This window comes from Macaca mulatta, chromosome 3 (genome assembly GCF_049350105.2).
Source record: "Macaca mulatta isolate MMU2019108-1 chromosome 3, T2T-MMU8v2.0, whole genome shotgun sequence".
Taxonomy (NCBI): domain Eukaryota; kingdom Metazoa; phylum Chordata; class Mammalia; order Primates; family Cercopithecidae; genus Macaca; species Macaca mulatta.
Window position 1 is genome coordinate 132,881,323 of NC_133408.1, and position 72,089 is coordinate 132,953,411.

A 72,089-nucleotide genomic window follows, 5' to 3' on the forward strand; every position below is an offset into this window, starting at 1 on the left:
TTGTTTTTATTTTTTAACTTTTAAGTTCAGGGGTACAAGTGCAGGTTGTAAAAAAATGAGGATGTTTAAAAAATAAATATATTCACATACATTTTGAATACTCTCTTGCTTTTTATTCCTTTTTATAGAACCAAATATCCATCTGACATCAACTTTCCTCTTCTTGGATAATTTTATTTAATATCTAGTCCATTGATCTCTCTTTTGCTAATTTTCAAACTTTCACTAAATATAAAGTAGTTTAGAGTCTTATTTGGTAAATAAAATTATATGGGATACACAAGCAAGTATCTACAGTCATTTAATAGCAATTTACCTGTATTCTAAATGTATGCTGTGAATTTGGATTTATAACTTGGGAGCAAACTGAAAGGATAATTATGTTTTATGGTGTTTGTGAGTTAGATATCAATTTATTGTATAATCTAAAATATAACGAAGTTTTTTGGGGGGCAAAATAAACCTATATATTGAGCAGAATAGGAACCCCTCTTAGGGGCCTGCCAGGCACCTCCCTCCGCCTATCATGAAAATAAATACAAATCTTGAGTTTCTTTAAGGGAAATTCCAACTACCTAGCTAGCCCCATGAGCAACCTGATGAGCAATAAGAAAATAGTAGCTTAAAACAATAGCCAAGAAAGTTAGAATCAGGAAATGTTTTGTTCATTACAGAAACTAAAAATATATAATGTGGGTTTTTTTTTTTAACTTTTATTTTAGGCTCAGGGGGTACATGTGAAGGTTTGTTACATAGGTAAACTAATGTCATGGGGGTTTGTTGTACAGATTATTTCATCATCGAGGAATTAAGCCCAGTACCCAATAGTTATCTTTTTTGCTTCTCTCCCTCCTCCAACCCTTCCCCCTCTCCCCTCCCCCTCAAGTAGACCCCAGTGTCTGTTGTTTCCTTCATTGTGTTCATAAGTTCTCATCATTTAGTCCCACTTATAAATGAGAATATGTGGCGTTTGGTTTTCTGTTGCTATGTTTGCTGAAAAATCATAGCCTCCAGCTCCATCCATGTTCCCCCTGAAGACATGATCTCGTTCTTTTTTTTTTTTGATGGCTGCATATTTACCACATTTACCACATTTGTGTAAATATACACATGATGATGTATATTTACCACATTTTCTTTATCTGATCCATTATTGATGGACATTTAGGTTTATTCCATGTTTTTGTTATTGTGGATAGTGCTGGAATGAACATTTGTATGCATGTGTCTTTGTGGTAGAATTATTTATATTCCTCCGAGTATATACCCAGTAGTGAGATTGCTGGGTTGAATGGTAATCTTGCTTTTAGCTCTTCGAGGACTCACCATACTGCTTTCCACAATGGTTGAAGTAATTTACACTCGCACCAACAGTGTATAAGTGTTCTCTCTTCTCTGCAACCTCGCCAGCATCTCTTATTTTTTGACTTTTTAATAATAGCCATTGTGACTGATGTGAGATGATATTTCATTGTGGTTTTGATTTGCATTTCTCTAATGATCAGTGATATTGAGCTTTTTTTCATGTGCTTGTCGATCACATGTATGTCTTCTTTTAAATAAAAGTGTCTGTTCAAGTCCTTTGCCCACTTTTTGATGGGGTTGTTTGGTTTTCTCTTGTATATTTGTTTAAGTCTCTTATAGATGCTTGATATTAGACCTTTGACATATGCATAGATTGCAAATATTTTCTCTGATTATGTAGATTGTCTGTTCACTTTGTTCATAGTTCCTTTTGCTGTACAGAAACTCTTAAGTTAAACTAGATCCCACTTATCAATTTTTGTTTTTGTTGTGATTACTTTTGGTGTCTTTGTCATGAAGTCTTTGCCCGTTCCTAGGTCCAGAATGGTATTGGCTAGGTTGTCTTCCAGGATATTTATAGTTTTGGGTTTTATATTTAAGTCTTTAATCCATCTTGAGTTAATTTTTGTATATAGTATAAGGAAGGGGCCCAGCTTCAGTCTTCTGCATATGACTAGCCAGTTATCCCAGCACCATCCTTTGAATTGGGAATCTTTTATCCATTGCTTGTTTTTGCCAGCTTTATTGAAGATCAGGTGGTCATAGGTGTGTGGTCTTATTTTTGGGCTCTCTATTCTGTTCCCTGAGTTGTTTTTTACAAACACAGAATGCCACCAAGTAGATCCCCTGACATGTAGACCTCAGGTGAAGGGAGACCTAAAGACTGGTCTTTGATCACTTTTCTTTTTTTAAAGTTCTTCCTGAGGGGCCTGTAGAAAGTCATATCCACCAGCCAGAGCTAATATTATTTTCTGTTGACGCTAACTTTTTAAACAACCTTTTTTTTTTCTTAACCAATTGAGAATCAAAAAGTCTTTGAGTCTTCCTCTGATCTGTAACCCCCTGCTGCAAGAGATCCTGCCCATGTGTACCAAAATCAATGTATAATCTCCATGCAAATTTATTTACAATTTGCCTATAACTTCTGCTTTCATAAAATTTACCCCTGCTTTTAAAAGCCCTTACCTATAAGAGAAGTTGGGATTTAAGCATTAGCAATCTGATTCTCTTTGCTTGCACCCTGAAAATAAATCCTTACTACTACTGCAAACCTTGATGTGGATATCTGGTCTTACCACACCAGGCAAGTGCACCCCAGTTCTGTTCTATTACAATAATACTTGTTTTAAGCTTGTTGAAAAGATTTAAAGAATAGACTTCTAAAAATTTCTGATATATATCTATATATATATCAGAAATATATATATCAGAACTGTAATATATATATATTATATATATATATGAGAGAGATATTCTTTCCATTTATATGTCAAATAAAACTCTAGTCATTTTTCATGACAGATGCAAGTTTACCTGACAAGACTGTCAATTCATGAACTGACTTCATTACTGTGTTTATTTTTCTTTTGCTCATTGGTGCTACATTTGTCCCTTTGGTTCCAATTCAGGAAAAATCATAACAGATATGCAGCACCCAATAGGAATATATTGATGTAGAGTTGTTTCATATTGCATTACTCTCAGGAAATAGAAATAATCATTTTAGATGAATTTCAGGCAACTTCTTGTGGGGAGAGAAAATGTAAGGACTATAAATGTAACATAGTAGATGTGTTCGAGTCAGTAGCTAGGCAGACATGAGCAGGGCAGGAGAGTGCCCCCCAGGAATGTCAGGTGACCATGAGATGATGTTCATGAGATTGCTAAACTGCGTCTCCAAAATAATAATTGGCTGCAGCTGGGACTAGGGAACGGCAGTCTCCCAATGGATAGAAAACACCTGAAGTTGGTGATGAGCAGCTTCCCAATAAGATCTCAGGAGTTGGGCAAGTGGGCTTAAGCATGTGCCCTCAGAGGCAAAATGACAGAGTTTAACTGGTATAGTACCTTCCTCTAGGAACACTCGAGTAGTAAGGGAAAACACCTCAAGTGAGCATGCAAACAAGTTCAGTAAACACACTGTGCATGTAGCCCCTTCTACGTGCTAGCAGGACACTGCACATGTGGACAGTCCAACCCAGGGGAAAAATCAAGGGATGAAAAGGGAAAACCCTGGAACCATGCCAGTATATAAAATGTCAAGCCGAGGGCTAAATGATGCACTTGAATCTTTCAAGTCATTGGCTTGGACCTCTTCCAAGTGTACCTTCTTTCATTCCTGCACTAAAACTTTTGAATCAACTTTTGCTCCTGCTCTGAAACTTGCCTCAGTCTCTCCTCTACATTATGCCTCGTGGCTGAATTTTTTCCTCCTAGGAGGCCAGAATCACATTTGCTGCAGACCCATATGGATTCACCACTGCTAACAGATGGGGATTTAAAGACAGCTGAAAAGAATATGTTGAGGAATTGTTGAGGTGGTTTATTAATGTTGACTGTCTAGTTATACACATTTCATTCTTGTTGTTTAAACAACTTCAGTTATTTCTTTAATAATACCTAACAGTTAAGAAAAAGGAAGAAAAATATGCTAGACTTCTTAAATATTCTTAGTATATCCTTTCAACAACATTTAAATAAATAGCTTTTATCAATATGTAAACTGAAAGCCAGAAAATTAAAATGACTTGCTTAGTAAGTGGAAGAACTTGGGTTGCTTCTCAGTATGGCTGACTAGAAGCAACTAGTGTGTGCTGATTTCACAGTGAGAAAAAGTGGTGAGTAAATACTAGATCGACTGAACCATCCAGGTGGACACATTGGGATTAATCAAGGAAACAACTCCACCCACAGAGAATGGAGGTAACGGGACAGGAAGCCCACCCATCCAGGAGGCACATTGGGCCAGAGATGGCTTCCCTACCATGTAGAAATAGTGAGTGAGATTCCCCAGGGACCCATACTTCTTTTTTTTTGCCTCCCACGTTCATGTCATTCTCCTACCTCAGCCTCCCAAGTAGCTAGGACTACAGGTGCCTGCCACCACACCTGGCTAATTTTTTGTATTTTTAGTAGAGACGGGGTTTCACCGTGTTAGCCAGGATGGTCTTGATCTCCTGACCTTGTGATCTGCCTGCCTCCACCTCCCAAAGTGCTAGGATTACAGGTGTGAGCCACCGCACCTGGCCAGGACCCATACTTATTCCATGGACTTTTGCAACCCTGGGCTCAGAAGATCCCCTCATGAGTTCAACCCACCAAGGCCTTCAGAATGTCACACAGAGTTACACGGAGCTTGGGAAGAGCTATTACTCAAGCACACATGGAGTTCTAGGAGCCTTGGATTTTCAGACATTTGGCACTAGTGGCTGCAGCTCTGGCAACGGGGGGTAGGTCAGGCTCCCTTATGTGCCCCCAGGAAAGGGACTGAATCCAGGGGCTGAATGGTGATGGACTGCAGGCTTCACCTCTACTGCACCTTGGAGGATAAGACTCACTGGTCTAGGTCTCCTGCCACCTCCCTCTTGGGCTCTCAGAGAGGTAGCAGGTCTGCACTTTCCTGGGATTGAGTTCTCACAGGGACAGGCAAGCCACCATTTTGGCTGTCTCTCAGCCCTCCTTGCTACTGTCTTCGGGCTCCAGAAGGTGCACAGTGACTAGGGACATGCAGAGATACACAACACAACACAGCTGCCCCACAGAAAAGTAGCCAGACTGTTTTTTACATGGGTCCCCAATCCCACTTTTTTTCACTGGGTGGAGTCCCGACCTGGGACTCCAGCCCCAGCTCACTGGGGCTGTCAGGCCAGTAGCAACTCTGCACTTCCCTAGGATGGAGCTCCCACGGGGAGGGGCAAGCCACCACTTTGGGTTTGTTGCAGCCTTTGCCAATTTTGCCTTTGGGCTCTCAAGGATGTGGAATGACTAGGGACTGGTACAGATTCCCAGCATAACACAGCTGCCCTGTGGAAAAGGGAAAAAAAGTGGCCAAAGCACATTCCACACGTGTCCCCAATTCTGCTTCTCCTTACTGGGCAGGGCTTCCTGACCTGAAACTCCAGCACAACTAGCCTGCCCCGACCTGAACACTTCAGTTGAAGGTGGCTATGCAGTTCTTTGAGGAGGAAGTCCCAGAGACAACCCACAATCCCTCCACCATTGCAGCTTAAGTGGTATGAACCTAACCACCCTCAGGCTAGGGAAGGAATAAAGGGCCTAGTTGCTATGCTGGCACCTCCAGCACACCACAACCACTATATGGAGAGCAATCCAGTCTCTCTTCCCTGTGAGACCCCACTTGCCACTCTTGAACAGGCAAGTCCTCCAGCTCAGGACCTCAGATCAGCTGTTCCACTCATGGCTGAGCACACCCACTAGCAGGAGCTCTGAGTTTCCATGGGGAGAGGCTGCCAGAGGCAACCAACAGCCCTTCTGCCACTGCCACAGTAGTGGTTCTGCTCCTGCTGCCCTCAGTCTGGGAAAGAAATGAAGAGCTTGAGGGCTTCACCTTCACTTCCAGCACACCACAGTCACCATACAGAGAGGGACTCAGTCTCTCCTTCCTGTGAGATCTTCACCTTCCACATCTCAACAAGTGGAACTCCCAGCTCAGGCAGCAGTACAGCCAACCCACCCCTCTGGCTGAAAACTCCAGTAGTGGCAGCTCTGTATTTCTCTGAGATGGAGCTCCTATAGGCAACCAAAAGCTCCTCTCCCACTGATGTTGTAGTGGTACTGCTTTCACTGCCCTGGATTGGGGAAGAAACAAAGACTCTGAGTCCTTTACCCACACCTCCAACAAGCTGCAGTTGCCCTAAGAAGTTCTGTGAAGTCCTAAGGAAAGTGCTTCTCTCATGAGACCCACACAGCCCTCGCTCATTACCAGACAGGGTCCACCAGCTTGGGCCCATAGGGCAGCTGCACTGCCCCAGGCCAATCATACTGATTGATAGTGGTTCTGGGGTAGAGCCCCAAGTGACAAGTGAAAAAGGCCTTCTGCAACAACCACTGCTAAGGTTGCTTCCTCTGCTGTCTCCAAGGTGGGGAGGGAATATAAAGTCTGAGGTTGCCGCAGAGCTGCAGTGTGCAGCCTGGGAGTGCCAAGCTGATATCTGCAGCCAGTACTTTAAGAGCACTGAGAGGGAGCATGGCTGCAACTGTGAGGAAATACAGAGGAGTCAGGTGGCTAAGCAAGAACCTACCTACTGACCATTTCACTTAAGTGTCACCTTCTGGGTCACAGGCAAAAATTTCAATAAAAATATTAATAGTTTGCTAATATACCCCCTGTGAAACAAAGGACAATAATTTACAAATAAAGACCCTGAACAAAACCTTGACCCTCTGAAAACATCCAGAAAAGGAGTCTACTGACTATACTCAAATTACACCTCAGTTAAAGAAACAACAACCCACACAGATGAGAAAGAACCAGGGCAAGAACTCTAGCAACTCAAAAAGCCAGAGAGGCCTCTTTTCTCCATACATCCACACCAGTTTCCCAACAAAGATTCTTAACTGGCTTTAAATGGTTGAAATGACAGAAATACAATTTAGAATATGGATAGAAACAAAGATCATTGAGATTCAAGAGAAGGTTGATACCAAATCCAAGGAATCTAAGGATTACAATAAAATGATACAGGAGCCAATAGGTGAAATAACTTATTTAAAAAACAAATTGACCTGATAGAGCTGAAAAACACATTATAATAATTTCCTAATGCAACTGCAAATACTGATGGCAGAATAGACCAAGACCAAGCTGAGGAAAGAATATCAGAGGTCAAAGACTGGCTTTCTGAAATACGTCACAAATATAAAGAAAAATGAATAAACAAGAATAAACAAAACCTCTGAGAAATACAGAATTATGTAAGGAGACCAAAGCTATGAATCATTGGTGTCCCTGAAAGAGATGGGGAGAAAGCAAGCAACTTGGATAACATTTCAGAATATCATCCATGAAAACTTCCTCAACCTTTCTAGGGAAGCCAATATTAAAATTCAGGAAATTCAGAGAATTCCTGTAAGATATTACACAAGAAGACCATCCCCAAGACACGTAGTCATCAGATTCTCCAAGGTTGAAATGAAAGAAAAAAATGTTAAAGGGAGCTAGAGGGAAGGGCAGGTCACCTACAAAGGGAACCCCATCAGGCTAACAATAGGCCTTTCAGCAGAAACCCTACACGTCAGAAGAGATTGGGGGCCTATATTCAACATTTTTAAATAAAAGAATTCCAACCAAGAATTTCATATTCAGCCAAACTAAGCTTTATAAGTGAAGTAGAAATAAGATCCTTTTAGGCAAGCAAATGCTGAGAGGATTGGTTACTACCAGACCTGCCTTACAAGAGGTGCTAAAAGGAGTGCTAACTATTGAAAGGAAAGACCACTACCAGCCCCTACAAAACATACTTGAGTACACAGATGAGTTACACTATAAAGCAACCACACAAGTCTGCGTAATAAAGAGCTAATAACAAGATGACAGAATCAAAATTACACACATCAATACTAACCTTGAATGTAAATGGGCTAAATGCCCCCAATTAAAAGGCACAGAATGGCAATCTGGATAAAGAAGCAAGGCCCATTGGTATGCTGTCTTCAAGAGATCCATTCCACATGCAATGACATCCATAGACTGAAAATAAAGAGTTGGATAAAAATCTAACAAGTAAATGGAAAACAGAATAAGCAGGGGTTGCTATTCTAATTTCAGACAAAACAGATTTTAAGCCAATAAACATGAAAAAGACCAGGAAGGGCACTATACAATGGTAAAGGGTACAATTCAACAAGAAGACCTAACTATCCTAAATATATATGCATCAACACAGGAGAACCCAGATTCATAAAGCAGTTCTTGGAAACATACAAACAGACTTAGATTCACACACAGTAGTAGTGGGAGTCTTCAACATCCCATTGATATTAGATAATCAAGGCAGGACATTAACAAAGATATTCAGGACCTGAACTCAGCACTTGAATAAAGGGACCTCATAGACATCTGCAGAACTCTCCACCCCAAAACAACAGAATATACTTCTTCTTATATGAACATAGTACAATATCTAAAATTAACCACATGGTTGGACATAAAGTAATCCTCAGAATATTCAAAAATCCAAAATTATGCCAAACACACTCTCAGACCACAGCTAAATAAAAATAGAAATCAATGCTAAGAAAATCACTCAAAATCATAAAATTACATGAGAATTAAACAAACTGCTCGTGAATGATTTTGGGGTAAGGAAATTAAGGTAGAAATCAGTAAGTTCTTCAAAATTAGTGAGAACAAAGATACAACATACGAGAATATCTGGGACACAGCTAAGGCAATATTAAGAGGGACTTTTAGAGCACTAAACACCCATATCAAAAAGTTAGAAAGATCTCAAATGAATAAGCTAGTATCATAACTACAGGAACTAAAGAAGGAAGAGCAAACCACCTTGAATGCTAGCAGAAGACAAGAAATAACTAAAATCAGAGCTGAACTAAAGGAAATTAAAACCAAAAAATACAAAAGATCAATTAGTCCACAAGTTTGTTATTCACAAAAATTAATTTTTAATAAGTCTAAATTTTAAATAAGTCTTCCCAAGTCTGGACCAAAAATTAATTGAATCCCTGAATGAATAATGAATTCTGTAATTGAATCAGTAATAAAAAGCCTACTAACCAAAAAAGGCCCAGGACCAGACAGACTTACAGCCAAATTCTACTAGATGTATAAGAGATGGCACCTTTCTTACTGATATTATCCCAAAAAATTCAGGAGAAGAGACTCCTCCCCAATGTATTCTATAAGGCCAGTATCATCCTGATACCAAAACCTGGCAGAGACACAACAGCAGCAAAATACCTTTTGGCTAATATCCTTGATGGATACAGATGCAAAAAGCCTCAAAAAAGTACTAGCAAACCATATCCAGCAGCACACCAAAAAGCTTATCCATCACAATCAAGTAGGCTTTATCCCTGGTATGCAAGATTGGTTTAACATACACAAATCATCAATGTGATTCACCACATAAACAGATTAAAAAAATAAAAACCACATGATTATCTCAATAGATGCAGAAAAAGCTTTTGATAAAATTGCACATCACCTCATGTTAAAAAGCCCTCAATAAAGTAGGCATTGAAGGAACATACTTGAAAATAATGAAAGCCATCTATGACACACAGCCAACATCGTACTGTATAGGCAAAAGCTGGAAACAATTCCCCTGAAAACCAGAATAAGACAGGGATGTCTTTCCTCACCATTCCCATTTTACATAGTATTGGAAGTGCTGGCGAGAGCAGTCATGCAAGAGAAAGAAATAAAAAGCATCCATATGGGAAGAGAGGAGGTCAAACTATCCTTGTTTGCAGATGACATGATTCTATATCTACAAAACCCCATGCCCTCTGCTCAAAAGCCTCTTGATGTTTTAAACAACTTCAGAAAAATTTCAGTATATAAAATCAATACATAAAAATGAATAGCAGCCTATACACCAACAACTCCATCCAAGTTGAGAGTAATATCAGGAATACAGTGCCATTCACAATTTCCATAAGAGGAATAAAATACATAGGAATAAAGCTAACCAGGGAAGATAAAGATCTCTACAATCAAAATTATAAAACACTGCTCAGGAAAGTCAGAGATGACACAAACAGATGGAAAAACATTCCATGCTCCTGTATCTGAAGAATCAATGTTATTAAAATGGTCACACTGCCCCAAACAATTTATAGATTTAATGCTATTCTCATGAAACTACCAATGACATTCTTCATAGAATTAGAAAACACAATTTAAAATTCATATGGCACCAAAAAAGAGCTCATATAGCCAAGGAGGAAAATCCTAAAAAATCTTGTGTTTACCTTGGATTGTGGCTGACAGCATATGTTATTTTCTAGCGACTTTACTATTAAAAACAGGCAAGTAAGCAAGCTTTCTTTATGAGATCTGGGAAGGTGTAGTCTGTCATTTTAGTACTCTTAAGTAATAAGGTTGTAGGAACACAGGCAACTCAACTCTGACAACCCAATAGATATTGTGGGAAGAAAAACACATACAAATAAAAGCAATTTATTCTTCACTATCACAAGATACCATTTCAGAGAATCATCTGGGGTCAAGAGGTCGAGAATGTGTTCCTGGAGGCAAATTGTATTGCTTTATATTCCTGGGCAATAGCTATTCAACTAAGCAGAACTATCAGTTAGAGAATCAATCAGGAGAAGAAAAGTTGATGTTTCATTTTCTCATTCAAAATATGCCTTCTTCGAAAATAAATGTTTAGTGAAAATATATTAAACTAAATTGGCTCTAAAATGTTCATCTTAAAACATGGGTCTAAAACCAGCTATAAATATTTTTTAATGTTGTCGAGGTTGTTACTAAACTCATCTTCAACAATGAAAAAGTTGTAAAGACTCTTTATACTTAAAATAGCCTCAGAAATATTTAGTGCAACATTGCATTTTCAGTTACCTTTTTACATATAATTTACAAAGCTGAGAAAACAGTGGTCTCCTTCACAATGTATAGCAGCATTTGAGTACTTACTAGTCTAATAATTTGCATTTAAATTTGCATATATTAGGAAGCAATGTTTGAACTTAGAAATGGAAAATATTTTCTCCTTTATCTTAACCTCTGATTTTCCCTAATTTAAGACAATTCTCAAGTGAATTTTTCCTATTATTTCTAACTTGAAAGAATTTCAAAGATATACATTTATACATTTCTGTATCTCTCAACCTGTCTTAATTGGCTGTAGACATAGACTTTCAAATTTTCAGATCTTGAACTTCTATGTGTATTTGTTTATAAAATTGATCTTAAAATTATCTGAAAAGTGGTTGAGTTTATAGGAATTTTCTCCCATTTTACAGCAGGTAAGTATATTTCTCATATATCCTACATCCTGATAATTGACATTGCTCCAAGGCCTCAAAATCTAAAAAACATTAAACTGTGGAAATACTTTTAAAAACCTATCTTTCCCTCTGATATATATTTCTGTTAAGTGTAAAACACGGCTTTAAAAATAAGGTATTAGCATTATCTATATCTGAATTCAGGTACAGGGTAGACTATATCTGAATTAGACTATATCTGAATTCAGGTACGGGGTAGAGTGGGGCAATAGAAGTAAAAGAAAATTTCAATCAGCAATTTTGTCTCTTTGATCCTGTGACTATTTTAAAAAATATCTAGCTTTGGAGCAAAGCAAGTAGAATAATGATAAGAATGCTAAAAATGACACTTTACATAAAATTAAGTATAATGAATACTTGCCTTTTCTTAATATTAATTCCTAAAAAATGTTATGGACTAGTGATGCTGCCTCATTCAAATATAAATAGAATGATTTTGGAATACTGAAATTTTTGACAGCACATTCGACACAATACATAGAAAAAATTTTGTGTAATTTCTTGTGAAGTCAGTGTGTGCTATAAGGTGGCCAAGATGTATTTTAATAATTATATGAGAAAATGTCAATACAAATGTATCAATCATCTTCAGCTCAGAAAATATTTAATATTTTCTAATTTTTATTAATGAAACTTAAAATTTATGCTAACTACTAGACTGCTTTGTTTATTGTTACCCATATCTTTGTCTTTCATTAAATATAAAACTACTATTTGCTCATGATGTGTGAAAAAACTAATGGAGTTATTTTTGATTTTTATTTTCAGTTTTTGTTGAAGTAATCTCCAAACGCAGCTAACAGAGTTCTATATACACATGCACATCTACTAGATACCGTATCTTTTTATCATACTCCTCACCTTCTAAATAATTTAATATACTTAAATATTACATTAATTTATTTAAAAATTAATAAAGCTACATTTATTAATCTTCTCATATTTATAAATTATACAAAGAGATGACTTAATTATATTAGATCTTCATAATTTTAATTTTGACCTGTATTTCTTTATCTTCTGAGATTTATTCTATAATATATGTCTTAGTGGATTATATAATATGATGTCTTTGGATGCACCTGTCTCTCCAAATTTCAAGGTGGTGGTTTGCTTTGTGACCTTGTTCTCTGATGTGTGTAAGAGAAGTCATTGATTTTTAATTTGCTCCATTTTTCTCTTCTTGGTTGGTGTCAGTGTATTGATTTTCTCCTCATTATAAGGCATATTGCTTATTTGCAAGCCTCGTAATTTTTACTAGAGGCCAGACATTATGAATTGTATCCATTTGTTAGCCAGATATTTTCTCAGTCCTATAAACTTGTTTTGTGCTGGAGTTCATCTAGGAAATACTTCCATTCTTTGGAAATACAAAGGAAATCGTTTGGAAATAGTTTATCCTTTGGGGTCTTGCTTTCTGGATTTTTTTTAGGCTTAACCACAGCAATGTTTATTCTAGATCTAATTATTACCACTACTGAAGCAAGACACTTGGTTTCTCAAACTGGCTGGCGTAAATAAACACTATTCCTGGCTCTGTGTAAGTGTGTATTTTTTCCAGTCTTCTCATGTGATTATTTGCCTGACTCATCTAGTTTTCTTACACACATGTGCTGATTAGTACTCAGCTGAATAGTTAAACCATAGGTACCCTTTGAAAGTCCCCATGGTTCTCACTCTGTGCAGCATTCTCTTCTTTGGTACTCTTTCCTGAGCACTGTGACCACCTCAGTCTCCTAGGCCTTCTCTTGAAATCAATGAGTCTGCTGAACTCTGCTTGGGTTTCCCTTCCTTGTGCATGTCTTGGAAGCTCTTTCAAGGCAGTATGCTGGGGCAATCATAGGGATAACTTCATTTGTTTCTCTTCTCCAGGAGATTCCTGTCCTTTATTCTCTAGTAGTCGGGGTCCTGAAAACCATTATTCCATGTATTTTGTTCGGCAGTTAGCAGGAGGGTAATTCTGGTCCCTGTTACTCCATTTTGGCCAAAAGTGGAAGTTCACATGTTCACATGGAGCACTTAAAACGTGGCTAGTGAAAATTCAGATGAGTTATTTGTATAAAATAAATACCAGATTTTGAAGTGTTACTACTAAAAATGATATAAAGTATCTAATTAATATTTTTATAGTGGTTACATTTTGACATGAGAATATTTTTGAATATGTTGGGTTAAGTAACAAATATTATGAAATTTATTTCACATGTTTCTGCTTTTTAAAATGTGACTGCTGGAAAATTTTAAATTATATATGTGTTCCCATTGTATTTCTATTGCATAATACTGATTTAGACATTCCACAGAACATTATTTTCATTCGCTGTATTTGATAACATCATATTAATACTATCTGGGGATCAGGAAGCAGAAAGTACTTTGGGTGTTGTGTTAAAATACATGTGGTCCAGGAAGTAAGACATATCATATTAAGGTTTAGGGACCTGCTATAATGATGACTTGTAGTGTCATCTTTGCAGCATGATGGGGTCCAATGTTGTGTGGCCTTGTGGTAGGCTCTTAAAAACAGAGGACATAGGTGGAAAATACCTGGCTGTGGTTTATGGATGAGTTAGCCCAGATATGGGCGTATCTGTAAGGAATACACTTGGTTTTGGTTTGGAGAGAGAATTGGCATGAGATAAAAAACATATGTGGAATCCTTGACTATGACAAATAGCTTGTCTAGTCAGTCATGAGCTTAGAATGAAAAAGACTGGGAGATTTGAGAGAGATAGTTTATGAAAGATTGGCTTATGGGAATGGGCTCAAACTTTGAAGATTTTTGCATCCACAGCAATGCCCATGACAGACATTCAAGATAGAGGTGGTACTGAACAATCAGCTGTACATGATGATTTTTCCAGTCTTTGTCCTTGCATATACCAGTGACTGTGTTATAGGACTGTGAATTGAATGATTATGATTGCAGGGTGGACACTTTTCCTAGGCCCTAAAACATCAGTCTCCTGTCACAAGATTCACTTAGCCTATTTCTGTAGCTGAATGCTTGATCTGTCAGCAGCAGAGACCAGTAGTGAGTTGAGAACACCAGTCAGACTTCTGTGGTTTTGAGACTTTGCCTATGTTAGAGGGAGCAGATATTTGTCGTTTGTACAATTGACATGTTTTCTGGCATCAGTTTAGTTTGCTTGCCTTCAGTGCCTCAACCAGCACCACTATCTGAGGGCTGAGATATTCAGAATGTTTTAACATTTTGAGTCTCCACATGACACTGCTTCAGATCAAGTGACCCACTTTGCAATAAAGGTCTAACAAGGAGCACGTGACCATTTCCACATTACCTTGGAGCTTCAGAACTGATAAAGTATTGGAATGACCCCTGAAAGGTTTAGAGAAGTATCCAGTTTAGGCATATAGTTTGAAGTAGCAGCCATATATGATTCTGTGCTATTAATTGGTAAAACACATTGTTCCAGGTACCAAAGAGTAGAAGTAGGAATCTACACCAAGTAAGTGAATACCATAACAGAGAATCCATATATGTGAGTACTTTATCAGATCACTGTTCTAGTGACACCCTTGTAGAATTTGTGTTTCATATCACTGAAAATTTCAGTTCAATACAACAAAAGTTTCCTAGGGAAGGATACATTTGCCAGCAGACAACGTTACAGTTTGCCCCCTTCCTGTAAATACAGGCAAAGAAACAAGGAAAAAGATCATTCTATAATGCCAATGGTTGCAATTCAAAATTAAGATTAAAAAAATTGATGCACTTAAAATGTTGCGTAAATATTCATAAAGTATCATCTATTGGAATACATTATAAAATTGACTCCAGAAGAGATGGAAAATATAGACATTATCATAGGAAAAAGGTTTTAATTTTTATCGAAAATGTTGAATCTGACTTCTCTCATTGGTTTGACAATAGAAACTAGTTTAGCCTCTTAGTTTATGTGGAAAATATTTTCCAAAAACTGAGTCAAATAATTTTATAGTTCCAAAGATTTGACAAAAACTTTTAAATTATGTAAGATATACTTCTTTTATAAAATCTATTATACTTGCAAAGAATTAATGAACCGTAGAATACTTCTATTTTCCTAATCCTTCCTTAGTATGTCAGATTAAATTAGGTACCTATAAAGGAATATTGAACAAGTATAATTAATAGTTATTTAATAGCACTTCTCCTTTTTCTGTATTTCAGAAATTGAGATAGCAGAGGAATCATGCCTGAACAAATAATTCATTCACTCCACAACTAGAGGATTTCTGTCAGTCTTGGATGGTTTATGGAGAAACATCTAGTCAATTGGATGATATGATGGATAATCTAAGTGTAAATTTGTGACAGAAAGGGAACAAGAAAAGAATTAAACATTTTTTTCCTTACTCCTCTGTCTTCCAGGATTAGTAATAAAATCAAGTTATTTAGATTCAGTTTACTAAACTTCAGTTTGAAATAGATTTAAACTTTTTAAAATAAAAATGTATGAATTGTAAACTTCTTTGATGAAAAACGTATAAAAATATAAGACTTCAATATTTGTAATTCTCAGTGTTAAAAATTTTGATGCATATGGTGCAATTTAAAATAGCCACAATTTACCAGAAAATTTTATGAGCAAATATGTAGGAAAGGCCACATTTGATTTAAGGAGATTATTTTTCAGGTCAGCTAAAGCTAATCTTACAAGAATAAATCCTTCAGTTTTATAGATATGTCTTTAATATATGATTTTATAATTATTATCCTGTTAGATAAAATTACTCCTTTAAGCCACATGAATTTTAAGTTCATATCAATGAAGGGTAGACTCCTTACTAATTATGCCATGAGACAGTTGTTTTCTGGGATTTCTATGTATCACCCTTCTGAGGTTGAGTTATGAAAGAGATAATGAAATGAACATAGTAAAGGAAAAAATATAAACTAAGCGATCATTTTAGTACAGAACCTATAGAAAGAGGATGGTATTTTATGTTTAATGTTGAAGGTAGGAACATTTATTCTCCACTTTCCATGTTTCTAAAGGAAAGAAGAGGAAGCCCCCCCCCCCTTTTTTTCCTTAGGACAGGTGTATATGAGTAAAACAGTTGCAGCCTCTTGCAAATCCTTCTCCTATTGCATCCCAGAAAGGGGGAAGTAATATTTTTGACTGATGAATTAACAGAAGGAACTGAGATGCTGAGATCCTTAGGCAGATGGCTATAATATTAATAAAACGATTACTAGAAGTGTGGCCACTACTAGTCAACTTTGCATTCATCTGCCTATTGAGAATGTACTATGGTCAGTACTCTGCCTTGAGGTAAAATGCCTTGTTTTTTTGGAGACAAGGTCTTGCTCTGTCACTCAGGCTGAGTGCAGTAGCATGATTACAGCTCACTGCAGCCTTGCCCCCTGGGGCTCAATGATCCTTCCACCTCAGCCTCCCACGTATCTGGGACTATAGGCATGTGCCACCATGCCTGGCTAATTAATATTTTATTTTTTTGTAGAGCTGAGGGCCTCACTATGTTGACCAGCTGGTCTTGCACTCCTGGATGCAAGTGATCTTCTTGCCTCAGCCTCCCAAAATGCGAGGATTACAGATGTGAGCCACCACACCCAGCGTTGGTTGCCTTACATTATGCTAGGCACTGGGAGTGTGAATGGAGGGTGAAGCATTAGTAAGCCCTTTGTTTCCACTAAACATGCTTGCCATTTTCATCTCTGACACCTATATTTCTTACTGTTTCTAAACTTGGAAAATAAATAGTGTTATTTATTGACAGTGAATCCTTCATTGTAGAACATGCTTCACTGTCCCACTGAGAATGTTATTTTCTACAGGAAATAAGTGAATACTATAACTTGGACTCCATGTATGTGGGTACTTTGTCAGATCACTGTTCTAATGTGATTTGGGGTGTGATTTTATGTTTATTTTCTGTTGAGGGGGTTAACTGATTTCAGTGCATTTGGGGACCTTCAATCTGATCTAGTAAATCATTGTCTGATACAAAGGGGTAAAATAGGAAAAAATATCTCACTGCAAATGCAAAAATACTGCAATAATCTGACTCACTCATAATGGGTCAAGAGTGTCATCTTCAGAATCAGGACAGTGCATCACTTTAGTACTTGTAGATCTACCTCAGGGCAGAAAAATGGATGCCCTGCTTTCTTAAGATTTCTCTTAGCCCTCAATTAAAGGAAGAATGACATTCACGTTCATATCATATCTAAATAATTGACTGTGGGACCTTGAATTTTCTTGTTTCCACAGTTTCCAGCTGGGATATTAGATACAAAATAACAAATCTCATAACATTATTAAATATCAATTGTGCATGTTAAATTGTCTAAAATACATAATTTAGTCTAACAGCTAATGTTTATTTGTAAATTAATTCATCATTTTTATAGTTGTGATTTTAACATTCACCTTTCTCTAGTGCAGATTTCTTTTTCAAGCAACTTAAAGAGCTTGTTATATAGCATGGCTTTGGATCAAATAGTATGCAATAAATTGTAATTATTTTCCAGGCAAATGTACATTTCATAGAGTATGTTGGAAAATATTAGAATTAGTGATATGGCAGTTGTGAGTGTGAGGTTGACCTAACACAATAGTTAAGGCTATCCTTACAGAGTACATAGTCATGGATGGATGAAGATATGCTGAGACTGGCTTCAAGACTTTTGGCATGCATTAATTTCAATATTAATTAAAAGGGTAAAGACTCAATGTAAGTTTCTTATTTCATAGAATGATTATCTAAAGTATGATGTTTTATAAGTATATTATCTCTGGAATTTAGACATTTTTCAGTTATTTCTATAGCATTGGGGTGGGGTAGGGCTTTCTCATGGCTTATTTTAATAGGACTTAAAGATCTTACAAAAAAAAACAAAACAAAACTAATTTTGAAGAAATAGAATGAGGCCCACAAACAAGTCTTTCAGAACTGGAGGTGAGGGATGGTGAAATGAATTGTACAATATATATCATTGAATTCAGTGTTAAAATTATTCCAACAAACTACAACCTGAACCCTCAGGAAAGCATATAGTAAACATATAAAAGCATACATTTCTGAAAGACAGGAATCCAAAGTTAATACTATTTTATAACTCTTGCTTAAAAGTTAAGTGTGTTGCTAGTGAGAAAAGAGGGAGAAAATTTGATAGATATTTCCCCCATTTGTGATCACTGCTAAAACCCAGAATGGATAATAATTACATGAGTATAAGGCTTAACTAGAATATATGGACATTATAAATAGTAGTAATTGTAGAAATAGTAGTAGTAGTAGCATTTATAGTCGCTAACTCTTTTTTTTTTTTTGTACACTTTCCATATACAGACACAGCTCCAAGCTTTTCGGTAAAGCATATTTTTATGGACAAGCTTCAGAGCATTAAAAGGAAATAGTGTTTGCAGCCTTAAAATGACTGGAGCACTCAATGGCTTGTAGTCACTCTAGAGGCATTTAAAGCCTCAGCAAAAGATATAGATTAAGTAAATGGAAAATGGTGGAACCATGCCATAGCTGAGTGAATTATGTGCATGAGAACATGTGAAATATTCCCTGAAAAAAGTGGTTATTGGTAGTGACTCTGAAGAGAGGGCGAGTGAACATTATTTACCCTTAGGTTTTCAAGACAGAGATAAACATTATGTGAAGGAAAATGCTAGAAAAATCTTAAGAGCCGGAAACCAACACTCCATTTCACTTGCCTACAATGTCCATTTCTCTGTCCTTGATTTAGATGTGGAAATGTTACAACAGGGGTTGAGGATTTCATCTAGGTTGCTTTAGCTTTGTCATCTTCTAGCACTCTATGTCTCTTAGTAAAATGATGATAATTGTTGTGATAAGGAAAAAAAGTAGTTCACACTTATTTTTATTTACATTAAATATTCAATAACGGGTGTCAAATACCAATGCTGATAATTACCTTTTTGGCATGTCACACTGGTCAGCACTCTAGAAGACATCTGCTATTTTTGAGATGTCTTCCAGAATATCCCAAAGTATTATTTCAATGTACTGTGTAGTTTATATTTAAGATAACACATTTGAAACCTAAACTCTAATTGGGAATAATCAGAACCACTATTTTCCAGTAACAGTTTAATGTATAAATTAATAGAAAAGAACTTAATTTATATATTAATTATACATAAAACATCATAAAATTTGATGACTTACAGAATTATACAGACTTTACATGATGAATTAAGTGTTAGAAAACTGGATTTCTTGAAATATCTGAAGAGATGTCAGTAAGACGGTTGACTAGAGTTACCTGGTGATCATCCCTACCATGTCAAGGAAAGAGATCAAAACAATGAATAAACAACTCCCTGTGCAGAATAGAATCCCTGGATAGCACCATAGAGGTGGAAGTGAGGCATTCTGCCTCTGCCACACTGTTCTCTCGATGAGGATGAGTTCAGAGTTGGGGGTACTTCTCATGGGGGAAAAAGTAAGCTGAAGTTCCTCAATAGTACCTGTTGCTGCCACAAACACCAGCAATCCCTGCTACAAGAGAGTTACCCAAGTCCTCACAGGCTCCAAGCCAGTTTGTTGATTAGCTGGGAGTTCATGCAGCTGCATGCCCCAGAGTAGGAGCTCACCTTGAACACTTCCCACCCGTATGACCTAAGAAGCTTTGGTGTGGTACCATCCTGCAACTGGATTTATTACTAGAGTGCATCTAATCCTGAGGGATAGTAGCAACAGATTCTCTCAATCACTGAGTCCCATGATCATTTTACCACATTCACATTAGTGTCTGCAGCTCTATAACCCCAGTTGCCTGAAGTCTATGCCATACCAAACAATTGAAATTCCAATGTCCAAACCCATGCAGCAGCCCCCAACCCAGGAAATAGAGATACCTGCATAGCAGCAAAGCCACTGACCAGCTGGCCACCTGCCTTACCTGTGTGTACACGTGCTGCACAGCCAAATGGCTGGTCTAGCCTACCACACTGCAATCATGTATACCTAGCCCAACATCCAGTCTGGTGGCAGTCCCACCTCCCTGGAGACAGCTACACAGCTGCCCAGCCAGCTGTGCCCATGCGTGCCTGTGCGTACCTGAGCTTGGCCTGACAGCCAGCCCAACGGTGGCCATTTGCCTCCCAGGAGTGTCCAGCAGACAGCCTGACAACCTTTGCCCCTGCACACGCTTGGCCCAACGATCAGCCCAGTGCCCACAACCACAGCAAGACTGCACCAATGCCATCTCAAGCTTCCATAGCCTAGGTCACTGAAACAATCACAGGTATTAGTAATGAGGATTGCAGGTAAAGACACTGCATGGAACTATGCTACTGAGTCCACTCAGAACCAAAGCTAATACACCACAGGTCCTGACACTCTGACAAACTGACATCCTAGGTCCTATCTACAGGAAAACTCTTAAAAGAGCTAAAGAAGCTTATATAATAACAAATGATCAATTTAGTAAGAGGATATAACAATTGTAAGTATATATGCACTCAACACTGGGGCATGCAGATATATAAAGCAAATATTATTAGACCTAAAGGGAGAGATAGACTGCAATAAAATAACAGTAAGGAACTTTAACATCCTACTTTCACTAGTGGACAGATCATCTAGAGAAAAACAAAACAAAACAAACAAACAAAAAAAAAACACAAAGAAATGTTGGACTTAAACTGCACCATATACCAAATGGAATTAAAGACACTTACAGAACATTTTATTCAACAGCTGCAAAATACACATTCTTCTCAATTGCACATAAAACATTTTCCAGGATAGATATGTTAGGCCACAAAATAATTATTAACAAATTTAAGAGGAGAGATTATATCAAGTATCTTTCTTGACAATAATTGTATACAACTAGAAATTAGCAACATGAAAAACTTTGAAAACTTTATAAATACATAAAAATTAAACAACATGCTCCTAAACAATCAATAGGTCATTGAATAAATTAAAAAGCAAAGAAAAATTTTCTTGAGACAAATGAAAATCGGAATATATATTAACAAAACCTAAGGGACATCGCAAAAACAGTTGTAAGAGGGAAGCTTATAACAATAAACACTACATTAAAAAAGAGCAAGATTTCAAATAAACAACATAATGATGCACTTTAAGAAACAAACAAAAAAAATCCAGAACATATTAAAATTCAACATTGGTATAAGGAAATAATAAAGCTCAGAGCAGAAATAAATAAAGACTAAAAAATTTAAAAGTTTAATAAAACAGAGCTGTCTTCTTGAAAAGATAAAGGAAATGAACCTGTCTTTAGCTAGACTAAGAAGGAAAAAGACTCAAAGTCAGAGATGGAAAAAGAGACATTACAACTGATATCACAAAAATACAATCATAAGAGTCTATTATGAACATCTATAGGTCAACCAATTTGATAACATAGAAGAAATGAATAAATGCCTGAACACAGGCAACCTATCAAGATATATTATGAAGATAAGAAAACTCAAATAGACCAATAGTGAGTGAGGAAATTGCATCAGTAATAAAAAGTCTTCCATCAAAGAAAAGCGCAGAACCCAATGACTTCACTGCTGAGTTCTATCAAACATTTAAAGAAGAACTAATATTACCATCAAACTATTCTAGAAAATTGAAGAGAATGGAGTACTTGCAAACTTGTTTTTTCAAGGCCAGTATTGCCTTGGTTCCAAAGCCAGAAAAGAAAAAAGAAAAATACATGCCAATAGTCCTGGTAAACATAGATGCAATACTCCTCAATAAGATATGAGCAAACTAGACCCAATAGCACATTAAAAAGATCATTCACCATGATCAAGTGAGATTCATTCCAGGAATGCAAAGATGGTTTCACATATGCAAATCAATAAATGTGACACACCACATTAACAGAAAGACAAAACCCACATGATTATATCAACAGAAGGAAAACACATTTGGCAAAGTTCAACATCCTTTATGATTAAAACTCTCAAAATAGGTATAGAAGTTATATACCTCAGTACCACAAAGACGATATACGACAAGCTCACAGTTAACATCATATTGAACAGGGAAAAGCTAAAAAGACTTTTTCTTTAAGATCAGGAACAAGGCAGAGATGCCTATTTTCACCACTTCTATTGAATGTAATAACTATAAGTCCTAAACAGAGGAATTAGAAACAAGAAATATAAGGCATCAAATTGGAAAGGAAAAAGTTAAATTGTCCTTGTTTGCACATGAAACGAACTTATATATAGAAAGCCCTAAAGGATCCACCAAAACATAGAATTAATAAATGAATGTAATAAAGTTGTAGGATATGAAATCAACACACAAAAATCAGTTGCATTTCTCTACACTGATAATGAACTAACTGAAGAATAAATGATAAAAAACAATTTCACTTACAATAGCTTCATAAAAAAAAAAAAGGATTCCTAGGAATAAACTTAACCAAGTAGGGGAAAGATTTCTACATGGAAAACTATGAAACTTTGATAAAGAAAAACATAAGTAAATTGGAAAATATCTCATGCTCATGGATCAAAAGAATTAATATTGTTAAAATGGCCATACCACCCAAAGAAATCTGCAGATTTAATGCAATCTCTATCAAACTACCAATGACATTCTTCACAGAAATAGGAAAAGCAATCCTAAAATTTGCATAGAACCACAAAAGGCCCCAAATAGTCAAAACAATTCTGAACAAAAAGAACAGAGTGGGAGTACCTGACTTCAACATACACTACAACGCAATAGTAACCAAAACAGCATGGTGCTAGCATAAAAACAGACACATAGACCAATGGGACAGAATAAAGAGTCCAGAAATAAATTCACACACATACAGTCGACTAATTTTAGACGAAGAAGCCAAGAAGAGATGTGGGGAAAAGGCAGTCTTTTCAGTAAATGGTGCTGGGACAATTCAAAATCTACACGCAAAAGAATGGAACTAGACCTCTACCTCTTACTGTATACAACAATCAACTGAAAATAGATTAATAGCTTAAATGAAAAACCCAAATTATAAAACTTCTAGGAGAAAACATAGGGGAAATACTTCATGACATTGGACTGGGCAAGCATTTTTAAAATAAGACTTCAAAAGCACAGGCAACAAAAGCTAAAATAAACAAATGAGATTGCATCAAACTGAAAAGCTTTTGCAAAGCAAAGGAAACTAACAGTGAAGAGACAACTGACAAAATAAGAGAAAATATTTGCAAACTATACATCTGACAAGGAACTAGGGGAACTAATATCTACAATACGTAAGAAACTTAAACAACTCAATGACAGAAAAACAAAAACCCATTTAAAAGTGAGCAACTAAACCTTAATAGACATTTCTCAAAAGAAGACTTAACAAATGGCCACAGGTATATGAAAAAATACTCAATATCACTAATTGTCAGAGGCAAATCAAGATCACAATGAGATACTAAAAAGAAGAAAGAAAACAAGTGTTGGCAAACAAGGGATGTGGAGGAAAGAGAACACTTACACACTTTTCGTGGGATTATAAACTAGTACATCTGTTATGTAAAACTATGAAAATTCCTCAAAAAATTAAAAATAGAGCTACAATATAATCCAGCAGTCTCACTACTGGGTTTACATAAAAAGAAATGAGATAAGTATGTCAAAGAGGTATTTGCACTCCCATGTTTATTGCAGTACTATTTATAATTGCCTAGGTATGGACTACATCAGATGAATGGGTAAAAAAATGTGGCATATATACATAACGGAATGCTGTTCAGCCATAAAATAGAATGAATCCTGTCATTTGTGACAACATGGATGAAACGGGAGGATATCTCATTAAGTCAAATAAACCAGACCACAGAAAGACAAACACCACATGATCTCACTCATATGTGGAATCTCTGAAAACATAAAATTGAGATCACAGAAGCAGTGAGTAGAACAGTAATGACCAGAGACTAAGGTAAGGAGAGGGGAGGGGAAGATGAGGACAGGTTGGTCAATGACTACAAAGTTGTAATTAGATAGAATAAATAATTTCTGGTATTTTATCACATAGTAAGGTGGCTGTGGTTAATGATAAAATATTGTGCATTAAAAAATAGAAAAGAGGCTTTTGAACGTTGTCACTACAAAGAAATGATAAATGCATGAAGTGATGAATACACTAACTACCCTAACTGGATCACTGTACAACATAGATGTGTATCAAAGCATCAAATTGTACCCCCTAAACATGCATAGTTACAATGTATCAGTTAAAAAATAAATTAAAAACTAAGAAGAACAGAAAAAGAAGTCAATCAAATAGAGTTACTACAGATCTAGTCAGGATGAAGTATAATGCAGCTCTTCTTGGAACAGGGTAGTAGATTAAAAAAAATTAATCTTTTCAGTCCTAAAATTTTTCCTGAAAAACTTGCCAAATTATATTTTTAGTAGTCAAAAACTCCTGAATTTCCTTGTATGGAAATTTTTGTTAAACTTGCCTAAGAGCGAAGACAATATATGAAAATATTTTTAGAATTATTCTGAGACAGAGAAGTTTCTTATGTAATAAACAACTCCAGTGTTAAATTAACTTTCTCGTTTGCCTCTTAGGTTAAGAAAATGATCCTTACAAAAAGTACAGTGAAATGATGAGTGGAAATGCTGTACTACATTAGAGAGAATGATAAATTAGAGAGAAAATAAATTAATGACAACAAAATCACACTCATATTAAGGTACAACTTTAATGAATGTTCAGTTTGCAAAGTCATAATGCTAATGACCTTCTTAACTAGAAGCTATTTAAACTCATAGTAAGCATTAACTACGTTTCCCATCACTCTCACAAAGAAAAGTTATTTGTAATTTTGGGGGAGTATTTGAATAGTCTAAAGATATTTTCTGCTTATGTTAAAGGACTCTTCAGGAAGTATAATTGTTTATAGCATCATTAGTTTAATAGTTGGACAGGTTGATTTGCTTTGCTTACATGTGAACTTTGCCCCAGCCACAAAAAACTGAAATCCTCAGTTTTTTCTCTTGTCACTGTCTCTCTTCAAAATCCTCTTTTCCTATATCTTTAAGAGGCTGCCTCCATCTCATCATTCAGGCCTCAACTCAAATGTCAGCTTCTCTGCTAGGCTTCTAACTCTTCCATCTAAAGTAACAATTCTAGTCACTGTATTTCACTATACTGTCTTGGTTTTCTTCATTTCATTTACTACTATCAATATTTATTTATAATTTTTTTTTTAGCACCTACAATGTGTCAGGCACTATTGAAGGGGCTGAAAGTAGTGCAACATAAAAGGAGAGAAATTTCTGCTCTTATGGAACTTATATTCTTAAATCCTTTTTAGTTTTGTTTACTTTTACTGTACACCTAACAAGAATGTGAGCTCTATGAGAGCAGAGATTTTGTCTTCCTGTTCTTCGTTGCACAGCCAGTTTCTAGGATTGTGTAAATTAGTAGGGGCTCATTACACCTTTGTATGAATGAGCTCATTTTGTAAGGTGCTCAAAACTTTCAATATGCCTCTACCTCATGGACCTACCAGAATTCAATACTGTCCTTTCACTCTGTAAGAAACAATGACTGAAGATCATGATTGCACCATTGTAGTGAATTAGTCCCTGGTATATCAGGTTACTCTGCCTTTGTTAGTTGAACTTATCCAGACAGCTTTGATTTTTTTCAAACTTACTTATGGCAACAGTGTTAGATTTTTATTGGTGTGTAACAAATCCCCATAGATTTAATGATTCAAAACAACACACATTTATTGTCTTATAGTTCCAACGGGTCAGAGGTCTGAGTGCAGCTTAACCTGGCGCTATCCTTCAGAGTCTCTCTCTGACAGGGCTGCATTTAAGTTATTTACCAAGATTAGGTCTCATGTGAAGGCTCAACTGGGAAAAGATGTGCTTCCAAATTCATGCAGTTGTGGAAGAATTCACTTGCTTGAGAGTCACTGAAATATGGACCTTGTTTTCTAGCTGGCTATTGGATGGAGTCTACTCTTAGTTCATTGCCATGTTTGTCTCTCCAACATAGCAGCTAGCTTCATCAAAGTACATGAACCAAGAAGGCAATAGTACCTGAAAACAAGACAGGAGACATTATTTTATGTATGTTAACACATAAGTGACATCCCATCTCCTTTGTCATATTCTTTTGAGTAGAAGCAAGACACTAGATAGCTTAGACTCAAGGGGAAGAAAGTATACAAGGAATGAGTCCCAGGAGACTGGAATCATTGAAGGCATCTTTGAGTCTGCCTGTCACGACAGTTGTTTACTTAGTAATTTAATCATTTGGTTTAATTAATAATGAAAAACAATAATATACGAGTGCGAAAAGAGACTTGTTGGCATAAAAACTGTTAGATGCTTTGTAAAGACATGATAAAGCCAGTTTGCTATATAAAACGCTTTTGAATTATGTGTGGGCTTAGAGCACTATAAAAAAATTTAACAATCTCTAATTCCACATACAGGTTTTTTATGAGTGTCTATTTTTTCTCCTACTTTAAATAAATGCAAACTCAAATTATAACTGATCCATTATGGATGTGACTTATGAAATAGAGATAATGTAAACATTTTATCAACCATATTCAAAGAGGCCCTGCCATTGCAACAAAAATACAGCCCAGATGTTGTTAACAAATTGAGTTTGATATAGATGCTGGAAAAAAACAAAACTTATGGGATTCACATGTTAAACACTAACTGGGAACAATTATCTGCTGATATGTATGCTGCTCAGACACTTACTGAAGACTTAAAGTCATTCATCAATAGAGAAAATTGGATTAGAGAGCAACTCTACAAAATTGAAGAATTGGGTCTAAATGAGAATGTGTCATATTTTCTTACAAAAATAATGGCACAAAATCAGAGCATGCAACATTTAGAATCAGAAATTCAAAGAAGAAATCATAGCAACCACTTGTAGCAATGCAGCTTGTATCCAAAGTTGCTATTTTTTTTTAATCAACAAATTCTAGAACTTCAAAAACATAAATATTTTATATTTACCATTGATTATAGCTCACAAAAATCAGCATGGGTGAATTCTGAATTATTCAAAGAAATATGAAAAAAATAAATTTACATAAAAAGCCAAAGCCTTTTTAGATAACACACCTTCACAACTCAATGTCAAAACCTTGAAGACACCAAGAAAATTTTTTATTTGTCTCATCAATGTTACATTTTAAATTCACCTCATATAATAAAGAGTTCTAGATTGTTTTAAAAGGTGATACAGGCAAAAATTGCCAGTTTTGAAAAAAAAATACAGGAATACAGGTCTTAGAGAATCATTAAGATTTATTAAATGAAGATTTTCATAATGTATTTTTATTATGAGCTTAAACTACTACTTTAGCCTTTGATAAATATAGGTCAAAAATATCAATTGAGAGTGATAGCACTATTGTAAACTCTGAACAAGAAAAGTAATTAACATTGCAGCATATTAATTGATTTTGAGTCAATTAGAGATTGTAAAAGTTTTCTTGAAGATAACACATAAGAAATAATTACAGTCAATGTTCTGAAAAATAAATAGAAATCTTATATGTATTGACAGAAAAAATAAATATAAAGAAGCTATAAAATTGAATCCAGAGCTAAATATTTCTTATGCATTACTCAAAGAAATCATAGGTGTAATTATATGTTATACATTTTCATGACTTACAGTTGAATGAATCAATAATATTTTGATAAAATATTTAAAACTCCTGAAGAAATGTATTTCTTCTTCTCAATAACTTAAAAAAATATCATTAAGTAAGTCAAATATTAAGTTAAAACAATATATTCTAAATGCTTTTAAAAGATATGCCCTTTTAACCAACAGTTTCCATTATCTGAACAAGAACTACTCTATAAATAGTACTAGATCTGAGAACTTTTACTGATGTAGCTTGTGCTCAAACTGGACAGCTCGCTCAGGTAGAGCCTTAACAACATTTGTGAAAACGCTGCCCCTGTTTATCCTACTGATGGTAATTTGGCTGCATTAAATACAAGGAAAAGACACTTTTGATAGGAATGGGAATCTCAGACCTGGCTCCATAATAGTGGCTAACTAAAATAGTAGTGTTAAAGCTATTCCTTCCATTGATTGGTTGAGAAAAAAAGGAAACATATTTTTTTGGCGAGGGGTACTACTATTTAATATCCAGTGATTGGTTAGAATCTGAATTTACAACAGACTTAAAATACTTAACATTTGATACATAACAACAAGCATAGAAGTGCAAATGCAATTAAACTGGAAATGACACCATTCATATAAAAAAACCCAGATGATTATAGTACTCATGATTCGTTGCCTTCTTATAATTTACTCTTCGTCCTATTGTGTAGTAGTCACAACCAGTCAATAAAATCATGTCTTTTTTGCAAAGTAATTGATCAGAGATGAACATGTGATCCAAATTGTTCCTGAGTGAAGCTCAGAGCTTTTAATTCATGTTTGGGGAAGAGAAGTTATCTAGATAGTTCTGTGTGGTGGGAGCACCTGATACTCTTTCAGACATCTCATTACCATGATCAACACAGGACTGAAAGTCACATGTACATAGATGAGGCTGGAACAGAAAGAATTGAAGAGAGATGGAGCTAAAGGTGTGATAAGGCATACCTGAAGTTAATCCTACCTTTGAGTGTTTCAGTAATAACGTTTCTAAACTATATGTTATATTTTCTGTTATTTGCAAAATATTATCTTTATATAGTAAACAAGTCTTTTTAAAATTTTAAATTCAGGGGTATATGTGCAGGAAGTGCAAGTTTGTTACATAGGTAAACATGTGCCATTGTGATTTGCTGCACAGATCATCCCATCACCCAGGTATTAAGCCCAGCATCCATTAGCTATTCTTCTTGATGCTCCCCTTCCTCCCCACTCCCACCCTCTGATAGTCCCCCGTGTGTGTTGTTCCCCGCCATGTGTCCATGTGTTGTCATCATTTAGCTACCACCTATAAGTGAGAATATGCAGTTTAAGACATTGAAAGAACCTTATAGGGTTGAAACTCAGCACCCAGAATTTCCCCAAGTGACTTTAAAGATGAGAGGTGGTTGTTTGAACAGAAGAGGCTACTTTGCAAGTGAACATCACCACAATAAATGCCTGGTAATGGCACCGTTAACAGAACCATATCTCTGGTGGTACTGGGGCAATTCAAAGTTGATTGCCTTATGGTATTTAGTGGTTGATTTTCCTAGAGATATGGAATAGTTTTTCCTTTGAAATAAGCTGTACTTCTATCTGCCAATGATATTTTCCTCCCCACCCTGTTCATCTTTGGCTAACGACATTAAATATTTATTGGAGTTACACATAACTGGCAATTATTAGTGATTGACCACAGCTATAACTCATAAAATATTCATTACATATCTTTAAATTATTGATTGATATTACAAACATACAGGCACCATAATAGAACAAAAGTTTAGCATTGTTTCCAGCTGACAAAGATTAAGTAGAAATGCTTCGCACCCATCCTTTCCTATCACTCTAGAAAGCTGACAACATTAGCAAGCTAAATGTTTTCATTTCTTTTGATAATGTCCTACCATATATCTTGAATCCTACCTCAAAGGTGGATGGATAGGTAAAATAATGCTAATAACTACAAATGATCAAAATAATAGCTACCCTTACGTAATACCATAAACCAGGTATTATTTTAGCACTTTCCACCTGCCAGCTAATATATTCTTTAGGATAACCTCAAGAAGTAGATACTATTATTATCTCTTCTTTATAAATAGGAAAGTTGAGGTATACAGAATCAACTCACTTGCTCAAGATCACAAAGTTTGAAGATGGAAGGGTTGGGATTTGAACCAGGCAGTTTGGCTGCAGAGCACATGCACTGAACCACAAACTGTGCTATACTAGTAATCATAAATATTGCTAAATATTGGAGAGCAGTGCTTGCTTAGGGTTAGTTTTTCTTGGAGTTAATCCAAGGGAGTTTTGCACTGAAATGTAAAAGACTCAAACTACAAATTGGTCCCTAGAGAGACAATTTTCCTCATTCTGGGTGGCAAGAGCAACGAGACTCACCGTAGAACAGCATCATGTGAAAATATTCTAGAATAGGTGGTGGTTGATTATAGTAACTGAGGACTACTTCATACTGGGAGACTCTCAGAGGATATTAATTCTGTAGTGAATTTTTAGAACTACTGTTGCAGGTTTAACAAAAATGTGGTGGGTGATTTTTGTTTTCTGAACACTTGGCATTTTAAACAATTTATGGGAAGCCAGGGCTGTGTGAGTATTTTGTGAATCATGGAGAAGGAAATTGACATTGTGATTTTTCTGGCTCCAGATGTAACAAGAGCAAATAAACTATTACCATATTTTTAACTTTGACCCACAGGAAACTTGTGTTATAGCAGTGAATTGATGTTCTTAAGAAATTGACCAAGTCATTTTAAAAATTACAAGAGGTAATTTTGGAATATTCAGACATGGATAAAATGTTCATTAAAGTTAGTATTCTCCAGAATGGATGCTGTGAGGAGTAGAAGTCTGATACTCAGTTGCCAATAATGCCAATGAGAAAGCAGATGGAAAGACATTAAAAAGCACCAATTTTACTTCACAGGAAGTGATCCATCTTCAGATTTTACAGGATCATGCGGCTTCAACTGCCAACTTATATAATTTTAGTAACTGTGTATGAAATTTGAGCCAAGATTTCACTCCAAACCCTGGCCTATATATCCAGGTGCCTATTGAATATCTACTTATGATGGTGTGGATCTACTGTCTTGGTAAATGACATCACATATTTCAATTTCTACTTAAATTTTGAAGGCTTTAACTGACTCTATAAGTTAAAATAAATTTGTTTTCCTTTACATGTGCTTATTCTCATTACAAGCATTTTATAATTTAGTATAAATATCTATTTTCTCCAAATATTTCGCTTTCAGTAAAAATGCTTTTTAACTGTTTTGGATATTAATTACCAGTGGATTGATACAATTGCTTTTGTTGACTAGCCTATGCTGATTAGCTTAGCTTTGCAAAATTAAAACATTACTAGCCTTTCTCGGAAAAAATTATATATATGTATATGAAGCCTGACTTAGTCCTTACTCTGCTTCCCTCACAGAACACATCAAATTCGACTCTAATTCTGTAGGTATACCTCCCAATTCTGACCTTTTTCTACAAGTTCACCACCTTAGATTAGAATGTTATCATTTTTGAATAGATGATTGCAACAATCTCCCAATAAATTCCCCCTGCCTCTTGTTTTGCTACCATTGAAACCATTTTTTTCCCAGCCATCAGAGTGAGGCTTATATACATCAATCTTATCCTGACAGTCTCCTGTGTAAAATTCTTTATTTGCTCTCTGTGGTTTCTGAACAGAGTCAGTACTCCTGAGGATGACACACAGGACCCTTCAAGATCTGGCCCTTATTCAGTGACCAGACTTACCTGTTACTGTTCTGCATAACTATCCTCGTTTTCTGAAAGTTATCCTCCAGCTAATTCCAAAACATTTATTCTTCCTATAACCCACCTCATGCTCCATTTTTTTCACGATGTGTGTGCATGCATATACAAGAGTGCATTAAGAATTTTACTGTGATGGTTATATGGTATGGTGAAATTTGTGACTTAGAGTATTTGTGGGGATCTAGCATACATTTTCTGTAAAAACTGTCCTTCTGGTAGGACCATATCTGAAGTAATTCTTAGTTTTGGGTGCCAAATTTTAAGGAATAAATCAACAAGCTAGAGCATGAACAACAAAAAAGAGAAGCCTAAAAAAGATTAGTCTTATTGTGCTCACAATAACTCAAGCAATAGTTGAAGGCCTGTTTTATAGATTAAAGCTTTGACTAAAGCACATCTCCCTTTTGTATAACTTTGGATAAGCCATTAGAGAGAATGTAGAAAGACATTTTTTACTTAATAGGTTGGCATGTGAGGAAGTATTTAAATACAAGCTCTTACCTAAGATAGGGGGAGGTAGTGAAGGTAGTAGGCAGGGTTCGTACACCAGACCAGATTGAGGACTAGTTAAAACAGAGCCAGGGCAAAAAGCAGCTTTCAATCAGACGCCCCCACCAGTGTGCCATGTCAATTTACCATTGCCATGGCAACACTCAGAGTTATCACCCCTTGCCATGGCAATGACCCAATGATCTCAATAAAACCTCTTCCCTAGAAATTTCTGCATAAGCCACCACTTAATCTGTGTGCAATTAAAGTGGGTATAAATGTGACTGCAAAACTGCCCTGAGTGGCTACTCTTTGCCTACAGGGTATCCCTGCTCTGCAGAAGCAGTCACAGAGCTGTAATACTGCAGGAGCTGTAAGACTGTCTCTTCAATAAATATGTTTTCTTCTACCTTTGGCTTGTCCTTGAATTCTTTCCTGGGCAAAACCAAGAACCCTTGCCAGCTAAGCTCTACTTCGGGAGTCACCTGTCCTGCATCAGTAGGACTGAAGCAATCCCCCACATTGCCTTTCATTCTGATTATTATTTTGTGTCTGTTTCATTTTTCACCTTAAAATGGTATAATAAGCCAGGTGTGGTGTCTCATGCCTGTAATCCCAGCACTTTAGGAGGCCGAGGTGGGTAGATCACCTGAGGTCTGGAGTTTGAGACCAGGCTGGCCAACATGATAAAACCTCATCTTTACTAAAAATACGAAAAATTATCTGGGCATGGTGGTGTGCAACTGTAATCCCAGCTACTGGGGAGGCTGAGGCAGGAGAATCACTTTAACCGGTGAGGCAGAGGTTGCAGTGAGCTGAGAACACACCATTGTATTTCAACTGGGTGACAGAGCAAGACTCTCTCCAAAAAAAAAAAAAAAAAAAAAAAAAAAAAAGTATAATGAAATAATGAACTCCCTCAGTGCATCAGTCAAGACCTCATTTTGGGAACCATCAATGATCAATTAGAAACAGACGCGTTTTCCTCAACATGTTTGAGAAGCAGTACCTCTAGAGCTTACACAGTTTCTTGTTTTCTACGTGTTTTGATTTTGATCTCACAAACTGTACATTTTTTCCCTTCATTTAATGTGACTAGTAGTATCTATAAAAAGATGATTAAGAAAGTAAAGTGTCTTCATTAAATTCTAGTGTGCCTTATTGATTGTTTCATTTGTTTTTAAGTAGTATTGATTTTTAATCTTTTAAGTTCAGCATGTTTAAATAAGTCTTTTGTCATAATTTGGTCTAGGGCTATTAGCTTACATTTTCTTATTTTAGCTTTATTTTACATCACTAACTGTATATACTTTTAGTACTACTATATTAATGAACAGCTAGTGTTTTTTTTGAAATAAGCATTTTAGAAAATAGGAAATAATGCAGAAGGAGTTAAAAAATCATGTTTAATTCTTCTACTCAGAGTCACTTTTTAACAACTACTAATCTTAGCATATTTATTTCCATTCAGTTTCCTAGATGTATACATTCATTTTTAACTTCATTAAAATGTTTAAATGTTTAAATTTAATTTTATTTATTTATTTTTAATTTTTTAGAGACAGACTCTTGCTGTGTCACCAAGGCTGGAATGCAGTGGCATAATCATTGCTCACTGCAACCTCAGACTCCTGGGCTCAAGCAATCCTTTTGTCTCAGCCTCCTGAGCAGCTGAGACTAAAGGTGTTCACTCTCATGCTTGGCTAATTTTTAAATTTATTTTGTAGATACAGGGGTCTTCTTATGTTGCACAGGCTGGTCTTGAACTCCTTGCCTTGAACAATCTTACTGCCTCTGCCTCCCAAAGTGCTAGGATTACAGGCATAAGTCAGTGCACCCAGTCATTTATGTTTAAATAGTTGTGATTTTACCTTGTTTGTAACTTTGTATTCCACGTTTTCAGTTAATATATTATGTGCATTATTGCATGTCATTGAAACAACTTCCTAAAACTGTTTTTCTTAACTCACAGTTATTAAGGACAGCATTTTCTCAGCAATTAGGTTTTAGAGATTTATGTATGAATGTCTTTTATTCAAAAGAATTAATGCAAATTGGCTGTTCAGTAACTACCATTCTAACTAACTTGGATTGACATAATTGCAGAAAGAAATTTAAGAGAGAAATCTTAGTTGGCTCTGAACCATGCAGGATGTCTCTGATGAAATGTCTAACATTCCTTAATTTCTTCTACTTCATTTACATCAATTTTACTCCTCTCTCTCGCCTTTAAACCTCCTTTGTTATTACCCTACAGCTCTTTCCTAAAAATCAAATTACTTGACCTATTTTTGTTCTAAATGCTAATTATATTTCACATTATTAAGCAAAGATTTTCTTAATTATGAGGTCTTAAGAATAATTATTAAACAACTTTTTTTCTGTTACTCTATAAAAATAGAGAAATCACTAGTGATTTAAAAATTGCTTCATTCTTATATACCATAAAAGCTCTGAAAGAAGAAAGGATGCATAACTTATTTCTTATATGTCAGGAGCTTAGCACATGGCAGGCACTGATCCAATAGCATTTAATAAAGTGCAAAAATTAAAATTTGCTTTTTAGCATGTGATTAAAAATGAGAGAAAAGCAAAGAAGAAAAAGAGATGAGAAAAGTTAGGAAATGGGTAGACAAAAATGAAAGTTGGCATGCGGATGTTTTGCTACATCTTCTTGAACATATTTGTCTTCCTGGGTTCTGCATATGTGTGAATCCAACCAAGATACATAAGCCAAATCAACTCAACTTACATCATGTCTCCTAAAGTAAAAATAGGCAAAAACATTTCTCTTCTAATTTGAGAATTTAACAATTAGAAAATTATAGGTAAAATAAGTAATTTCACACTATTTTTAAATGAAAACATACAGTATATTTTTAGAAAATGAACCTAATATAATTTTTTAAATGAATCATTTGGCTTATGAAACTAGTTTGGAAGTAATCTGGCTTCCTAGTTAATATAGTTTTCATTGAGGGAATATTTGGAAAGTACAGATAATAAGATCACTTGCATTCATCACCTAGAAATAAGTCATGTAAACACTTCGTTTTCTGTTCTTTGTCTTTTGCTCACATATATTGATGCACAGTTTTCTCAGTAAAACTGGGATTATATTATACGTATATTTCAACTAAAATTTTGTACTTCATATGTTTTTATTTTATTCTCATACTTTTAAAAATCATTAGTCTTCTATATTATTTTAGGCATACTATTGTTTTAATATATGAAACCAAAGCATACTAGCTTGGAAATGATCTGTGTTTTAATTTTAATTAAAGTGTGTTATGTCTTCAAGTTTTAGGTACTCCAGACAATATATTCAAAAACCATCTAAGATAAATGTTATGAATGCCTAACAATGAGTCAAGGCCTATGTTCAGCTCTTTTTTATTACTAATATTTCATGGCAGGGACAATTTGGATATACAAGGGGAAATTTGACTGTGATTGCAAGCAAAATCAATCCTGAGATAGATTGATATGAACAGTGAAACTTTCAGAAATTTGTATTTATTATTAATGGTAAAAACAAGAAAATGGACAAACAAATCCCAACACACGCACACCCCTATCCCCTCACCAATGAGCAGGTGAGAGCAACTTATACAGCTGGGTTGAAATAATTGAAGCTATTCAAGTGATAAGCCGATCTAACAACAATAGAATCATTTTCGTGTATAGAACTGATGTCTCTTTCCTATAAAATGAACATCTCAACCTTGGCAAGGTGTCAGAATAACCTAGTGAGTTTTTAAAACAAACAGTAGGGCTGGGCATGATGACTCACGCCTGTAATCCCGGGCCAAGGTGGGTGGATCACAAGGTCAGGATATCGAGACCATCCTGGACAAAATGGTGAAAGCCCATCTCTACTAAAAATGCAAAAAATTAGATGGACGTGGTTGTGCAGCTACACAGGAGTCAGAGACAGGGGAATTGCTTGAACCCTGGAGGCAGGGATTGTAGTAAGCCGAGATTGTGCCACTGCACTTCAGCCTGACGACAGAGTGAGACTCCATCACAAACAACAACAACAACAACAACAACAACAACAACAACAACAACAACACGAACTAACAGAAAAACAAAGAGTAGTACAGCTTTACCCCCTAAATTGGTCTGTGGTGGAGCCTGAGCACTGGTGTGTTTTAAAAAGAACCCTGATGATCCTTTTGTTTAGCCAGGAATAAGGACTATTGCATAAATGAATATGAAATTGCAAAGTTGGATTTTGAGAAAGTAAAATCTGGTCTTCTCTTTCTAATAAGAGTAAACAAGGGAATACGACGAAGGCAATTAAGCTAAAATATATTTTTATTTTTTATATTCACCTGGGCAAATATTATTTATGCAACACTTAAACACAGAGTGTTTATCTCTATAAAAGTTTACATTTAACCTGCAAGTTTTAAAAACAATATCTGTTCTTTATTGATGGGAAAAAATCCAAAATTCATGCAATTCTCTTATCATATTAAAAAATAAACCTGTTTTTTAAATTTATTTTTTTCTCACAGAGTCTCGTATTAATCTATGGCAAACAAAATAATTAGCCATCAATTTTGTGATATTGTTGTAAAAGAATTTCAAAATAATTATTTTACCATTTACATTTTATGTTTTGTACCAAAAGATGTATTTCAAATGTGTGAACAATAGACAGAGGTAATGTCAAATAATGAAAGGCCTTTTTTGGGTTAAAATTTGATTAAATTGACTAGCTGTTTTTAAACTGGGTTGATTTAAGTTAAATCCTTTCTTAAATCAAGATAATAAAAGTGTTCCAGGCTAAATCTAAGACCATTCTGAGAAACAGTGGTAAATCCCTCTATAATTAACTTAAGACAACGTCAGAATGAAATTTCCTTTTATGGCTTCTCTACCACTGCTAAGAAAAATAGCCCAAATTTAATTAATGAAATGTTGTTTGCCTATGTTTTATATTAAGCCTTTCATCTAACGTAATTTCCGTGCATTTTATTTAGTTAATAATTTTTAGGTTTTGGTGTTAACAAGGAATCATTTTGGGGTGTTGCTTAAAAATTTAGATACTTGGACTACAACCTAGACATTCCCAGGGAGAAAATCTAGGAATCTGCATGTGTTAAAGAAACTTCTCTATTCTAATGTAAACAATAGTCGTTCACACTTGAGAAAATGTTCATCTCCTTGTTCTTGTCTCCAGACATTTTGGGGAAAAGATGCTGTGAGGTATACTTCACACGTGTTTGGAGGAAGACTGGTTGGCTATTACCGTTTTTCTACTTGCAGACCCACAACTTTCCTTAACAAGGCGTAGACCATCCCCTGTGCTCTGTGGTTTTTAGGGCACTTCAGACTTTTTCTTTTTCCTTAAGCATTTGCACTTCCTTCCTTTGTTGAGGTAATTTATGTCCACAGGGTAAAGCCATAAATGCGTACCAGTATTAAGGTTTAAATTAGAAATATTTGTGAGAAAAATATATCTATTTAAATTCATACTTAGGTGTAAATGAATGGAATCTTTTCTGGTAAAAGAAGTGCAGTGGGAAAAGGAATGTTAAGTGCATTAATATGGGATGTTAAGGAGGAGTGGGGCACCACAGGGACTGAAAAACTGGCTCAGAACGCGAAGACTGTGACCACTGAAGAAATTGTGCCAGTCTAACAAATTTTGCTCTGTCTTGGATTTAGCATTTTCTACCGATCTACCTATTCACTAACTATCTGTAAGTTCCTTGAGGACAATTTCTCTTTTATATATCTTTTTCAGAATTTGTCTGAACCTTTTTTGTGTGTGTTTGACACATTAAAGGCAGATAGCAAGTACTTGCTGGGTGATAAATGATAAAGCCCCTGGGTCACTTTAAACTCTCTTCCCTCCCTCTTAGTTCACCTTCTGCCTTCTGATGATTTTATTATTGACATCCTCCTACCATTTCCTTACTTAGTGGTCAAGTTATTTCCTGCCCCGTCTCCTTGACTAATCTTTTATCTTGTCAAATCTGCCTTTCACATCAAAAGCAAAGTAACCCTCCATTGCCTAGATAATATTTTCTGAACTGTGTTTCTGGAAATACTTATTTCCAGAAAATGGAATTCCAATGGAATTTAATAATTTAAATAAGTTTGAAAAATGATTTCATTGTGATTTTTTAGAGCCTTTATATGTAATGTACTCTCCAAGGGGATGTTCTATTGAGCATTTCCCAAGCTTATTTGACCGGTAGTCCATTTTTTGTGAAACTCTTTTTGGCCTATAAGAACTATATATTTCTCACCATGGTACACAAAGCTTTTCAAGACCCTCCCCACTGTCTTTCTTTCTGGGTTCTTTTCCACCACTTTCTCCTATACATTCCTCAAACAGCTACTCTGAGCTTCTTTTTGTTTCTTCTGTGCTACACGTGTGTATTTGTCTGTGCTTTTGCAGAACATGATTGTTCTACCTGGAATGCCCCCTGACCACACCTTTCACTCCAACCTTTACTCTTTTATGTCCTTTGGTCTTTATTTCTTTTGAGAGACCTGCATTTATTATCCCATTCATAGTATCCTTCTCCTTTTATTACATTATCATTACATCTGCTGTATGTTTTAATCAGTGCATCTACCACAGTCTGATTTCTGTGCATACTTCGTTCTTTCTCTAGAATGAGTTTCTTGAAGCCAGCAACTATTCACCTTTGTTTCAAAAGAACTGGATTTCATTACATGCTGAATGAATGAATAAATGCACAAATATGTTTTCAGCTCAACTGATATTTGCTTACTGGCTAGAAATCTTGAGTTAAAGGTTGACTTTTTACAATCTCCAAGTTTCACTTGCATCCAAATCGTTACATTAGAGCGTAGTAGGTTTGATTCTGATTTATTCACATCATTCATTCAAGTATCCACCTGTTTCAACCGCTGTTGTCTCCAGGGAAGTGCTGGAGTGTCCACTGTGTTTCTCCTGGACATAAATATTCTTGGAAGACTGTCCTATATTTGAGAGCAGTTTTTTTTTTTTAAATTAAGACCCTGAGATAGAACACATGATTATCAGTAGCTCTTCTTTCTTTTTTATGGTTTACTTTCTTTGAAAGAATTCATCTAAGGGAGCTTTAAACCTCACTATTTTATTTTTATTTAACAAACACATATGGTATTTACTGTGTACCATATTGTAAGCAATTTAGAGATATTAACTCATCTAATAATTATGAAAACTCTACCCAGGAAGATATTCCTGTTATCTATATTTCACAGATGAGAAATCATAGGCAAGAGGGTTAAGTACGTTGCTACGGTGACACTATTAAAAAATAAGAATAGCATTTGACTCTGAGCAGTCTGTCTCTCAGAGTTTGTGGTAGTAAGCACTTAGCCATGCTTCTTTTCATTGCGTTCAGCTTCATGTGGAAGAATCGCTGAGCATGTTTTAGGTGCATGTGCCACTTTACTGAAATTCCCTAAATGCTCTGTGAAAAGGAGTTTTTAAAATTTCTTTCAGTTTATATTCTCTAGCTGGTAGAGAATATAACTCCATAAAAAACTTAAAGATTATTGACTGGATAGGATTTATCTTTCCAAATGTAATCATGTGGACTTCTAATGATGAGAAAGTAAACAGATTTTAAAATGAAGGGGAGCATTACAAGTCAGTTATAAAATAATACTTAAAAAAAAATGGAATATAACTGCAATAGGTTTTTATCTAAGACTCGGTGAATCTTAAAGAGATTAAGCCATACTAGGAACTCTTATATGAGAAAGATTGACATAGCTGCGGGACACAGACTATTTCTATGCATCGTAACTCTTTTTAATGAAAAAATAATCAAGGCAATGGAGCCTCAAAAATGTAAACTGCAGGTGAGGAGGAAGAATGGCAGAAGATAAGACAATAGAAGAAAGGGAGAGAATTACAATAGCATAAGAGGGTTGACCTATATCTCTTCATTTACTTTATAACCTAATGTCTATTATAATGTTGCGTTATCCATTTTTCTTTCTGTAAAGAAATACTTGAGGCTGGGTAATTTGTAAAGGAAAGGGGTTTATTTGGCTCATGGTGTTTCTGCAGGCTGTACAGAAAGCATGGTGCCAACATTTGCTTTTGATGAAGGCCTCAGGAAGCTTCCAGTCATGGAGAAAGGCAAAGGGATTTCAGCATCACGTGCAGATCACATGGTGAGAGAGAAAGGGGAGTGGGAGTGAGTCGGGCTCTTCAAACAACAAGTTCTTGTAGGAACTAAGAGAACTCTCTCATTACCATCTGCCAAGCCACTCATAAGGGATCTTCCCTCATTACGGAAACACCTTCCATCAGGCCTCACCTCCATCACTGGGGATCATATTTCAACATGAGACTTGGCAGGACCAAAAAAAACATATTCAAACCATAGCAAATGTTTTGCAAATAGTAGAAATTCAATGAAATTCAACGAGTATTTCTAGAAAGGGTACTTAAAGGCATGAAAAAATAAAGGAATATGAAACAGAGAGAAAGGAGAACTGAAGCATAGAATGTAAATGTAGAGAAGTGAAAAGGGGATAATAAAAGCAGCTACACTCACAGGTTGTTACATATCCATAAAGAACTTAAAATTATCACATCATTTAATCATCACTACCACAGCCTTACTGGGAAAGATGCTATTATCACTGTATGATTATCTATAAGGGTCAGAGCAATGATCCCCTTGCAGATATTTGGTTGTTTTCAGAGTCAGTGATTTTGCTCACCGTGCTAGACCACCTCAGAGGAGACAAAGGAGTCTGGAAGGCAAGAACATGAACACCAGAAATCAAATAATGAAACTTGTTTTGGATTTTATTATTGTATTTATTATTTGGATTTATTATTACAAATTACTAATAACAAATTGCTCCAAAAGTTGGCAGCTTAAAGCAACAAATATTTGTTATCTCACAAAATCTGTAAATTAGGAATCTAGGTGTGATTAAGCTAGGTGCTTCTGGTTCAGTCTCAAGTGAAGTTGCAGTTATGAGCACACAAACTGTATTCATAAAGAAATAGGTTCAAAACACATTGATAAATGGTTGATAATGTGTGCACCCAGCTTTAAACCTGCAGTCATCTAAAAAGCTGTTACAGACAACCTAAGTCTTTTGATGAGATCATTCAAAACCTGCGATCAGGCACTACCCTATAGCAGTCACTGAAAGGGCTGAGATCTTGCGAAATTTTACCTTTCATATCTCTTCATGTTTGGAAGAAGTTTCAATGTTTTTATGTACACATAATGCTTATGCATAAAATCAACCTTGTGATAATACACTTCCATGGAGTCAAATTTACAAAAAACACACACAACAAATTAGAACTCTAAAATTACACAATTTATACCTCCAGTATTGAAAACGTTGAAAACGATGTGAAGATGAAATACATAGCACAGGGAATTGTAAAAAATAATGCTGACAATTTAAAATAGTGGGGAAAAAACTGAAAATAGAAGGAAAAAAAGAAAATTTGACATAAAAATACATATCACAGGTATGGATTATGGGTAATTGCATGGAGGTCATCCAAAAGAGCTGGCCAACTTTCACATTTATTAACTATATTTGGAAGCCTTGCATGGAAGTAAATAGCTGCTTTTTTTTTCCTTTGGGGCATGACTCTCATTGGAGAATATGTTTACATTAATTTTCTACATTGTACTATTTTTTTGAAACTCATCTATGACTTAATATATGCCAACACTAATATTCCTTATTAAGTTTTTCCATTTTCTGTGTCATGCTTCTGTGTTTTTTGGGGTATGCAGAAATACATTCCACATACACTCATATACTGGCCACAGATTTGGCAGAAGCAATGCTGATGATTAAACAGCAACTTGATTGTGTAAGTGTCTTCTTATCTTACCATGTGCATAATTATTTTCTAACCAGTTAGTAACTTCACTGTCTTCTTCAGGCAAATGCAGCTTCAATTCATTAAAAGCTCCTGGAATTTGATCAGCTGGAAGAAATGCCAAAGCAAATGCACAAATGATGCATTTTTAAACTGAAGTTTTTGTCGTGCCATATTGCACGGCCAATCAACAAGTCTAAATTTTCTGCCAAATGCAAATAAAGACAATAACAAATTAATAGTTCCACTTAACTTCATGCAACTAACATGAGCAACTACCCTGCATTTAACTGAAAATGCACTAATCCTTTCCCCAGAATTTCACTTTTAGAATTTTAATATTTGGGATTTTAATCTTTTGGGATTGTGATTTTCAGGATTGCAGGCATTAGTAATTTTAGACTTGAGGAATGTTGATCTTCAGGAATTTTAATCTTTTGCAATTTCAACATTCAGGATTATGGCATTTGGGATTGTGTCTTTTGGGATTATGATGGGTGCCACTTTTCCTAGGCAATTCCTGAAAGTGACATTCCATCACTTTTCCATATTTCATTTGTTAGGCTGAGTTAATAGGTCCATCCCACAGACAAAAGGAAGGGATTCACCAAGAGTAACTATACCAGGAGGTGAAGGACATGGGGGCCACATTAGAGTTTGCCTACCACGATTGCGATGGGCTTGTTAAATATGGTTTAATTTGCTTGAATAATATTTCAGATAGCTTCAGCATTCTAGTATAGAAGACTTGGAATTGAAGGTGTTGGTGTTTATTAAATCCAACTTAATTACTTTTAAAGTTAGATTGTCTGAAGTATTCTGTGTTCTCTGTGGTGTCATTTAAAATCTGTCACAATGAAAAAATTCAAGAATTTAAGATATCTCAAGATTTAAAATAGGATAAGAAGATTATAAAATTTAGATGTACTATTCTATCAAGCTGACAGGTTCAAAAGGCAAATCTTTTGTCTGTCTTTTAGTTAGTATAGTGGCACCTTGCACCAAATAATTTACTGAATCATTTTTGCAAAAAAATACATAGCAACAAATCAAATCAATACTGGAAACGTAGTCACATTTCACGGTAGCTTGCGGAGAAAATGAAATGGAATAAAATAATTATTGTTTCATTTTGACAGATACAATAATAATATCTAATTCATGTTCATGTAGGATGAGTCACATAGTTTGGCATTTGAGTAAAGTGTGATATCATTCATCTTAGGAGATCATCGATCAATAATTATTCTTTGAGTCCTTGCTCTGTGTAAGACATTGTGGAAATATAAAGAAGACCCATGAACTCTCATGGGTTGCAGGTCTTTAATTTGAACACTTATTCATTCATCAGTATGCACACAGAGAGCCTACTGTGTGCACAGGATGACCTGCTAAAGTAATAGTAAGACAGGAAAAAAGAGAAAATATTTATCAGCCTGATTCCTGCTTTCAAGGATCTCATGCTCTCAGATTTTCAATCTGACTCTATGTGTATTTTATAGCCCAATTATAGCTCTTAGTTCTTAGTGCGAATTTGTAGACTCATGCTGAATTATCTATTAAACTTTTTAAAATTCATCATTATCCTGTGCTCCTGCCACCTTTTCCTTCGAAGATGCCTACTCATTTTTACTTCTTAGTTCACAAATCGTTTCAGCTGGGGAATCTTCTCTGATTACTTCAGGCTGGGTTTCCTGCCCTTTGTGCTCTCCTTAGTCACGTGGACCATTCTCCTCCCATTGTACAGTGCCTACCTTTAAACAAACAAACAAAAACCCAATAAACCCAATTCAAAGGTAAGCTGCATGACATCAGAAGCATGTTCATCTTGTTATCATTACATCCCCATCTGTTTAACAATATTTATTTTGTGCCTATTACATACCAGGTACATCCTGAGGCACTGGTAATATGGCAGTGAAGCTTATGTTTAGTGGAAAAAGACATAAAATAGATAAATACATTTATACTCACTCAGATAATACTAAGTGCTATGAAGACAAAGGAGGGCAAGATGATAAAGCGAGTGGATTGGAGGGAAGGCAGGGCTCTTTTAGATAAAGTCCTCTTTGATGTGGTGATATTTGAGCTAAGAACTAGAGGAATTGGCGGAGGAAGACAAGGGGGCAGCCTGTTCCTGGGAGAGCAAAATGAGAGCAAAGACCCTGAATTGGAAGTGTGTTTCATGTAGTGAAGGAGCAGCAGGGAAGCTTTTGAGGCTGGAGAGTAGTGGTTGCGGACAGATGGAGCAGAGTATTAAGAGATGAGGTCAGAAAGATATCCAGGGCTCAGATCACAGAGGATTTTGCAGATCGTGGTACTCCTAGCACCTAGCACACACACTTGGTGTTTAATGAGCATACATCGAATATTGTTAGATTAGGTTTGAAGTAAATGAGCAGTATTGCCTAATTTTATATTATTAGTTAATATTATCACTACTGAAGTACTTGGATAAGTGAATCAGCAAATTTTGCTGCATGTTAGAATCACCTAGAATTTTTTTTGAAAAACTGATTCTAGGTCATATGGCAGGCACATGACATCCAAATTTCTGGATGGCATCTGGTTTTTTTTGTTTTTTGTTTTTTTGTTGTTGTTGTTGTTTTTCTTTTTTAGAGCTCCTCAGGTGATTTCAGACAACTATGAAAATCACTGAGTTAGATTAATGTTTCTAAAAGTGTGGCCACCAACCAGCAGCATTGGAGATAATTGCAAATACAAATTCTTGAACTCATCTTGTATCTGTTGAATCAGAAACTCTGGGAGTAAAACTAAGCTATCTGTATTTTGTTGCCCAGATGCTTCGAGTGCATGCTAAAATTGGAGTATCATTGTCTTAAAAGTATGAGCCCACATGCAGACAAAATAGGTGATATACTTTGGGATGTTAATTGTAGAGGTCCATGTTTCTGTATGTGTGTAGTGGAAAAATGTCTAAAATTTTAGCTTTTGAGAATTGTTTCTTTGAATTAAAACATTCCCTCTCTCATAGCCTTTTGTTTAACTAAAACTTTACTGTGAGTAAAATATTGAACCATTGTTAGTAGTACTTTAATGTAAATGTGTTGATTGGAATAATTTCGCTGACTGAGGATGGACAACTTTGAACATTAAGAATGGCTAAAATAAAAAAGATTTCTAGAGAATAATGAAGATGAAATGAAAGCACAATTTTCCTTTAGTCTCAAAATCACTGGTATTTAATAAAATTCCAATTAATCATTAGCACTTGATAAAAATGAAAACTGAGAAAATTTTAAAATAATCTGACTATATTTTTTCATATTTTGGTGGGCATATTTTGGAAAATGTATTTACTTTGTTTTTAGTTAATTGTACACCTGATTCTGTATTCACCATATCTGCACATGACAATTTTGACATTTGCAAATTTAAAATAAAATAAATATTGTAAATAATTTAAAAAGAGACAATTTCTCCAGATGCTTTTCTTTTTCTTTAAGAAATCAAAGTCTCGCTGTTTAGGTTTCTATCTGACATCACTCTTCAAAAGATTTCCACATTGAAAACCTTATCACCATTTACCTTCCTAGAGAAAGTTACATTTTCTTTCACAAAACCTGAATATTAATATGTACATTGGAGTTTCCTTTTCCTTTTCCCTTATCTGGGAATAATAATGAGTGAGAGAAAGTGAATTATATATACAGCTCAGGGGCACTGCTGAAAGGCTGAGTTTGAGCAGTATGATAATTCTGGTTTTAGCCTTCTTATCAATGCAGCAGGTTCATTCAAGTTTAAGAATGAACTGTTAAAGTCTTTTGTTGTCCTGTTACACAAGTTTTCTGTTACATAGAAAACTCAGCTTTTTTTTTTTTTTTTTCTGGTTTGTGGCTTAACCGGAGGCAATACCCAATATTGTCTGCAAAGTACAAGCAATATATATTTGAAGTACTGAATAATATTAGTATCTTGGCTGAGTAAGGAGAAAAAATAATCTATAAAAGTAAAGATAATACAATTTTAAAAGGGAACTTTCACATGCCATAGGATTTCATTCAGCTTGCTGACAAAGGACTTCAGAAATAAGGAGAGCTTGAGATGGAGAAAATGTAAATGCACAGTGTGTCTTGATATCTTCAGTTTGTGTCTTCATATGTTGCTGTATATTTGACTGATGAAAGCCTTGCTGAGATTTGCAAGTAAGCATCAAAGGATCTGTGGAATTTTTAAATGAACCATTTCCTTCTATGTCACTCAACCAAGCAATATGCTTTCTTAATTTTTCATCATATATATTTTTTCCAAGATAAATCCACAGCCTTGCTGGGGAGGTGAACATAACCTTTTCAGTATTATATTGTCCTCCTAGGAATCTTTCTTTCTTCTGAAAAAACAATGTTTTCAGAAATGTCAAATTTCTCCCATCTATTTTTGCATCAGAAGCCAACTTTAGAAAAACTAGAAAGTCTTATTTTCCCCCATTTTTCCTTTCAACCCACATAAAATAGTGCCATTTAATATAGCACTACATAGTTTGCAGTCTTAAATCTGATTTCTCCAACTCTAAGTAGCATGAAACTGTCAAGTGTCTTTTCTCCTTCGCGTATTTGGATGCCTTTTAAGATCATATTTTGCCACTCTGTGGCATTTGTTAGAAACCATCAGTGGCCTAACACAGTGTGTTATTGGATCACAATAGACAAGTGCGAATGTGCTCATTTGCTAATGATTCCCTCCAAAACACATGCATGGCCTCCTAAAAGCCAATAAATAGGTAATTTATATGTAATAAAAATAAAATGATTGTATAACTGATTAAAATTATAGAGCTAAGGAATTGGTGAAACAACCATATTGTCATAATTTAAAATTACATATCTGCTTTCTATGAAGGATCAGATCACATATGCTCACAGATATGGAACACACAGAATACAGGCATGATACGCCTATGTACAGACAAACTTTTTTCTTACGGTTTCTTTTTCTTTCATATACATTATGAATAAAGTGTATCAGGTCTTAATGTCTGTCATGCATTATCAAGATATTTACTAATCATTTCTTGATTTAACAAGTGCTTAGTGAAGGCAGGGTTGTAGTTGTGCATATAGATAAAGTCTATACATACAGGTAAAGTATTTGTGCTCAGGAAGCTTATTTTCTTGTGGGTACGTTAGAAAGTAACCAAGTAAATAAATAAACAAGATAATAAGAAGTGCTTAAGTGGTAGGTAGAAAACAACAGAATAATACATTGGAGGTTGATTGAGTACGATACTTTAAATAAATAGATACACGTGTGTCTGCTAAATGGTAAAGCATTTGAGTGAACCCTCAAAGATAATGAGTCAGTTAGGAGAAGGCTTGGCAGAAGAGGTAACATGTGCAAAGTCGGTAGGTGGGGAAGGGCTAGGTATATTCAAGGAAAAGAAAGGCCATTGTGACTAATGTAGTGAACAAGATGAAAAATGCTATGAGATGATGGTGAAGAAGTAGTAGGAGCAAGATTCTGAAGGCTTTCTGCCAAACATAACTCCAGGTTTTATTCTATGTGCAACAGTGAATATTTGAAGGGGCCTATATAAGTTCTTCAGTGATCGACTTCAAAGATTTGGGCAAGAATGTTGTGGAGCAGACATACCAGAGATATGTTTTAAAGGTAGAACAAGATGGACTATTCACAGTTCTTATATTGATTTACTTAACATTTTCATTAGATACTTTAAACATAGTACAATGAATGCTCCCTTAAATGTCTAAAATATTACCTTAGAAAAAAGATTACTTAACACTTAAGGAAATCTTTTTTTTATAAAACCTGATAGTTAATAAGAATAGTGACACATAGCCAAAATATCTTTAATAAGACCAGATGTATCAACATATACATATTAAGTTAATTTTCTGTATCATGGTAGAGCTGAAATATTGATCAGGAAATAATCATTTTACACTCATACATACCATGTTTTATATCCACCACATCATAAGGAATAGAAACATCACCACCTGGCATTTTGGCAATTTCGGAAAGTACTAACAATTTCACCTCCATAGTCACTGGGATATATTCAGCACCAAGGAAAACTTAGCCCATTTTCACCAAGTAATTACTTCAACTTTGAGCTGACAGGATGAAAGTGCAGCACAGTGTGATTCGATGGGAAATGATGCAGAGGGTGAAATCTGGGACATAAGCTTTCTGATAAGATACTTATTAGTCTTCCCCAACAGAGTTCAGTCCTACTCCATCCTGAATTCTTTGAAAGTTTGTGCTACTTATTAAAGATCAGCAAGTTAGAAATTGTGGCTTGAACTTTCTGTAGTCATAGAAAATAGCACATAACTAGACTCAGAGATGTTGGCCAAGGGATACAAAATTTCAATTAGATAGGAGGAATAAGTTCAAGATCTACTTTACAACATGGTGCCTGGAGTTAGTAACAACACAGTGTATTGTATTCTTGAAAAATGCTGAAAGAGTGAATGGTAAATGTTCTCACCAATTTGGTCATTAAAATGCTTTTTATTAATAAGGAGACACTGACTGTGGTTGGAGGGAATATTTACCATGTTCAAATTCATCACAAAGATTGGAAAAACAAATGAAGTGATTCAGTGTCTAGCACAGTATCGGCCATTTAGGAGGCTCTCAATATGCACTATTGAATGTGAATTAATTATAGAGTGTCAGTGTCTTAATTACCTCAAAAGAAAAACAGCTCAAGATAGAAGACGTTATTTAAAATAAACCTACCTTTATCAGTGGATTAAAACAGGTTCTTTTTGTGACTTCAGAAACTGGGTGAAGAGACTCACACTAAACAAATAGGTACACATATTTTGTTTAATTTTTATAGAGCTTATTCTTACATTTTTATATCATTGTTTATTTGCTTAAATAAACCTTCCTTAAAGCGGGTGCTGAAATAATAATGCCATGTCATAATGAGTGTTGCACAAGTAATTATTTGAGTCTCAGAATTGGAAAGCCACCTTGAAGTGGTATCAAAATCTTAGATTGAGGTCATTGCCCAGCTTATTTGATAGGAGCTACAATCCAATAACCCTGGAGAAATATGCTGGACCCTTTATTATTGGAACTGGAAAGAAATAATGAGATAATAAAGGGGAAGTATCCTAAGAAAAAGAAATTTATATTGAGAAAAAAATAATTTATCCAAGGATGAAACTGAAGTGCAGTTTTAGAGATCCTGCTAATTTGGCATTTCTTTTTAATTGGTGTGAAATGTGTATGATACGTATATACCACAACGATTGCCTTAATGTTGCATAGGCTGGATCTGCTATTCAAGTTCAACTCTAGAGCATGTATCAACTGTAGCTGGACATTATCTTTTTCTACTGTCTAGAAAATAATATTCAAAGAAAAATTCTGCAGCATGAAAAGTTACACTAGATTAAAATACATATTATTTTGCTCTTCAGTGTGTTTACTTTTTTGATTTATTAGTTGATTAGAACTGATTGCCACTTTCATTTTATAAGACAATGGCCCTTGCATTTGAAGGCTGAATGCTTCATTTTATTTCATTTCAATCAATATTGACGAGAGCACTTATTAGAATCTATATAGACTAAAAGGGCAAGTGAGATAGAAACTCTTTCCTCCAAGAGCTTACAATTTAGTGGGACTAAAAATCAAAAGATGTCACAAGGTTTCACAGGTGGAAGATATTATACTTACCTGGTGACCAGGCGGTGCTTAAAGGGAGCAGCTGAATTGAAAGTGCACCTTGAAAGAGACCATGTGTTTAACAAGTGAAATGGAGGAAGAGAGAGGCATTGGAAGGTCAAGGCCAAAGTGTTTTAGTAAGCACAAGACTTAAAGAGTTTAAGTGGTTCTAATTTGGAGGGTATGCTGAAATACAATACAGAGTTTCAAACTTTGAAAATCTGAAGAATGTCATTTATAGGTTTTAGGTTTTATTTCTTTTTTTAACTTTTTTTTTAAATTTTAAAATAATCATGGACTCAGGAAGTACACAGTACAAAGACTTCACATACCCATCACCCAACTTCTCCCAATGATGACATTTTATATAGTTATAGCACAATATCAAAACCAGAACATTGACATTACTATTATCTAGAATGCAGACTTTATTCAGTTTTCACCATTTTTAAAAAACTTGCACTCATTTGTGTATGTGTACATGTTTTTGTGATAGTATTTTTACTCTTTAATCAGCAGAATTATGTAATTGGGGGTAGGATTTAAGATTATTTGGCAACAGTGAACAGGAAAAACTGGAAGTAGGAAGACTAAATGAAAAATTCTTGCAGTAGTACAGAAGAGGAACAATGACAACCTGGGATGAATGGTGCCCAGCACAGCATTGGACACTGCAAAAGTACTTAGTGAGTGAGTAAGGATTTCTATTTTCAAACTACATGTTTTTCAAATGTAAAGGCATGTTTTTCAAACGTAAAGGAAAAAAAAGACTATCCATTTTCAGTTTCACAATGTGTGTACACTGGCAGGATTTCAAAGAATGATAAGACATAGTCAGAACCCAGTGAAATTCTCAGTTGAGCCCACTGAACTATATACTGCAGAAGCTCAATAGAAGCAAGACAATTCTCAATTTGAATGAGGTAAGCTGCACAGGTCAGAGAAAGGTCAGATTCAGACTCCAGGGCATGCACCCGCAATTAGAGCACTACTGGGAGAAAAGTGGAAAGGCATCTGTTTCTTGTCCTAACTGCTATTATTGTTTCTACTCAACTTGCTCATTGCTAGTTGAAATATCAAAAACAAAAATTTGCTTTTTAAATTCAAAACCTTTCAAAAAAATTTCAATATCCTGGGAGAAAGTTCAGAATTTTTTTTTTTAAGTTTTTATTTTATTTTTGTTGTTGGTTTTTGAAGACGGAGTCTTGTTCTGTTGCCCAGGCTGGAGTGCAGTGGCGCTATCTCAGCTCACTGCAACCTCTGCCTCCCTGGTTCAAGCACTTCTCCTGCCTCAGCCTCTGAGTAGCTGGGACTGCAGACACCCGCCATCACGCCCGGTTAATTTTTTTGTATTTTTTGTAGAGATGGGGTTTCACCATGTTGGCCAGGATAGTCTTGATCTCTTGACCTCGTAATCCACCTGCCTTGGCCTCCCAAAGAGCTGGGGTTACAGGTGTGAGCCACTGAGCCTGGCCTTTTTTTAGTATTTTTAAAATTAAATAAATGCTAAGAAAATTTTCTAAGTCAGCAGTTCTCCTCTTTTGTTCAATATAATGATTGCATAATTTTATTCCCTGTATGTCTCAAAATCTCTTATAAAGGTCAATATTTGCTGGGTAGACAAATTCAGAGTTGCAGAACTTTGATATATGGTTTGCTGGCTGAGGGATTATGAGCAAGGTTTTTAAACATTTTCTAAAACTTCATAACCTCATCAGTTATATAAGAGTGTTGGAGTCAATGGGCCCCTTCCATTCTGACACTCTCAAAATAAATCTCCTTAATTCCCACATACCTTTTTATCACTGTTACTGTTTTTTACTTCGTATTAGGACAGTGACTGTGACACAGTAAGTATTCAGTGAAGGTTTTCTGAATGAATTTTTTGTAGAATTTTAATTCTAAAAGATTTCAAGTATTTAAAGTAGGTTTTAGATTTTAGTACAGTAAAATTGTTTAAGCAAAAAAGCTTGAAACTTTGCATTTTATCCTTTATATTTTATGTGTTGTAAAAATATGTAAGTCACTTAGTCTCTTTTGGACTCAGTGCTTTTCTCTGCAAATATGCGAACTGCACTTCTAAAATTGTTCTGTTTTTTAAAAAATGAATAATATTAATTGGTAGAAAAATTATGCACATCTCATGTAGCGGTATTTCAGATTGAATTCCTCATAGCTTCTTAACTTATATAAGCTGCAAATTTATTTTTATAAAATTTTTAAAATTATATATTTAAACTAAATTTGTAAGCATTTGATCAAATTACTTCTACTAAATGTAAATGTAATGAACCAAAAAATAAGAGCTAACATTTAGTGAGCCTAATAAGTTACAAACATTGAGATATCGTCATTATGCCAATTTTATAGAATAGAAATCAAAGACCTTAAAGGTTAAGTAACCTACCCAAGGTGATACATCCAATAAAAGAGGCAGTCAGGATTGGAACATGGGTAGCTGGGTTCCCGGGCTGTGTGTTTAACCAACACTTTATACAGTGTGTCACTCTGCATCACTTCCAAATACAGAAAAAGCCCTGAACCACATTTTTTGAGCTAGGGAGTAGGACGATGTTTAAACATTGAACATGATGTTGTCTGAAATTGTATGGACAAAGCCTCTAATGACTTCCTGTAGAATCTCTGCCTTGTGCTCTAAATACAGTTTGCACTTGGGGACAGTCCAACCATAGGATGTAGATAATCACCAGTCTCTTTTCAATAGACAAAAAATGTTTCAAATAGTATATGATCCACATATATTTGCAATTTAGGAAGGTAGATTTCTGCTGAGAGGAAAATAGTTTATATATGAACAAGTCTTCTAGAAAATATGAACATACATTTCATAATTTTTCAAATATTGCCTGTCTTCACAACATAAGTATGAAAAATGAACAGATCAAATTTCATTTATGCTATTGGGTCATTATATGATTTTGTATAAACAAGTCAGTCCTCAGATGTTAGTATGAGAAATCCCAGTTTTTATTTAATAAAGCAGTTCTTCTTTGGGGTCTCTTTAGCTCTCATTTTTTTCCTCTCTCCTCAAATAATAATTATACTGTATTGACAACTTTATTCTTATTATGTGTAGTTATACAATACAGAATAAATTGCCTTGCGTTTTAATTTTAAGCACTTGAAATGTCCCACTTCAACAGATAGTTTAATAGGAAAACAAAAAATATTTTAAAAAGCATTTGAGTGAATAAAACAAAGCAAAATAAGTACCATTACACTCAGACCTTTTCCTCCCTAGAATGTTAGATCTCAGATGCCTTACATAGAAAAATGATTACTTAGGCTCTTAGTACGTGTTACACCAAAAAGTTTGAGAGACTAGTTAAATAGGATTGAACAGATTTCTCTGTTACGGAACTTCTTACTCTCTTTAACCTCTAATGTATTTAATTAAATACTTTTCAAACCTAATCTGTGCATTATTGAACATTTCATGGGGATAATATTTCATGAAACTCTGTGAATATTTACATAAGTAGTCTTTAATGGAAGTTAGACATTAGAATCACCTAGCGAGTATTCGAAGCATATCCCTGACAAGAGCAATCCAATCTGAGTCTTGGAGGGTGGGAGCCTGCAGTAGCAGGAAGCTATAATGGCTTCCCAAAGATGCTTATGTTCTAATTCCTGAAACCTGTGACTACGTTACATGGCAAAGGGGAATTAAGGTTACTAATCAGCTGATCTTAAAATCGAGATATTATTCTGAGATATCCACATGGGCCCAATATAATGACAAAAGTCTTTAAACGTAGCAGAGGAAGCAGAAGAGTCAGTGTCAGAGTGCTGCATGTGAGAAAGACGCCACCAGTCATTGCTGGCTTTGAAGCTGGAAGAAGAGGCCACCAGCCAAGGAATGCAGGTGGCATCTGGAAGCTGCAAAGGCAAGAAAATGGATTCTCCCGCAGGACCTCTGCAAAGGAACACAGCCCTGCTGACATCTTGATACTGGTCCAGGAGACTCATTTTGGACTTCTGAGCTCCAGAGCTGTAAAATAATAAATGTGTTGTTTTGAACTACTAGATTTGTGATAATTCGTTACAGTGAAAATAGGAGATGAATACAGGGAATACAGGGATGAATACAGGGATGAATACAGGAGAAATAACTAATGCTATTTTAGTTATTTTTAAAAGGTACCAGGTAATTCTAATATGCAGCCAGATTGAGAACCTCTAATTCTGATGAATGGCTGCTCATTAGAATCCCCTAAGAAGTTTTTGATATTATATCTTCCATCTACCACCAGGGATACAAATTCACTTTCAAAGTATCAACTTATTTAATCCCTATAACAACCTTATAAGATAGAAATCATTATCAGAAGCACAGCTTTTTTAAGAAAGTTGTCCAATGTTATCCAGCTATTAAGTGATAAACTTTAAACCTGCACAGGCTGGCTCCCATAACCACAGTCATGTTGGCTTAAATGCTTGTGTTGGGTCTGTTTAGTACCATTTTAAAATATCATTACAATTACTGGTTATTTTCTGAGTTCCTTTTCTTTTTCTTTTTTTTTTTTTCTTTTTTTTTTTTTTTTGAGACGGAGTCTCGCTCTGTCGCCTGGGCTGGAGTGCAGTGGCCGGATCTCAGCTCACTGCAAGCTCCGCCTCCTGGGTTTACGCCATTCTCCTGCCACAGCCTCCCAAGTAGCTGGGACTACAGGCCCCCGCCACCTCGCCCGGCTAGTTTTTTGTATCTTTTTTTAGTAGAGATGGGATTTCACCGTGTTAGCCAGGATGGTCTCGATCTCCTGACCTCGTGATCCGCCCGTCTCGGTCTCCCAAAGTGCTGGGATTACAGGCTTGAGCCACTGCCCCTGGCCCGAGTTCCCTTTTCACAGGAAAAGCAGGAAATTAGAAATGAAAAGTGCCAGTAGAAATAAAAACATTGATGGCAGGATACTTATGATTGGGAAACTGATTCTGAGGGATGAGAATTGAAAATATAAAATCCATGTTCAAAAATCATGGAAATCTGAGGTTTTTGTGGGAGTTGTAAATGTTACCAAATGAAGCAATGTTTAGTGCTCTTGGTAGTACTATTGTATTTGAGTAGAGTTGAATTAATCTTAATAATTCTGACTTATCAAGAAAAATTCATTTTTGTTTTGTATAATTCATTCATGAGAGCAGGTATATATTTAAAATTCTTAATAGTAATTTATACAAGTAAAAATGCTTCTGAGAGAAAGAAGCATCAATTGTCTGAGTATTTTAACAGGTGGGCCATGAATTTTCTAAATAATTCAATAAAATATATTATAGTATATGCATATGTTATGCTCCATATGGAAAATCTGCCTGTTTGCATGTCAGTCCTATTCAATTTTCTCTTATAAATGAAAGGCCATTCCAAACCAACTGAAATGTCAACACTCTTTGACATTTTGGTGACATACTTAGCAGAGGTACAAAGACGCCAAAACAAATCTATAAAATCCAGTAGAAGATTTATTTATGAAACATTCAGATTTTAAGAGTTAGGAAGACAAAGACAAACAGCAAAACCAAATTCCCTTGTGTTCAAGTACTTGCCATTTTGTTCACTCACATTAAAGACTATGATCCTAGTATATGTTAAATCTTTCAAAGTTCCAGCCTTCTATTCCTTTGGGTGTTGTAATGAAAAGAGCACTGAACTAAAGAAAAAACACTAGCTAGTTATGTGACACTGAGTATAAACCATAAAACCACAGCAGTTTCTCCTGATCTATCAAATGCACATTGCACCTGCTTTTTCTACCTCATAGGATTATGAAACATCAAATGATAATGTTTGGGAAAGGGTTTTGAAAATAGTAAAGCACCATGTAAATAATGATTCCATGTAATAATATGGATTCCAGGAGTTCTATCCCAGCGTAAGAAACTACCCCAAAATTTAGTGGCTCAAAACAATTCATTTAAAGTTTCTTAGGTCAGCAATTTGAGCATAGTTTAACTAAGTCCTTTGCTTCAGAGTCTCTCACAGCCTGCAATCAATGTGTCTGCTGTGGCTGTCATCATGTCAACACTCAACTGGAGAAAGGTCTGCTTCCAAGATTACTCGCATTGTTCTTGGCAGGATCAGTTCCTCGTTGCTTGTTGGAATACAAGCCTCAGTTTCTTACTTGCTGTCGACTGAAGGCAGTCTTCAGTTCCTTGGCACATGGCCTTTCTAGCATGGTAGTTTGCTTACTTCATCAAAGTTTGCAAGCCAAGATGGCAATAGAACACAGCAAGAGAGAAGTCATTCTTTTGTAATGTAATCATGGAAATAGCATCTCATCACTTTTGCCTTATTTTATTCATTAGAGGCAAGTTACTAGAGGGGTCATCCCACACTGAAGGGAAAGTGACAACACACTGGTGTAAATATCAGGAAGTGGGGGTCATTGGGGGTCACCTTGAAAGTCACCTAAGACATGGACCATTCCGTACACCCTAAACATATCCTGGGCTTACCTCCCTCTCAGTTATCTCAGGATTTCCTTCTTTCTATAAATCCACTCTCAAACACAGTTCAACCTTCAACACACAATTCAGTTAAGATCTCTTTTTGTGAATTTTATTACAAATCCTTCAGTTAGATGGGATCTTCCCAGTGTCTAAGTTCCCCAAACATTTGGCACACATCTTAGATCGTATGTCATCTCCTGCTTTTTGTGATAGTAGTCACAGCCTTCAGACATATTCATTGACCGGGGCCTGGAAGTCCGGAATAGGGTCTTACACCTCTTCATATTCTCCCATGGTATGAAGGACAATATAAGCTACAAAATGAGCAATCTACACAGTTATTGAACTGAATTGAGACAGCTTTTCATGCAAATGCTAAAATATAATCTCTTTTCTGCTAAAGGGCTTACTTGAAGACACTAAAAATGAATCGATAATTTCAGTTTTGAAATAGTCTTATTTTAGGGATTCCTGCCAGTTTTTTTGTTTTTCAAGGGATGTCTACAGTCTGCTCTTCTAAGGGTTTTATTCATCAAGTGGGTGAACCTGCAGAAAATAGTGGAACCATTTGACCTCAACAGTAAGGTACCAGATTTTTGGATGCCTATGCTTGGTAAGTGCATGCTTTTGTTCCAGGAGGTTTTTGGGGCCGCATCCTTCCTGTTACTAAAATTTTCTAGAACATGAGTAATTTTAAGGCAAATTTTCCCTTGTGTATAAAGTCTTATTGAGAAATCTCTCATTTATATTAACTTAGTAAAAAGGCCCTATTATACGAGTGATTATTTTTCAGCCATACAGTGTTTGTGTGTAAATAGACCTATGATCCCATGAAATTACTTAGAGAAGAGCCTGGGTATAAAGAGTGTCTGGGGACCTATAAAATTAAATTTGCATAGTAGAACCTGAGTCAAGAATTCTACTTCTTTGGGGTATTTATTTTTATAAGGTTGGGCCCAACATTCTTAGTATTAGAATATCTTAGAAACTTATAGAAGATTTATTCATTTCAGTTCAAGAGATTTCAAAGGTTCCACTGGCTTTTACTCAAGAACACTGATATGGTTGATGATGTGTTGAAACTGTCCCCTAGGGGTTTTGGTTTAGACTCAATCTACTTTTAGTTCTCTTTACTAAACTTAATCCAAGAAAGGCTTGGGGAGAGCATTTTTCAGAGCAGCTCACTATTAAGTTCTTTACAAATCCCCTATCCCTACTTTATACTCATCATTACCATTTATTCTGAGGAGAATTTCAGAGGTCTGGACTAAATTTGGCTTCTCCTCAGGGCTCCTTCCCATCAGTATTCCCTGTATAGGAAATGGCCAAAGTTAAATTTTTTGGCTAAGTAAATGGAACGTAATCCATTTGTTCAGTGGTCCATGTGCTTCAAAACATCATGGGGCTTGACTCGATGTGCTGTCAGCCAAGTCACAGGAAATAGATAGTTCATTGCATTTGATGCCTCAGTGTGAGGGAGGCGGGAATTGTGAATTTTTGGAAAAATAAAATTGGGCAAAAAATGGGGAGATACGGTTGGAATTTGAAAACTACCTCATTGATATTTTTCATTATCTCATTGGGTAAGTTATTATTCTTTCATTCATTTGACAAATAATTTTTTGAGCATTACTATGAGTCTAGAATTGTTTTAGGCAGTAGCAACAAGCAGTGAACCAAAAGAAATGTTCCTGTTCTCATGGGTCTCACATTTAGTCAGGGAATAGATAATGAATAAATAATTAAGTAAGCATACATTATGGCAGCTGGTGATGAGTACTAAGAAAAAAAATATTGTAAAGCAGCAGAGAGTAACAGCTGGAGGTAGGGTGTGTGCTATTGTAGAAAAGACAGCATTTGAAACAGTGACCTGAAGAAAATGAATGAGTTTATATGTGTATTTGGGTAGAAGAAAGTCCAGAAGGGAGCAGAAAGTACTTAGACACTCAGGTGAAAAAAATATTTGTGCTGAAAGAACATTAAGGAGGCTAGGGTGGGATACAGGGAGAAGAGTGAGAAATGAAACCCAATAGGTTGGGGGTGTGTATGAATCATATTGGAACTAGTAGGCCATTATAAGGACTTTGAATTAGATCCAAATAAAATTAGTAAACCATCAGAGGATTATAAGCAAAGAGGTCATCTGTCCTATATTTTAAAAGGATCAATCTTCTTGCCATATAGAGACTTCCAGGGAGTAGGGATGGACCAAGGTGCTACAGGTGAGGTGCCAGTGGTAACCCCAAGACCATAATTGGAATGGTGAAGTTGTTATTAATATAGATTATAAGACTGTGGGAGAAACAAGTTATGGGGAAGATTGGGGGCCTCAGTTTTATACATTTTAATGATGATGTATTATTATATAGAGTGAAGATTATTTTACTATGTAAAGTGAAGATTTATAATTGAATATATGTGTCTAAAGGTCAGGAGAGAGGTTCAGGCTAAAAGAATAACTATGGGCATCCTAAGTATTTAGATTATTTAGAGTCAAGGGACTGGTTGAAATCATTGAAGAAGCAAGTCTATAAATGAAAAGGAAGTCTAAGGCCTGAGCTCTGGAGCATATTAACATTTAGAGATAAAGTAGTTATGGAAGGCTCCATGAAATAGGGGAAATGAGACAATGTATAAAAGATTTATTGAAACTCTAATATACACAAGGCACTGTGATAGGTCTGTGATTCAATGATGAATAAAACTGTTTCTGCCCCTGAGGATTTCATAGTTTGCTGGTGCTTTAATGGAGTTATTTATATAGAGAGTTATATAGAATGTGCTGTAGGCTCAGGGAAGTCAAAACTGCTATCTCTGCCTCGATATAAAAAATACTTTAGAGAAGAGATGATATTTTTTCCATGTAGAGCAGGTAGTGAAGGGCATTCTAGGTGCAAGAGATTGCATGTACAAAATTGTAGAATTGGAACACATGAAGTATTGGTGGAAATGCAAGGAAGCAGCGTCATTGTAGGATAAACAGAGATGTGGAGTTGGAGTCACAGTGAATGACATCTGTCACCTAGTGGCTGTGAAATTACCTTAGTTATCTTTCTTCTTATTTGGTTTCTTATTTATAAATCATAGTAACAATATCTAATAAGCACAGAAGAGAAAAAAAGTAAAAATTATTGGGTTTGTGTATTTGTTATGTGTCATCCATTATGCAAAGTACCTTAATATACACTACCAGTTAAATCTCACAATCCCATGAAATAGACAGTGTTACACCCATTTTACATCTAACGGAAGAGATTCATAGAGAGGCTGAATAATTTACCCAAATTTTTCCAGATCGAGGGGAGGCCTGTGCGTAGGGATTGTGAAGAAAGCCAGGGTCCAAAACTAAGTTACCTGACTCTAAACAGTAGGCAGGAAGACGTGATGGCTATTTACTAACACTGAAGTTCAAGTTAGAGCAGCCAGAGTGAGTTTGTAGAGAAGGGAATGGCTTTGGTGAAGTACAGACTGACCCCAAAAATTTCATCTCTGGGGTTGCCAGAATATAACTTTGCTAGCTTGAATAGATTGGATACATGGTGCTTTCATTCACTGAAACAAAAGAAAAGAAAACAAACACTAGGAGGAGCAATGAAGGACTTGGCAATTTAGTAATCCTTGATGACTCAAGGTGGCCTATTTATATCAGTTGGATCAGTGGAGTCCTTTGCCTATTAGCTCCGTAAAATCTGGTGTCTGGACTCCTGGAACTTTGATTAAGACTATAAAATACAGAATGGTTTTTTAATTTAATTTACTTACAACCAAAAGGACTCAGCCCCTGGAATTTATTTAAAGTGTTGAAATCTCTCAGCATTAATTTTTAAACAGTCCTTTCCCCTTAACCCTCCAAAATAGAAGCTATTCCTGAAGGTAGTTCTTTACTAGAAAAGGAGGCCACAAAATTTAAATTCTGGGGATTAGCAGGATGCAAGAAAAGATAAGGCTTTAGAAATGAGGTGATTATAATAATTAAAATAAAAAGGTAATTTAAAGCTTCTGATGCTTGAAGCTGGAAATCTTTGTACAAAGCTGAAATTTTAATACTCAGACCTCTCTTCTGAATTCCATATCTAAGTATCTTCCTATTGAGAACTTCTATGTGAACAGTCCCCAGGTAATCTGAATGTCTCAGAAGCACCTTAAACTTAACATGTTCAAAACTGAAATTATTATAGGTTTTATTGGATCTCTCGTTCTTTCTAAAAGCCAAGTCTCAATGAAAGTTATAAACTGCTAGGCAGTTAAAACACCCAAATTGTTATTTGCCTCCTCTATTTCCTTTATCGCCTTCATTCTTCAATTCCAATCATCCATCAAGTCCTGGCTTCCATTTTCCTGGTGCAGGCTCATATTTCCTGGTTTATCCAGAGCAGGATGAATCCTTGCTTTCAATGCACACTTTGGAGTGCATGTCATATGAAGCATTTATGAGCATAGTATGAAGTCTACATGATGTATGTACAGTGGATCTCTACATACATTTTTTGTACTTTACTCATGAGAAGAGGTGTTGCCGTTTGAAGATAAATAGGTTGGCTGTAAATCCACAGTTTTTTAAAAATATAAGTAGGTTGGCTATAAAACCACAGATTTCTTTGTTCTTCCTATAATCTTCCACACGGGACGAAATCGAGGTGATCATTAAGGTTAATTGGGAAAAAAATTGAATGAGGGCTCTTAGAGAGACTTTCCATAATACTTCTAGGCTATCCAGGGTTTCTGAGAGATAAAGTGATCTATATGTAAAAGTGATATAATGAAATATTATATTTGGCTTTCCATGTTTAATTTATTACTATTATTCCTAGCAGTAACACTTGCTGTAGACTCAGTGGAGAGGCCAGAATTATATATTTAAAGGCTTGAATTGTTCTTACTCCAAGGGAAGTAAGTGGTCTTTTTGAATTTTACAGGAAGAGCAGAGTGTCTTCCACATAATATGAGAGGGAAAATCAAGTGCATCCAAGGATACCTTATGTGCATGTTCTTTTGTTTAAAAGATAAAAAGTATTGGCCTATTAATTAATCAAATAGGTTGAATGGAGAGGGAGGAAAAGAGGGATGGAGGGAGGGAGGGGGGGGGAGAGAGAGAGAGAGAGAGAGAGAGAGAGAGAGAGATGTGTCTCTGGTCTCTGTGCCTGGAGTTTGGAGAAATAAGTAGCCTGTCACAAATAATTGAAATTCCTAAGACTGGAATAGGAGTGTGGAAGGGTTGACACATTCTGAGATTTTTGAGAATTGCTCTTTGAGTAAATGAATTATCCCTGGAATGACAGTTTCCACGGCGATTGCTGTGAGGATCTCTGAGGAGACTGTGTGTTGAGAACTAATTCAGAGACCTTTGAAAAAGTCTCATGGCTTGATCTGGAACTGACTGGGGAAATGTAGACCCAGCTTCTTGCTGTGTTCCTGAGGCCTGGGTAAAGGTCCGGCCCCAGTGACCAACATGAAGAGCATGAAGACAGAGCTTCATTTTTATGAACTGTGTATGCTTCAGTGTTCTTCTCTGATCAACAGGAGGAAGTGAGACTTGAAAATGAATGGATGTTGGCCTGGTGAACTAGGATGATTGGCAGCTAAAATCTGGTTTTGATTTTACTGAAAAGAAGCATGAGGTATTTGGTATTCTTAATGTTGTGGAGCAATTCATACTTATCCATAAGAATATTCATAGTGATCAATAGTTCAGCTGAAATCAAATGTCTAGAAAAATAAATGGCTTATTTTAAATGTTGATGAGGTATTTAAAAACATGAGCTCCTGAGATCTGGGTAGCACTAATTTGTTTTATAGCCTCAGGAACAATGAATTCAAACTTTTTGATGCGGAAAACAATTAACCCTGGATATTGTCTAGGCATCATTATTTGTGTACTTCTGTAAATCAGTGTCCTCAGTGCAGATGAATTGGTTTTCTTACTTTATGCTCATGGCTGGAAATTCCAAGTGCTGTTTCTTAAGATACCTCTTTCCAATAGGAATTAATAGATTAGAAAAGCAATGACCAGTTTTTCCTCATCCTAGAAATGAAGCTATCTTTTCAGTTCAGTTACACAAATATATGTTATGAGCCTACTATGCACATTCAATATCCTGGCAGTGGAATCTATTGTAAAGATCATAGAATTAAAATTTATAGGGTCTGGTTTTATAATCCGTGCTCAATTATTTGCCAGATCAGTATCTACCAGAAAGTCATTTAACTTCAATTTCTACATTTATATTGTTGTAGCAGTAATGCCTATCTCAGGTGAAATGATAAACGAGATAATATTTGAAACATCTTTGTATGAAGGGCTCTTTGTTGTTATCATGCAGAAGACTTTCTGTTCTGTTTTCGCAGTGTAATTTTGCTTATGTGTTCACTCTATAAAATGACACAAAATTATTTCTTTTCCCAGTCCCTATAATTCTGTGATTCTTCCAAAAGAAGAGACTTTCAAAATTCACAAAATAGGTATTTTGGAGAACAATTTATTCAGGCAACATAGTACTTTCAGTAAAAATATAATTAAGTTAAACCTATTTCATATGGGGTTGATACTGATAATTTAGAGAAAACAAACAATCATTGTAAAGGAGATATTAACAAGTAAATAATTTGTTTAAAATCATAAAACAAATCACAAGTAAAGACACAACAGAATTGGTTATATTGTATCCTCCATAAATTAGGAATCTTATTTATGTTTTCTCAAAAGCGTAAGCGTTTGATAAATCATATTGAATTCAAAGAACCCTCAATTTTCAACTTCTTTTTTTTTTTAAACCAGTGGTTCTCAGACATAACCTTCAGTGTGATTCAGCATCACCTGTAGGGTTTGTTAAAGTACAGGTTGCTGGACCGCACTTCCAGAATTTCTGATTCAGGTGATGCTGACACTTATGTTCTGAGGACCACAGTTTGAGAACCAACCTTTGTTGTCACATTTTGAGAACCAAATACCACTGGTCTAAAATGCAATATGTAGGAACCACTTGGACAACTTTTGAGACACAGATTCATGAACTAACTTTCAGAGATTCTTATTGGCTGGGGCCAAGGTATCTGTGTGTTTTAAAAGCTCCTAGGACTTACTAAGAAGCCAGGTTTGGAAATTACTTCTCTGTGTAAAGCTAAAGGTCTGTTTTGTTTATACATACTACACCACATAGGCTCCCCTAGGATTGAAATTCAGAATAAAACTAACAATAAAACATGATAAAACAGCTCCCTGATGTAAAGAAAGAAAGCAATAAATAGAGCTACTTCTTATCTAGTAAAATATTGGCTTACTTGATTTCCATTAAATTTCCATTAAATTTAAGACAACTTGACATTTTTATTTAATGTATATTCCCTTCCAAAGGATGATAACGTTGTTTTGAGTTTTATACATCCTTAAAAGTGGAAGCTGATACACTAAGATTTCACATATATATATTATAATATACATGGTACCTTATAATAATTTATGTGATTCTGTTATTTATCTTTTTTTAAACTTATTAAGCAAAGCATCACAGAAAGTATTTGGTTCATTCTAAATTTATCACAGTTATCTGAAAAATAGTCATTTAAGGCATGAGAAATGAGGCAGGTGAACTCTCACATAAGAACATTTTGATGACAGATTATATTGAGCCACTTGCTAAAGAGTACAATACTTAATCATGTATCTTGGCCCTCTAAACCTTTGCTGTTTATTTCTCCATATCAAGTGTTCCATCCGCATGCAAAGATGATATTATTTCATAACCAGCAGTTTTGCAAACTCCACATGGCAACCCCTAGCATCAAATTTTATCTTCTATGGACAATAAAATTCTAAACCAGGATTGTGTTGTAAGCTCAGCAAATATTGAAAAAAGAATCTAAGCTGGCTTTTACATAACTATCTTAGTTATGTAATTTAGAAATGGGTGAATGTTTAGTTTGGTCAATATGGTAAGCAGGTGTGGCTTGAAGATAGACCAGGATGAGCTAAATTAAGTAAAAGTGGAATTTTTACATAATTGCTTTTCTGACCACCATGAAAATTTATATTGCATATTATGAGATTAAAGGTCTTGCACAAATTAAAGATTTAGAATCATATTTTCTAAATAAAGTGTACACATTTTTTAGTCTTATTCTTTATTTCACCACTCTGGCAGGATGAAGCTTGAAATATGCTTTATAATTTCTTTAGATTTTCTTTTACAATCAAGCTTAAATTTTTTTTACAGCACTCAAGATTCTACTCTTTGTACTACCAAGGATCTGTATTTGCCGTATATTTAACATGAATGCACGTATATCATATGAAAACATTGGGAACTCTAGTTTAGGAAGCCTGAGAAGACCACACCTGGCAAAAAGGATGTTTTTAAATAAATGTTTGCTTCATTTTTCTATAAGAATAATTGTGCTAAATTCAGAATTAAACCCCCCTTCCAAAGGATCACATACATCACATATTTATATCATACATATAATACATCACATATTTAGGGGCCAAAGACACAGTGTTAAGTGCTGGGGCTATCCAAAGATGTAAAGGCAAAACTCTTGCCCAGGAACTTTTCTTCTACAAGGTAAGCAGGGATTCACAAGGACAATCTGGGACAAATACCATGGGGCAAATAGACCAGGATTCAGCGCAGGCTTCATAGGGACACAATTTCCAAGTTAAAGGATATAAGAATCTTCAGTCTAGCCAAGAGAAATGAGGGAATTATGCACCCAGAGAAGAGACCGTAAGAGAATATGGTGCATTTGAATAACCTCAGGTTGTTCTTTGTGAAGAGAAATGGTAGGCGGTAAGTTGGGATAGTGGACAGAGAGAGACCAGAATGTGAAGGGCCTCACTTGTTTCGTATGTTAAAATAAGAGCGTTTATATTTATTTCAGTTAAAACCGGGATTATTTCTCTATTTACATGGTGGAAAGCGATTTGCCAAGCTTTTGCTGGCTGTTCCCAACTTCACTGTTCTCTTTGTAGATGCAGTCTACCAAGTGTAAATGCTGCCAAGTCACGTGTGAGAAGGCAACCACTAGGTGGCAGAACTGTACCATATTCTGTGGTCGGGACCACAAAGCTGATCTCTTGACACCATCATCCTCTTACTCAGAGCAGGTTGGCTGCAGAATGGTGGTAGAAATCTAGGATTGTTCAGAAGCTTTGTTGAAGAAAACCAACAAATTAAAGGGAGGTCTTATGACTGCAGACAACCTGAACTATGCCGTCTTTCACTCATCCCATGGACGTTGGTTATTGGATGAATGCAGCATGGAGATATATCTTAAATTATTTATTTGATTGAAAACATAATCAAGGCTCATATATCAACAGATATGCACCATATTTTAATATAATTACCTCATAACTAAGCGCAGTGCAAAAATAAAACAAAATGTCAATCTATTTTTTTTTTTTTTGGAAAATTGTCCTGTTGTCGACATAGAGTAAATCCACTACCATATGGCCCACCAATGCAGCAGAAAACATGGGGTCTAATGGTGTTCTGTTGGCAAACTATCGTCATTGATTTATTTTTCTAAGCTACCAACTGGCTTGTTACTGTGTGATTTTAGTTATAATCTCAGTAGATACATTTCACTGCTTTTTGTTGTTGTTTCTATTTTTAAAAGCCTGCAATCAAAGTTCCAGAATTCTACAGTATTTCCAGATCTGCAATTTAGAATGGAAAAGTGTTGAGAACAGGTTGATAACACTAAATACGTCAAAGCTTCTCTTCAATATAATGTAAATGTATGTTTAAATTTATGCAGCCTCTATGTTTAGTCACAAAAGATCTGCATATTTTGATACTCTTTTAGATAATAGTACATTGATTAAATTAATTCATTATATCTGTTAATCAAATGATTAATTTGATTAATTGGGTCTAAGCATGTTCCCTTGGAGATATAATCATTATCTTAGCCTGGTTTTATATTAACTGCTAGATGTGGAGGTAATTAATACCCTGAAGAGATAATTAATATCCTGTTGCCCCCGGTAATATTCAAAATTGTTTTAGATCTAAAATGTAGAAAATGCAGGACTCTTTTACAGGCATTTCCAGCATAGGAAGAGGATTAAGGGAATGACATTTTATTTTGCATGTCTGTATTAGATAAAGGTAATAGAGATTCAAGTACTTCTAAGTAAGGAATATACTTATGTGTTAATATTTTAAATTTAGATTTTAGTTTTTGGCCATAAAATCTGTAAAAACTGTATTTTAATTAGACTTTTATATATGGAGAGACTCAGACTCTCTCCAAAATAAGTTAATCTGTAGAAACTATTCAAAATACACGCGCGCACACACACACACACACACACACGCTTGTGCCCGTGCACACATGTACCTCACCCATTTTAAGCATAACCCCAAAGTCTTTATGACCAACAAGCAAATAACAATGTAAACTTTCAAATTACACATTACTAAAAGAACTAGAATGAATCATTAAAATCTAAAACTGTTTATGTTACAAACTTTTATTGATTCTATTCTGTTGCCTACTATAATGAGTCCTTGTTTGTCAGAGACTTGTTATCTTTTGTTGGAAATGCATAACTCTGCAGGGCTAGGATTTCTCTCCTTTCAAAAAAGAACTACTCAATGGGATTGCAGCACTCTGGGCCAGCAAATTCTCTATAAGCATATTCCTCTCTTCTCCTCTTCTCTCCTTTTTTCCCTTCTTCTTCTTTTCTTTTTTTCTTTTTGGATTTCCATAATCAAGACAAAATATTAAAAAACTGAAATGAGAAAAATGTATTTCTCAAGCTCTCCCCACCACTTATTGTTTAAATAAAAAATAGACATGCTGAAAGCATTACAAACTATTCACAAGCAAACTAGCTATATAAAACTTATTTTAATGATGGCTATAGAAAAAAAACCTTTTTGTTAAAAAATACAGCTTTCTGAAGTCAGGTTTATAGGCTGGGATTTTAGGCTTCTGGATAAAATAAAACTTTATGGTTTTAATAATAATATAATTAATTTCTAGCTGAATACAAAATCTCCTTGTTTATCTCATTTATTACATATGAACTAAATTAACCTTTGACTATCCTAAGGAAGATAGAAACTTAATTGTACACATATCTGACACTAAAATAAAGTGAAATGTAATGCCAAGTCCCTTGTATGGGCTCCTCTTCTAATTTCCCATATTGCTTTAGGGAAAAAGAAAGCTATGTACTACACATTTATGTAAGATGAAATCCAACTTAACCAGGCATATTCCTCAGTTGTTCCGATATTATAATTCCAAATGGAAACCTTTGAATTTTAGCTTGCTAAATTGTGTAAATTATTCTCTATCCAGCATTCTCTGTTTTTAGAGATAAGATCTTACTTTGTCATCCAGGCTGGAATGTAGTGGTATGATCATAGCTCACTGGAACCTCAAACTCTGGGCTCAAATAATAATAATAATAATAATATTATTAAATTAATATATAATAATATATTATATTATTAATATATTATTATTATTATTTGTACAACTGTGCTTTTGCTATGTTGCTCAGGCTGTTCTCAAACTCCTGGGCTCAAGATATCCTCCCATCTCAGCTTCTCGAAGTACTGGCATTATAGGTATTAGCCACCCTTCCTGGCCTCTATCCAGCATTTTTGATGAGCATTTCTCAGTTTGATATCCTTCTCCCTACATTATATATTATATACATATTACATTATGTATAATGTATTCATCTAGTGAGACCCTTATCACCCTTACCCTAGTTTTAAATGCCTCCAGTAAATACAAGTCTTTGATTCTCCCACGCTCAGCCAACAGCAGGTGCCATAGTTCTCAGCCACCTTTTCTTGTCACTGTAGTCAAACAATAGATTTAGGCTTAAAGAGTAAAACCAGAGTGTGGGATAGCTAGAAAAAATTTTGTAAATATTACTGTTCTAGAGGGGCTTATATAAATTACTTTTCTTCATATTTCTACAATCAGAAATTCGGTTTTGGATTTCTTCTTGCTTTCTACTATGACAATGTCTATACTCTGTGCGTACATGTATGCTTTGGGAAAGATAAAACATTTCGCTATATGAAATATGCAGCCATAAAAAAGGATGAGTTTGTGTCCTTTGTAGGGACATGGATGCAGCTGGAAACCATCATTCTTAGCAAACTATCACAAGAACAGAAAACCAAACACCGCATGTTCTCACTCATAGGTGGGAACTGAACAATGAGATCACTTGGACTCTGGAAGGGGAACATCATACACTGGGGCCTATCATGGGGAGGGGGGAGGGGGGAGGGATTGCATTGGGAGTTATACCTGATGTAAATGACGAGTTGATGGGTGCAGCACACCAACATGGCACAAGTATACATATGTAACAAACCTGCACGTTATGCACATGTACCCTACAACTTAAAGTATAATAATAATAAATAAATTAAAAAAAAAAAAAAGAAATATCTAGCATTTTCAAGTATGGAAGGAATACCATCAAGAACCCAACCACCCAGCTTTAAAAATTATCAACTCAGACCTCATCTATTTTCTAACACTCAGATAATTATAAAACAAGTTTGAGGCACTTTAACATTTTCTCTGTAAGCATTTTAGTATGTATCTCTAAAATATGTTTTAAAATAACTATTATATAATTAAAACACACCTAAAATTGGTAAGAACTAATATAAAATGTATAGTATTTGTTCAAAATTTTCGGATTGTCTCATAAATATGTTTTACAGTTTGTTTAATTAGGTATCAAATAAGGTCTATACATTTAGTTTAAGTTTCTTAAATATTAAAAAAATTATTTTACTTTATGAACTGACAAAATTGTATGGGTTTATTTTGTACAACATGTTTTGAATTATATATATACACAGTGGAATGATTAAATCTACCTAATTAACATATATATGTTTCTCTCACATAGTTAGAATTTTTGCAGTTAAGAACACCTATGGCCAGGCGCGGCGGCTCACGCCTGTAATCCCAGCACTTTGGGAGGCCGAGGCAGGTGGATCACGAGGTCAGGAGAATGAGACCATCCTGGCTAACAGGTGAAACCCTGTCTCTACCAAAAATACAAAAAATTTAGCCGGGCGTGGTGGCGGGTGCCTGCAGTCCCAGCTACACGGGAGACTGAGGCAGGAGAATGGCGTGAACCCCGGAGGCGGAGCTTGCAGTGAGCCGAGATCGGGCCACTGCACTCCAGCCTGGGCGACAGAGTGAGACTCTGTCTCAAACACAAACAAACAAACAAAACAACACGTTACATCCACTCTTAGCATTTTTCGAGACTATAACATATATTTACTTGTTCAATAAACCTGTAAACGGGCCTTTTGGAGTTTCTTCAGCCTGCATTTTACCAATTATAATCCCTTTATGTCATTTACTGTGTTACCCTGACCCCAGTATTTCTTGTAAATTGATAGATGGAGCCAGAAGCTAAATCAGAATTGGGTGTGAATATTTTCAGAATATCATTTTCCTGAAGGCACGTAATGCCTGCTTATACCGTTTTGTGTAACTGTAACAATAATAAATGGTCATAGATTAGGTCTATTATTTTGGGGGAGGGGTGTTATAAAATTGACATATTTTAATTCTATTATTTCTTTTGTATTCATTAGCTAAAGTTTCTCAATAAAGAGAAAACTTGCTTCCTATTTCTCAATGTGTGGTTCTCCCAATAAATAGATAAACACTTGATAGATTTTCTTTAAAAACTAATTTAAAAAATAGCACCTGTTAATGGTGTCCGGAGATTGTTTTTAACCATTCATATATTTCATGTTCATCTATTTATATATTCATATATTTCAATTCATATATTTAAAAATACCTGCTGTGTTTCAATACATAGTAGTTTTTATTTTTAATGAGATTCAATTTGTTCTACTCTTGCATAACGAGAGTTCTTTATGTTGGCTCCCAGCTTGGTCCATTTATCATGACCTTAGTAGTCATTGCTATCTCCTTGCTTTCTGCTATGACAAGTGTTTCCAGGGAAATTTTGTCCATGTCCTTTCTCAGACCTCAAATCAGTCCTGCCCTCAAGAAGACCAGTTGCTTTTGGTGGGAAATAGTATTTACAGATTATTAAAAATCACAATCTAGCTATTAAGAGTCATCGTTACTACTGGTTTGTCATTATTTCTAGGCTTTTTCAATGAACAGAATTTAAAAATTTTTGTTACTTTTGTAAAGACTACCATTAATAATTTTATATCAACAATGACATTCCCATTTAGGCCTACAGAGTTTCATTTCACTCCATCAGTCTCACATCTCCATTTCCAATGCATAAAATCCTGGATTTCAAACACACCAACATAATTTCCCAAATTCGTTATCCACAATGTACACTATGCAACAGTATAAGACAAAAATACTAACCACTGCTATCAAAAATATATTTGTTGAAACTGTTTAAGAATTTTTTAAACACCTTCTCCTTTTTTGGCTTAATGTATATCTGACTCAGAATGTATGAAATCACTGTTTCACAGTAATTGGAATAGTTTCTCTGTTTCTGAGTATGTCATCAGCTTAATGCACAGTTAGGTTTATTCATTTCATTGCAACTATAAATTTTTGAGATCATTTCTCTGTTTGTTTTTGTTTATAATTGTGTAAAATATCTATAGAATTCCAGTGTGGTCTATAAAACCATGTATACCAAGAGAAGTCTAGTGCTTCTTACTGCCTACTGTATCCTATTTCTTCCCTCATTTTTAATTTAAAAAAGTGATTTAAGCTTCAATTATAGTCAAATATATATATATACACACACATATATGTATACACATATATATACACACACATACATACATTTGTATTGCCCTTAGATATCCACCTTTTTCATGTTCTTTTTTGTCATGTAAAATATATATTTTAAAGATAATTCAATCTTAGTACAGATATTTCTTATTTTTGTATAGCTGCATAGTACTCCACTGTGAAGATAAAATATAATGTATTTAATTTGTCCCCATTGTTGGGCATTTGCTGGATAAAGATTCTTGTCTATATGCCTTTTCAAAATTTTTACCAGTGGCCAGGTGCAATGGGTTACACCTGTAATCCCAGCACTTTGGAATGTCAAGGAAGGAAGATCATTTGAACCCAGGATTTCCAGACCAGCCGGGGCAACATTGAAAGACCCTGTCTCTACCAAAAATTATAAAATTATCCAGGTGTGCTGATGTGTTTCTGCAGTCCCAGCTACTTGAGAGGTTGAGGCAGAATGATTATTTGGTCTCAGGAGTTTGAGGCTATAGTGAACTAGGATCACATCACTGCATGCTAGCCTGGTGACAGAGAAAGACCCTGACTGTAGAAAAATAAAATAAAATAAATAAAAAGTTTACCAGTTTAGCTTTGGGGTTATTTACTAGCAGTAGAATTGCTGGCTCAAAGGGCAAATGCTTTCATAATTTTGCCAATTATTGCCTCATCAATGTTCTCATATATGGACTATGCTGCTTGGCATCCTTACCAGCAATACATGAGAATGGCTCATTTACTTAACCTGGTCAACAGAGGATATAGGCCAAAGTTTTTGATTTTTTCTAATCTGTAGGGGAGAAATGGAAACCCAGTTAGTTTTAATTTGCATTCAGTTAAATGAGTCAGGTTGAGCATTTTCTCATATGGTTAAAGGACTTATACTTCTTTTTCCGTGAACTGTCCATTTATATACTTTGCCAATTTTTCTTTTTCTTTCATAGATTTGAAGCTCATATATTCTAATTACATTAGTATTTTGTCTATGATATAAATTAGAGGTAGATTTCCATTATGTCATTACGGTGTTTCACTTCAAATATCACAATGGTCGTTATTTTTTGCTATGAAACATTTTTCTTTTTATACCTATAG